The 71707-nt window shown below is 40.0% G+C and overlaps 3 protein-coding genes and 1 long non-coding RNA gene across 6 annotated transcripts; 1 reads left to right on the forward strand and 3 right to left on the reverse strand.

Annotated features, from left to right (window-relative positions):
- Window positions 1-9616: 9616 nt before the first annotated feature.
- Window positions 9617-10727, reverse strand: TACSTD2 (tumor associated calcium signal transducer 2). Its single transcript, XM_032803143.2, has one exon. It carries the CDS (start codon window positions 10644-10646, stop codon window positions 9717-9719), a length of 930 nt encoding a protein of 309 aa, XP_032659034.1. The 5' UTR covers window positions 10647-10727; the 3' UTR covers window positions 9617-9716.
- A 6727-nt stretch (window positions 10728-17454) lies between these two features.
- Window positions 17455-48860, reverse strand: MYSM1 (Myb like, SWIRM and MPN domains 1). 3 transcript variants are annotated; one of them, XM_032803139.2, is made up of 20 exons: window positions 48703-48860; window positions 45374-45449; window positions 45062-45132; window positions 43677-43754; window positions 43518-43544; window positions 42891-42969; window positions 39498-39596; window positions 37784-38562; window positions 36133-36263; window positions 31345-31448; window positions 29431-29508; window positions 27519-27607; window positions 27116-27170; window positions 26979-27029; window positions 26127-26201; window positions 25573-25761; window positions 25078-25210; window positions 22201-22306; window positions 21991-22048; window positions 17455-20942 (listed from the first exon to the last, which is right to left on the reverse strand). In XM_032803139.2, exons 1-20 carry the CDS (start codon window positions 48858-48860, stop codon window positions 20775-20777), a joined length of 2604 nt encoding a protein of 867 aa, XP_032659030.2. In that variant the 3' UTR covers window positions 17455-20774. The 3 variants fall into 3 exon arrangements, with proteins under 3 accessions (XP_032659030.2, XP_032659031.2, XP_032659032.1); XM_032803140.2 differs by having other exon boundaries at window positions 18570-20942; window positions 21991-22045; XM_032803141.2 differs by lacking the exon at window positions 43518-43544 and having other exon boundaries at window positions 18570-20942; window positions 48703-48812.
- Window positions 48861-49383: 523 nt separating this feature from the next.
- Window positions 49384-58088, forward strand: LOC116838127 (uncharacterized). The gene is made up of 2 exons (XR_004376864.2): window positions 49384-49546; window positions 57880-58088. It is a non-coding gene; the product is annotated as an uncharacterized LOC116838127 (long non-coding RNA).
- LOC116838125 (CARD- and ANK-domain containing inflammasome adapter protein-like) lies at window positions 49557-53098 on the reverse strand. Its single transcript, XM_032803142.1, has one exon. It carries the CDS (start codon window positions 52794-52796, stop codon window positions 50532-50534), a length of 2265 nt encoding a protein of 754 aa, XP_032659033.1. The 5' UTR covers window positions 52797-53098; the 3' UTR covers window positions 49557-50531.
- Window positions 58089-71707: the final 13619 nt, after the last annotated feature.

A 71707-nucleotide genomic window follows, 5' to 3' on the forward strand; every position in this document is an offset into this window, starting at 1 on the left:
TTCAGCCTGCAGTGGGCGGGAGCTGCCAGGGCCCCTGCACCACCGCGACTACCCTCCGCCGTCTCTGGTGGCCCCCGGAGCTCCAAACCGCCATGGGCGACAGGGTACCCCACAGCTCCCAGCTGCCATGGGTGGCGGGGGAACCCCTGAGCTGCTGATGGTGGGGTAACCCTACAGCTTCCAGCCACTGTGGGGGAACCCCTGAGCTCCCAGTGGCCACAGGCCCCCGGAGCTGTGGGTGGCAGGGGTACCCCACAGCTCATGCCCACCGGAGGTGGCAGGGGCACTCCCCGCCGCCATGGCAGAATCCCTGAGCTCCTGGGCCCCTGGAATTGAGCACTGGGTGTACCCCACAGTTCCTGGCTGACACGGGTACCCCATAGCTTCTGGCCCTCACGGGCAGTGGGAGACCCCTGAGCTGCAGGCGTGGGGACCTGCAGATCCTCATTTTGTCACAGATAGTTTTAGTAAAAGTCAGAGACAGGTGACGGCTTCCGTGATTTTTTCTTTTTTGCTCATGACCTGTCTGTGACTTTACTAAAACTATCTGTGACAAAATCTTAGCCTTCTAAGTGAGGTGAGGTAAAGTAAGTATGATGAAGTCCAGCATTGAATGTTGCTTACAGGCAACTTAGCACAAATCATCAGACAGCTGAATATCCTAAGAGCCAAATCCTCAGATGGTGTAAATCAGTGTCTCTCTAATGACATCAAAATGGTGTTATGCCAATTTATACCAGCTGAGGATCTGGCTCTAAATGCTTTTATTCTCCAGTTTCTGATTCTTGCTTGTAGTGTATAGATCATTTTCAAAATAACTGAGTTGGTTATTAAGAATTTCTCAGTGAAAGTAGTAACCATCTTAACATCCCTTGTACACTAGGGTCCATAAAATGCATAATATATTTGCAAGCATTGAAAGGAAGGAGAAATGGGTAATTTCAAATCCTGGGTGTACTGGAGTCTTCATTCAAATAAGTCTTCTATCAGAACTGATCCAATTACCTTCCAGTAGCTCTGCATCGCTCCTCTGGGGGCAACTAGATCAGCAAAAACGTGGAAATTTCTCATTTCAAGTCTTGTGGAGACAGACATTTATTTCAAATAAAATGTGTCTGAGAAATAATGGGTGCAAATGTCACCAGTTCTGTAGCGTCCCTATATAAAATGTCTGTGGGAGATTACAAATTCATTCTTGTTCAATCTTTCATTTAGATAATAGTGATACATCTCTCCACAATTGTTTCTGTGGTACTGAAGTGTGCTGGAGTAAGACTGCATGAGTGCTAGCCCCGCAGGGAGAGAGAGGACCTTCACGAAAATGAGATGTGGATCTTGTCAAGCTACTCAGCGTGTGCAAAATTTTTATCTAGACAAGCCATGGTATGAGGAGTTCTGCTTGGGCTGGCAAACAATAATTGTAAAAATTGGGGAAGTTGAGTTTTCCTGCTCTGAAAGGCATCTGTAATGACTCAAGATGAATTTTTGCATAAAAAAAGAGGTAACTGCAATAGTTAAACATTTATAAAAACCGTGAGGCAGATCAATGGGAATGCTCTGAAAAGGATAATTATACCTGCATGAGGAGGATTATCAGTTTAATAGCATTAACCATACCAATTAAAGAGAAAAGGAATAAGGACCAATTTTGTTAGTTTTTTACTTATCCTATGAAGAAGTGGTTTAAATAACAATGTGACATAAATTATTTTGTTTTTATCAGTATAAATTCCTGAGTACTAAATACTTTGTACCTCTTCATTTATTACTGTTATAAAATACATCTAGGCGTATTAGTGCTCTATCTCACATGTAATGAGATAAGGGGGAAGATTCTCCAAGGGGGTCCTGGCTGTATATTGCATCACATTGTAGGCTTAATGTGGCCATAAACCCAGTTTAAATAGCTCAGAGGAGACCACCTCAGGGCCAGTCTTCAGTGCCCCACTGTTTAGACTACAGAGGTGTGAATAGCCGCTCACACCAAAGTGCTGCGCTGTAACTCCCCCGTGTAGACCCTGTAAGCTCGAACGTAAAGGTTCCTAGTCAGCACTAATGAAGAAGACTACATTAGAACAAACTAGGAACCTTTACATTCATGCCCACTGTGACCACACAGGGGAATTACAGTGCAGCACTTTGGTGTGCTGGAGTCTGAAATGTGGGGCAGTGTAGACATGCCCTCAGTGCCAGGGAATATGGTGAGAGAAAAGGAGACCTGGTTAGGATTCTCCCCTGCCATCTGTTCCAGAGGATGGCAGCTTTTTGTGCCACTGCAGCCTGGTGTACGTTGGGGAAGCCTGCCTGAACACAATGTAGGCTCAAGGGCCGTGACAGAGCTTTCTCGGGGCCAATCCAAGACTGGGGAATGAAATCACAATAAAGACCATCACAAACCTCAGTGTCTTCTTCTCTAAGTGCAAGTTACCTTTCTTTCAGGAAGCAGGGGCTGCAGCAGAATAGGTCTCCAGGAAAACTAACAAGCACAGCTGGCCTGTAGTATGCTGTCCGATTGGCTACTCCACCTGCTTGGTTGGAAGAGTCAACAAACCAACTATTAAGCCTGATGGCTGCTCAGAGCAGTTGCTCATGGTGGTGATAGCTCTGCCTCACTCTAGCACCCAAGTGCGCACTACAGCTTACCTCCGTCTAAGTTATGTTGCTCAGGGGTGTGAATAAGCCACCCCTTGAGCGATGTAAATTACACCAACTTAAGCGCTAGTGTAGACAGTGCTATGTCAGCAGGAGAGCGTCTCCTGCTGACATAGCTACCACCACTCACGAGGGCTGGAGTAATTAAGTTAACGGTAGAGCTGTGTCCTATTGGCTTAGACCAGGAGTAGGCAATCTATGGCACACACGCCAAAGGTGGCACACGAGCTGATTTTCAGTGGCACTCACACTGCCTGGGTCCTGGCCACCGGTCCGGGTGGGGCTTTGCATTTTAATTTTAAATGAAGCTTCTTAAACATTTTAAAAACCTTATTTACTTTACCTAAACAATAGTTTAGTTATATATTATAGACTTATAGAAAGAGACCTTCTAAAAATGTTACACTGGCACGTGAAACATTAGAGTGAATAAATTAAGACTTGGCACACCACTTCTGAAAGGCTGCCAACCCCTGGCTTAGAGCATCTGCACTAACAGTGTTACAGCAGCCGCCATAGCCTAGGTAATCCAACTCGGACCCTTGGCTCCAATTCCCGACCTCTGACTCTGGGCTCCTTCCTGATTTCTAATCACTAGGCATGACTCTTGTTCCTACCACTAGGCACAACTGCCCACGTCCCAGGCTGTCAGGCTTTGCCTTCTCTGACCTAAACATATAACAACTTGTGTACATATACATTATAAAAAATAAATAAAAATCCAAGACAGCCCACTGCATGCACTTTTGCCCTTGGGGAGAGGATGAGAGAACAAACGGGCCAGATTTTACCCGCATTACTTAATGCACTACTGGAAAGCACTAAGATACTACAGTGAAGTCTAAGAGCCTGAATAGAATAGAGTGTACAGAGCATCACAAGGGTCAGGGCAGAGCTAAGGAGAAATTTAAGTTAGTGTTCTCAACCAGAAGTATGCTACCCATGGGAGTATGCAGAGGTCTTCCGGGGGTACATCAACTCATCTAGATATTTGCCTACTTTTACAACAGACTACATAAAAAGCACTAGCAAAGTCAGTAAAAACTAAAATTCCATACAGACAATGGCTTGCTTATACTGCTCTGTATACTATACAGTGAAATGTAAGTACAATATTTATATTCCAGTTGATTTATTTTATAATTATATGGCCAAAATTAGAAAGTCAGCAATTTTTCAGGAATAGTGTGCTGTGACATTTTGTATTTTGATGTCTGATTTTGTAACAAGTAGTTTTTAAGTGATGTGAAACTTGCGGGTATGCAAAACAAATCAGACCCCTGAAAGGGGTACACTAGTCTGGAAATGTTGAGAGCCCACTGCTTTAAGTCACCTTTGCAGTGACCCCGGTTTTGTCCTCTGTGCACTTTGGCTGCACCCAAGCGTCTGACCTGAGACCTCTCCCAGAAAAGCTTACAGCTTAACCAGGCAAGTACAATAAGGGAGAGCAGTTTAAAATCAAGAAGACATGGACACATAGTCAATGAGAAAGTGCTATAGCAAGGTAATGGAAAAGTGAGTTTGAAGGAAGACAGATAATGTGGCTGGTGCACAGGAAAAAAACAAAGACTACACCCAGTGTAGGAGGGATCCTAAAAGAAGGTGAAAAGCAAAGATGGATGGGTGCATTAAGAAGAAAAGGATACAAAGGTCTAGAAGGCTGTGCCAGCTGAAGTAAAAGCAGAGGTGTAAATAGTCATGTAGCTGGGCACAACCTTGAATTTGATGCAGAAGGAAAGCGGAAGCCAGTCTAATGAATTAGGGTTGGAGTGGCATTGTCAATTACTGAGAGGAAAAGAGAGGATAAATGTTGACCCAATTATATTTGGACCTTCCCTGCCACTGAAAATAATGCATATTCTTTTTGTTCACATAGGGTCTTTATTCTGCAAGATCTGAAACTTATCAAGAGTTTATCTTGAGGCATCTGAAGAAGTGGGTTTTTTACCCATGAAAGCTTATCCCCAAATAAATGTGTTAGTCTTTAAGGTGCCACCGGACTCCTTATTGATCAAGAGTTTATATTATTCTTAGAAAGAGTTTCAGGCAGAAACATCAGCAGTAGGCAGAAGGTCAAACAATTTGAACATCATGGACCATTACAGGGAAATATTCAATCTGCCATATGTGGAAAAGATAATATATACCCTGAGAGGCAATGTGACTGGAGTAGCAGGAGAGGAATGAGAACTTAGCAAAGGCATTTGGGAAGTACGGTATGTTGATTTTGTCCTCTTCCTCTGGTAGCTTTACATGGCTTTACTCCAATTAGAATGACATAATTCACAGAGGTGTTCTCTGTGCTCTGTACTACAATTAATCTCTCTGTTCTTTTGAATAATTGGTGACATATACTGCATCACCCTCACTTGACTACCTTAGGGATTTTCCTGTCATGGAGCACTACACAGAGACCACTGGTTCACAATGACGTACAAAGAAATAACTGACCACAACCCATCTGTTTTAGTCAGTGGTTCTTTGCTGATTTATGATAGCATGGATGATACTGTAAGACTGTCTTGTCTCTACCCTATCCCCTAAAAAAGATGAAAGCTCCCAAAATACCACTACAGCTGCTCAGAATATTTTGTTTATCCGCTAGGATCTTTTATATGATACAGCTTGATCAGCTGTATGCTTCTCCTACTCAGCCATTGGCATGGATAATTGTTGTTCATACTGTTTTTATTACTGATACTAACCATTCATCAGGGGAAACCAGATCACTAAGATAATATGAGTTAGTGTTATCACCCCCATGCTACATATGAGGACTCAGAACACAAAGGTTAAAAATCGAATCACCAAAAATTACTCTGCAAGCCAGTTACAGGGGTAGAAGGAGAATCTAAACCTCCTAATTCTCAGCCACAAACAATAGTGAAAACTACCTAGCTTTTTAGAAATTCTGTTCCCAATTACTCATGCAACCCTATGTGAAAAAACTGGGTTATAATTGCATGGATAGAATTGAGAGCAGAATTTGGCCCCTAATATTTAACTGATAATTGGTCTGATTTATTCCTCTCCCGTATTCTGAAAACTGCTCCCAATTCCTTTGTAATAAGCCAAACTCCAGTAATGCAAAATGTCTCTGCCATAACATGAAGTAGAGTCCAAAAACCCTTGGGACAGGTGCATTTCAGTATTTGATCCCTTTGAAGAAATGCAGTTCCTCTTATAGTAAGGGAGCACACATGTTCTGAGTGCTACAAAGCTTCAAGTAAGGCCCAGTCCTGAGAATTTTGATATTATTAGGAGCTGGGTGAAACCTTGTTGTGCATTGAGTTAAAATGTGTGTGAACACACCCAACACTTAAGATCGTTGTAAGAGACAGTTAAAGGGCCACACCTAAAACAAGATCTAATAGCATCTGCCCAGAAACTAGGACTAGCTAGTGGGTGGAGGGTTGCACTGGGTATTGGTATAAGCAGGTGTGTGAGAGAGAAGGCAGAATCGACAAAAATTGAGAGACTGAGGGACAGCCAAACAGCCAGAAGAAGCAGCTGAAAACACAGTGTCTGACCCAGGAAGGAACCTAAAGAGAGGTTTTTGGATCAGCGATGGTGCTGTGAGCAAAGGAATCCTCTTGAAGATACTTGATTCCTTCCGTGTTCAGAGACAAAGGACTTCGTACATTCTTTGTAAACAAACAAAACTGTATCAAAAGAAATACCTGACTGCCACCAATTTCTACTCCCAACTGGAACATCCCTAGGCCCCTAAGCATTGACTAGCCATTCAGGTAGAAAAAAAAAAAAAAGAGCAGGATCAAGCCCTAACAGTCTCAGATTTCCATTGGCTCACTTTGGTGAAATTCTGGTGGTTGACATAAATTGTTGGAATCCAGTGATAAAACTGTACCAAATTCCCACAGTAAGTTAAACAATTTGATATGAATCAAATCATTTCCCCACGTCTTTTAATAGTGTTGCATCTTCCTTTGTTATATTCTTGTGAAGAAATAATCCAAGGCCAGATTTTCAAGTGCTCAGCATTCACAATGGGGGCTAGATTTTTTTCATAAAAACTCAGCCCCGATGCCAATGGCCACATTTTAAAAATCATTCAACATTCAGCCCAGATCAGTGGGTTTCATAGACGCAAGAAAAATAAAAGCCAAACTCCAGTAACCTGGAGTTGTAATGTAAATAATGCCACTAAATTCACCCACCATGAAATTTACCCAGCTGCTTTGGGGCCACCAAAGGTCCCTAATGCAACAGAACCACTGTGGCTCCATTGCAGAGAACCTGCAAGGAGACTCTGAAACACTTGCATGTGACAGCGATGAAATCCACACAAACCAGTGTGGATGTGCCTATGGAGAGTTGGGGGTGTGGCCACTGGATCCACAATCACATGCAGTGGCCACAAATCCTCATACAAGGGATGCTTGGAGTTTGTAACCCCTGTTTTTCAGCTCAGGGGCTGAAGAAGTGGCTGTTATTGCACTCCCAATTCCTGCATTACTAAGGCTCTGTGTGCATAAGAGAGAGAGAGTTTAATTTGCATCATATGAACAGCCCAGATATAACGTTATATTAGTAACAGATGTGGTTCAGGCAACTAGTAATAGAATATAGGTCTTTTATCAGTTATTTTCTAAGTCAAATCCATTCTAGTAGTGATTGGTGGTGTTAGCATCTAGTGGCTATGCTTTGGTCTGTACTGGAAGTGGGTTTGGTGATTGCAATCCAGTTCCTAGGGAGCTGGTCTCTGTCATAATAAAATGAAACACTGCTACAACTGCCACTCTTGGGGAAAATGTCAAAAAAGAAGTCAAACATCAAACAGGCATGGAGACTGTACAACTCGTCATCCTAGAAGATGGTCCTCTTGGCTGTGACCCCTTAGTGAGGCAATGTCAGGACTGCTTTGCCACTGCCAGTGTTGCACCTTTTCTGTGGAAGAAAAGAGGCCTCCAAGAGATATCAGGTAGACACTTTTCATCAGGTCCACACACACACTATGAAAGAAACAAACTGTGTAGCAGTGAGCCTGCGCCACTTAGTTCGGGTTCAGATTTCTCCAAAGTTAAGGAATGCTCAGGTTCAGATTTTTAGTTCAGCTCATTATACAGAGCAAGGCCAATCACAACGTTTGGGTACGGAGCGAGGCCAGTCTCAGAACTTACCTGCAGCTTGGGGGAATTCTGATCTGGCGATTTGGTTCAGGCCCATCTCTCATTATTATTCAACATTTATACTGCAGTGGTACTTAAAGGCCGCAAGCAGGTTGGACTCTGCTGTGCGAAGCAGTGCATAAGCGTATTAATAAATGATAGTCCCAGTCCCAAAATTCTTAATATTTGAATTGTGCATTGATGTTTCTGGCAGGATGATGCAAAAATCTAATGTCATATTGGTGGGAAAATGTGAAATAAATAATATGCATCTGCTTTCAAGCTTTACTGTATTACAACAATTGCAGTCAGTTGGTCTTCCTGTAATAAAGCCCAATTGGTTCTTACAGGTAAGTGAATAACAACAACATTTAGCTCCTATATAGCAATTTTTATCCATATATCTCAAAGCAGTTTCAAAGTAGGGAAGGGTCAGTATCATCTCCACCACAGAGGAGGAAACTGAGGAACAGAAAGGTGTAGTAATTTGTCCTATGTCACACAGCAGGTCACTGACAACACTGGAAATAGAACCCAGTCCCTGATGCCCATTCGAGTATCCAATCCCATGGCCACACTAAATCCCATGATTTTTTCCTGGACAATGGAATTTTTCTTGTGTGTTTAGTAAACAATTATCCATAGGAGCCACACAACAATGGATTAGGTTTGCAAAACAGTGAAATTAAGGGCAGATTACGTGAATTAGATGGCTGATGCAGTTGGAATGCCTACTTGAAGTGATCATGTTTTGAAGGAAATCTAATTAGGCTGATAGAACTTTAGATCCCCATCAGCAGCCCAGGGAAGGCATCAATTCTGCCAGTATTCCAACATTTAACAACTACCATTATTCCCTCCCTGTCCCCACCCCCGCCCCTTTCCATTTGTCCTTTAAGGTGATGATGCTACATAGAAAAGGGTTTGTATAGTGGTAGGTGCCTAGTGTCTAATTCTGAGGTCTTGGCCAAATTCTGGGTTGGGTAATTACATTCTGTCTACCTCAATTTCCCCTTGCAGCTCTAATGAGGTAAAGGTCTCTTCACAACTTGTCCTAAAATATTGTGTGGTATTGCTGTGGGCTGTTAAACAGTGAATAACACTGTTGAAACTGCAAGGGACGTTTGGGTAGAGAGAAACCAATGACCAGAGCCGGAATTTGGCAAGGAAAGCAAGATTAGCTCTCCCACTCTTAGAAAAAGTGCCAATTAATCTGTAATGACTACAAGTGGTCAGACCCTCATTAGAAAGCATGTGCAGGATTAGAGCACAAGATTGTCTGACCAACTTTGAATTTCAGAATATTTGCACCTGGAAAGTTATGTTTTATATTCCTTCGACAAATGAGTCAGCACAGAAGGCTGTGATACTGCAAGTCTGGAAGAGATTATCACAATTTTTTGTTTGTTTTGTTTTTGGTGGAATTTATTAAATTTAAAGTTGATGAAAAAAAAAAAGTTCCAGCAACTTCATCAAAGATAGTATCTTTAAAAATATCATTGAAAACAGAAACCTAGTTATACAAGTGAGTCAGACAGTGCATATTCAAGCTTCAGCACCTGGTTGTGCAAAAAAAAAATCCTCATAAAATTTTTAAACAACTTTAACAGGCTGTTTAGTAATACAAATGTAGGTATTATAAATTATGCTAAATAGCTATGTTAGGAAGTACAAATAACTTTCTTGTCCCCTTAAAAATACAACTATACAATCGGAAAATTTTGGGCTAAGGTGATTTTGATACTCAACTCTCAAATTAATTTATACTAGTTAATACCACTTTACTCATCGAAGCTCATTTAGGATTTTAGAAAAACATTGTTTTAAAACTAGAAATAAAAAATACCCCAGTCTCCCCACACAAACATTGAATAATCTTCCCATTTCTGCTTCCTTCTTATCAAAGTCTTAATTTCTGTCTTCAGATTAAGGCAGCTATGAGTTCTGTCCTCGTCTCATTTCACCCATCTCCTTGATCTCGACCTTCTCATACTTCCCGGTCCTCCTTCTGGAAATAACCAGTACAGTAATCCCAGTAATAATAGTCAATATCACCACTGCCAACACAGCAATAACGCCAGCAGTCAGACGTTTCATAGAAAACTCTGGTGGCTTTTCATCCACATAGTAAATTAAAATTCCTTCCACATCCAGAGGGTCTCCGTTAATGGAGAGGTTGAATGCATTACTACGATGAAATATGGAGTCAAGTTTAACATCTTTTTCAAAGTAATAAGCCACATCAGCTATATCGACATCTTCTTTGGATTTCTGGGAAGCATTTTGTTTCAGGTCAATATGGATGAATGGGTATTCATACTCAATGGCAGTAATGTACTTTGGATGCAGCTTGTATCTGTTCTGAATGATCTGTTTCAGACCATCTGCCACTTCAGAAGCATGGAAGGCTTTAGACCTCTCCTTGTGTTTCAGTTCGATGAAGATCCAGTTAGTTCTGACTAGTTCATTGCATCTTAGGGTTGTGTCACCTTTATCAGTTCTTCTCACCCCAGCAGAGTTCACACACCAGCAGGTATTGGTCTGATTGCACTGCCTGGCTTTGAAGATACCACTATCCTCACAGTCTGGATTGTAAACTCCATCATTGTCTAAAAAGCCATGCTCAGGTTTGGAGATACGCCTGCCCTTTGGGGAGCTCATTTCTGCCTTCATCAGTAGGCATTTTGAAGTCAACACTGAACAATCTACTCTTTGATTTGAACCCACCAACGTGCAGAGGCAGTTCCCAAGTGTGTCTTCAGTGCATAGAGCCCGTCTGTTGGTCGCACAGGTACAGTTCTTCTGGGCAGATGATGATGCAGCTGCCAAGATCAAAACCAGCACAACTCCAAATCTAGATTCCATGTTCAAGGGAGAGAGAGAGGAAGAAGCTTGTGGGAAGAAATGGCAAGGGCTGTCTGAAAACTAAGCCCACTGACAGCTAGTTTCCTGGTTTTTGTGTATTGGTGAGCCACTCCCTATTACTCAACCCAAATCAGACCTGCCAGACAGGTTCTGCTCACAAACAGCTGGTCTCTGGCAACACAGAAAACCCACAGAGAAGTCAGTGAGCTGCACCTTCTTCAATTATACTTTCAGGGAGTGGCAATAACTCCCCACCAGCCCATCCTGTCTCCCTCCCTCCTGCTGAATGAGGAAATCCAACAGGCAAGCAGCACACACACCAATATAAAACGTGGCTCAACCAAACACAGAAGTGCCATTGGCCCTGCCTTGTGGATCAGAACACAAATGTAGTTTTCTAAGATAATGTCAGCCTGCTTGAGCCCCTTCCTTCTGCCTCTGTTTCCATCTCCTGCAGATATAATCACAGTGAGGGCCCTGTGCAGATAGGAACTGGAGCAAGGAAAAACACAAAAGGTAGGACAGCAGCCTACGCTGGTGTTTGTGGAAGCCTTGCTGCCCTGATATTATGGGGAAGAAGTACCATAATTAGAGGTGGGATGAGGGATGTCACAGTTCAGGGCAAGGGCTCATGTATTTCCCTTCTGTGGTCCAGCAAAGGCATCCACTCATAGGTTTGTGGATCCCAGCCGTTGCCTCTCTTGGGCTGAGACGTGCATCTCTCACACTCCTGACTGAGGTATTTTCAGGCTGTACAGTTCCCTGCCTATACTGTGGATTTCCCAGCGAAGTCAGACAGCCTAAGCAAGCCTGCTTTACTTTTCTCCTCAGAGACAGTAAACAGTGTAATTGCCACAGTTAAGTTACCAGACAGCTCTTCCTACGCAAGCATATTGACTCTAAGGAAAAAGCATTACAGAGAAAACATATTAAAAACAATAAAAAAAAACCTACATGCATGCTCAGCTTACCAGAGATCCCCCCTGACTCCAAGGACTCTGGCATGTGAACAGCCCTTCAACCCACACCAAGGGGTTTTCTTGTGATTACAGGTTCATAACCCCTCCTACTCAGAACAAGAACACAGAACAGGCAAGTCTTTCCAGCCCTTCTCAGGAAGGATTGGGGCCCCCGCTTAGCCCAAAGGTCTTGTCCATTTGCCGGATCAGAAAGAAGGCCCTGAGTCAGTCTTAACTACACAATTTACTCAAAGGTCCTTTCTTTGTTGGCTCCTGGAGAATCCAGTGTGAGTTAGTATATGCAAGCCTCCCTCCAGGTGGTGGTACCTCTCTGGAGGTGTTACAACCTGAATGAATTTGTCTACCCATCCTTACTCTTCTTAGTTTTTGAAGGGCTGTGATCTCCCTCCCCCATGGAATTACATACAATTCTTGGCCCACAACCATGCATAAACTTAATTCAATATGGTTTGTCCAGTATATTGCAAGAAATTGCCTTAGCTGTCACATGTCCCCCTAAAGAAGTGGGTATAATTAGGGTGCTGTCCAGCAGCCTAGAGGAGTGCACGGTCTTACTTCCTGGACAGGCTGATCTGTAAATGGCATTTTTGCTCTTAGCTTTTATAATTTCATATAGTAAATATTTTGCAAGCAAGCCAGTATTGATCCTTCAAAATCCCATAGTGTCACTTCTCCACCAGCCTGTATAATTTCTCTCTTTAGAGCCTCTGGGCTGAGCACTTGCATGGCCCTTCTTACCCCTCAGCCTGTAGGTGTTAGCTTGAGATGAGGTTCTCTCACTCCTATCTGATTTTTAGGGAGTATGTGTGGTGCCTTCTTGTCTCCCAAAGGATTTGCTGCCCCAACTATGAGGACAAACAAGGAAAAGCCTGATAGAGGCAGCACCACATTCCCTCTAGACTGAGTACACCACGGTAACAGGGGTTGTGGACAGCTCAACAGAAGCTGCAGCTGGAGAAGAAACACAGCAGCTAGAAGACTAGAATCAAGAAATAGCAGCCCAGGAGCACCAGTGCTGGTATAAGAGAGAAGAGAAAGAGCCATTTTGCACTAGTTTAAGATGAGGGAGACTGCTGCTGCAAGGTAAGCAAGGGGCCAGAGGATGCTGCCTGCCTGATGAAATACATCTGATCCCTCAAGAACACGCACAGGACAGGTGAGCTAGTGAGACACTGCATGTAGGATGTGTCATTGTTTCGTATGAGAGGTAACTCTTCTGTGCTTTATCTGTTAAGTAAAGAGCATAAAGTCGAGTAACTGAACAAAGTGTGTGCGCTGACCGTTTACAACTGCTGGGGGCCCCTGAGGGAGTTAAAGTGTAAACCAGATGCTGAAGGATTAGCGCTGCACCCAGAGGGGCTAGGCAGTTGGATGGTGGATTAAAACACTCAGTGTGATTAGGGACCATAAGATTGGGGCAGCGGCTGGACTCCATTGAGGTTCCAAGAGCTTAACACACCCCAGGGCATTCAGAGCACAGAGGCTTGGATTCCCCAGAGAGCAGTCCTAATCGGCAGCCAGGCAGGGGCAGTCATTAGGATCTAAGCCGGAGGAGGGGGAGGGGTGATACCGCAGGCAGAAGTGGATGGGTGAAACAGCCTTCAGTCTCCTTGGCAAATACCATTTGGTTAACACTGTTCCTAGGAACATTAGCTCCCATGTTTACACTGTCTTTGGTGAGAGGGTACTACCCCCAGGCATGGACAATGGAGTTAGGAGCAGTATGGCTCCAAAAGGAGCTGTGCTGCCAAGGACAGGGCTAGGCTGGCAGAACCACAAAGAGGTAGCTATGGCTAATGCTTCCTTTTCTCCTGGATCCCTGGACTCCATTGTCTCCTCCACGATCAAACAATCTGCTCCTCCTCTGAAGGGAGCACAAATCAGTAATGCGGCCACAGCTTCCCAATCCTCTGTCTTGCAGCTCCCATGCTGTTGTATTGTCTGGTTTCTTATTGCTTGGGATTTTAGTTTTGTTTTGTATATCAAAAGTTCCTTTTAATCTGCTCTAATAAAATCCCAGAGCAGCTGCAACGTCAAATCAATGATGGGTTGACAGTTTCTCCAGTTGCAGATTATACTTTCATTTACAAAATAGCTAGGGCATTCCTTCCTTCTAGTGAGGATGGTTTCTGCCTCTCCTACTTCCCTTTGATATACAATTTAGCCTAAGCCAATAAGACATACAAAAACTTTCACACTTGTTCTGTTACCTTATAGAGTGGTTGATATTGTCATGGTAGTTTCTGGAGATACTAAAATTTCTGATGGTGGGGTAATTGCTCTGTGGGCAACATTCCAAGTTTCTTAACAATCTACACTCCATGAGTCACTGTTTTCACATCTTCCCATTGCTGCCAGTAGGTGTCGGACATTCTACTTGCTCATTGCCTGTGGACTTGGGTAAGCACAAACTCCTGAAACTCAGATACACTGAGTACCTTGTGCAAGATGTTGAGTGCCCTCAGGCACTCTGTAACTCACAGGATAGGTCCTGGAAAAAAACCATATTCACTCTACTTCCACAGGGGTTTTCCCAGGGCCTGCCCTTTATTTAATTTAAGGCAGGTCTCAATGTAAATAGTGGACAAATTATTAGGAGGCTACAGTGGCTGCCAATTCATATTTACAACCAAATATGGGCCTAAATCAAACCAGCAGATCCAAATACCCTCAAACTTCAAGGAAGCTCAGACCTGGAGCTGAAATTGGTGGCTTAGCCCCCTCTCTATTTGGAACTGAATAAAAGAAATCGTTATAAAATACAGTGTAGGAAATAATCCTTCATTGCCAAGAAGAGGAAGTAGGTAAATTTCTATATTTACTCCTGGTTCTTGTACGGGCTCATTTTGTGACCTTGAGCAAGTCACTGCACTACTCTGTGTCTCTGTTTTTCCCTCTATAAAATGCAAATAGTAGCTACCGGCCTTTGGAAAGAACTTTGAGACCTACATGTGAAATTGCTAAGCAGTATTATTTGCAACTCTGATTTCTTATATTTTTTGTAATATATGGGGTGTGGTTTGTTTCAATTCTCCTCTCCTGGTATGAAGCCGCCATGTTGCTTCTTCCTCTTTAATATCACTAATATTTACCTTCTTTTCTCTCTCTCTCTAACACACACGCTGTTGCCCAGGGTTTGGTCATATGTTCCTGCTTATTGTAACCTCCTTCACAGCCTTCCATCTTCAATCCATTCAAAATACTGCCAATGAAGTCATCCTCTCCAGCCACTCCAAACTTATCACCCACCTCCTCAAATCCACCCCTTAGCTAGCTTCCTGTCTCTTACTACAGCACCTTCACCGTCCCTGCCTGTATCTCCGCTCTCATTTCCTCAAACTCCTCCACTTGCTCTCTACACTCCTCCCCAACCTCTCACCTTTGACGCTTTTACACTGTCACCATGGAAAAGTCTCCCAGTCAAGCCAGCCCACCACCTCCAAAACCAGTTGTTCTAGGTGCAGTTCCTTCCCCTTTAGCCTCACCGAGCCTCTCTCCTCATCCTTTCTTTCTTAGCCATGTCTCGTCTGCCATTTGTCTTGTCTCTTTTATGTTATAAACTCTGTGGGTTTTTTTTTCCATTCTGGAGCATTTTTTTTTTTTTTTTTTTTAACTCAGAGAGATCCTCAACTGGTATAAACTGCCATAGCCACTGACTTCAGTGGAGCTATAATGTACATGAGCTGAGAATGTGCCCACGAGTATAAGAATATAATTAGGAAGGCCAAAAAAGAATTTGAAGAACAGCTAGCCAAATACTCAAAAACTAATAGCAATTTTTTTTTAAGTACATCAGAAGCAGGAAGCCTGCTAAACAACCAGTGGAACTGCTGGACAATCGAGACATAGGCGCCAACTTTCCCAAGCACCAGTGGGTGCTTGCACTCTCTCCCACCCTGACTCTACCCTTTCCAAAGAAGACAGTCAAAAGAATGAAAAGACTAAATGAAAGAAGCAAATCTACCCCAATCTACAGCCAATAAAAACTAATAACCAGTTAATGATTTCTTACACACACTGGATACAATGATTTCTTGATGTCATCTCACCCTGCTCGAGACCACAGTCTTATTTCAGATCAGCTCAATTTCATTTAATGAATTACCACACAGGACTGGGAGTCTTGAGAACAGGGTTCAGTTCCTGCCTCTATTACAGGCTTAAGGAAGGATGGTCCAGTGGTTTGGGCATTAGCCTAGGACTTGGGAGATCGGAGTTCAATCACTTGCTTTACCACAGACTTCTTATGTGACCTTGAGCGAGCCACTTAGCCTCTCTGTTCCTCCGTTCCCATCTGTTAAATGAGGATAAGAGCACTTTCTTACCTCACAGGGGTGGTTAGGAGGATAAATCGATTAGAAAGATTGTGAGGTGCTCAGGTACTATGGTGATAGAGGTCATATGAGTGCCAAAGACCGACTTCTTAGACCTTAGGCAAGTCCCCAATATCTCTGTGCCATCTATAAAATGGGAACACTCCCATCATTACTGGAATTATTTACATTGCAGTAGCACTCATAATAAGCCCCGATCAGAATCAGGGTCCTACTGTGCCACGCACTAGACCAGGGGTAGGCAACCTATGGCACATGTGCTGAAGACGGCATGTGAGCTGATTTTCAGTGACACTCACACTACCCAGGTCCTGGCCACCAGTCTGGGGGACTCTGCATTTTAATTTAATTTTAAATGAAGCTTCTTAAACGTTTTTAAAACCTTATTGACTTTACATACAACAATAGTTTAGTTATATATTATAGACTTATAGAAAGGGATCTTCTAAAAAACGTTAAAATGTATTACTGGCACACGAAACCTTAAATTAAGGTGAATAAAAGAAGGCTCGGCACACCACTTCTCAAAGGTTGCCGACCCCTGCGCTATACAAAAGACAGCCCATGCACCAATTACACCTCTACCCTGCTATAATGCGAGCCAATATAACACGGGTTTACGTATAGCGCGGTAGAAGCAGGGTTCCGGCTGCTGCGGGGAGCCCCAGGCCCTTTAAATCACTGCTGGAGCCCTGCCACCGCTACCTCGGGGCTGTGGCAGCGGGGCTTGCTGGCGATTTAAAGGCCCTGGGGCTCCCCGCAGCGGCGGGAGCCCAGAGCTCTTTAAATCACCGCCAGAGCCCTGTCGCCCCTACCCCGATATAACGGGGTTTAGGCTATAATGCGGTAGGGAATTTTGGCTCCCCATGACCGCATCATAGCGGGGTAGAGATGTACCTTATATTCTAAAAAGACAAAAAGTAAACAGAAGGTGGGGAAAATTGATACACTATCAAAACAAAGCAATCAGGGTGATAGCATGTTAGAACCAACTGTGTTTCTGATTTCACCTCTCTCTCTCTCTCTCACTCTCACTCACACACACACACACACACAGTTTTTAATGTAATACAAAAACACTTTAAAGATTTTAGGGGAAGGGATTGGTGGAAAGAAGGAACAATCAGGCCTAACTAACACTCCAAAACACTAATATCTTCAGCTGGAAGATGCTATATTAAAGCATTATATTTTTAGTTAAATATATCATTGTAACAGAGCTCCATCTACTGGTGCTTATCACACTTATTTGAACCACATCATTTTTAGTGTTAATTTGTGCTTAATATCCAATTCTTAAGTTATTTCAAAAGACAGAGAACTATTACAAACACGTAATACAGCTGTAGGGTTACTTGATACACAATCTTTCAGTGAAAGAACATTCTAAAAATAGCTACTAGGAATACTGACCATGTCTGAGCAACATGTAAACGTGTATAACTTACCATGGGCAATGACAGTACTGTGTATGAATTCCTACAACTTAAACAATTTTCCTAGGAAATTAACTTCTTATTTATTTGGGGTTTTTTAAGATATTGATGTACAAGTCAAGCACATGGTATAAATCCCTGTGAATAAATACTGCAAACAATTGGGTCTTTAAAACTTAAAACAGTCAAAAAACACACATGTAAGTATATATGAACTCAGTGCACACACACAGCATTCATGGGAGTTACAACACATACAATGGATGAAGAGAACGTGTCGTTTTCATTTCCCAAAGGAGAGGTGTTTTGTAATATTGCATTGAGCTCAGTTGATCACAGCATCAGACAGATTCAATTTAAAGTACTTGGGTCAACTTGGTTTTAGGTCTTCTAAGATGCTGCTTACAATTTTCTTCTCTCTTCTGAGCAACTTATCTTGGCAAAATATACGTGTTATAAAAGATTAAATAGCACATTCTAGCACCGTCATACTAAAAACATGGTGCTCATCAGAAAAGCGTCTGGGTAAAAAATAGAGATTTCTTAGTAAAAAGAAATTGTTCCCTGTGTGTATTTAAAGTCATTTTTGCTACTACAGTGAGAAAGGTAAGTTTTTACTATTTTTTAAAGTCATATTAGCACTGTATAGCTGACACAACACTAAGGAAGAGTGAGCTGGGTTCTTTTTTGGCTCATATACTGTCAATAGAACTGTTAGCTATTATCACAAATGCTGCGTTTATTATTTGTTTGTAGTGTTGCTGTAGCCTTGCGGTCCCAGGATATGATAAGGAGAAGATAGGCAAAATACTATCTTTTACTGGACCAATTACTGCCGGCGAAACAAAACACATTTATTACTGGCTATGACGCATGAACCAGAAAGAACACAGCTTGGATTTTAGATCCACGATAAAGTTTGCAGCAATAGCAGTTACAACCATTTTTTCTACAAGTACATTGAGCAAATCTGGACCCTAACTCTACTTGTGAACTGAGTCAACAGGTCTCTGGGCAGGCACAAGAGTCCACTCATGAGAATGGGATTGCAGGATCAGAGTGCTGATGTGCAAGTCAGAGTGACTCGGATTCCACAATTTAAAACATCCTGTACCCAAAACATCTTAGCTGATACGGTATATATGACTCTTTAAAATTAATTGCACATCATTATTAATGTTTTCGCTCACTTTAATCAATAAAAAGGGGGCACAGCAGCCAGCAAATTTAGTTTCCATTATTTTAGCAACACTGCCTCACTGTATTTTTTTTTAAATGACTCAAAAAACAACACCCAGACCAAAGATACTACATCTACCACATACTGCAGTTATACTTGAGGTTCAAGTCTTTTGACAAATGATTTTGTTTCTACAAATAACTATTTACAACATATTTTAGTACAGATATATACAATGTGACTTTTTTTATAGCGTAACGTATAAAATCACTGAAAACTGAAACACAATACTTGATAAAGGAATACTCCAAAATTTAAACTGAGGGAGATGGGAAATCTGTTTTGTGAGCTAGTCTACAGCTAGAAATACTGAGAGCCATGCAATATTTTCATTTAGGAAAGAGGAGAGAGAGATGGCATTTCACATTACATGCAATCTAGGGGAAATAAAAGGTCCACAGATTGGATCAATGTGTGTGTGTGTATATATATAAGGATTGCACTTCTTTTAAATTGATGGACTATACACATCACACTAGAATCCAAAGCCTCTTATCTGCAGATTTACACAGTGCAGAAGGTTCTCTAACATTATTAAGACAATAGGTCTTGAATACAGCCTGGAAAAAGTCTTTAGTTATGTATGTCCACGTTTTTTCTAAAATTAGGTTCTGCATCATCCACTTTGAAATGAAAAGGGACTAAACTCCATTTTAAAAAGCTCAATAACAGCTGATTTTACCATCTTGGAAACAGTTTTCTACTTGGGATGTGATCCCACAATATTAAAGTTTTGCAATCCTCACTTTTAATTGTTAACATAGTGTTTTTTCCCCTAAGTGCACAGAGCAAGATGAAGTTAAGATGTAAATCTGAAATATTTTAAATTGCATTTTTGTTATACAGGGCCAGATATAAAATTAAAATGTACATTTTATAGTATGATTAGATCTCAAAAAGACAAGGATAATCTAAGTTCTTGGTTACTCTCTGTTTTCAAATACCTCAGACATTTTGGCCAAGATACTCTTCACATACAGTAGTAAATGTACACTCATCAACAGTTTGCCCATGATTCAGGAAGAAATCCACCGATATTCTTCCACAAAAATTTACACGCCGTGATACAGCTGATAAAATGTTTGGAAGTTATGATTTCTGATAACAGTATTTCTCTTGAGGTTCAATTACAAATCAATCTGCTTACCTGACACTAATTTATCTGAATATATAATTGTATCAGAAGCTGATATGAACAGTGTAGTTACTTGTTAAACTGCTATTGCAAAGAGAAGGGAAGTGAATATAACACATGTGCACTTCATTTTCTTTCTTGCTGTGCAGCTGAGACAAACATCTTTTTGGCTGCCACAATACAGTGCTAGATTTTGCCATATGGCATTAACCTGTGATAACCAGGAAATGACAAATAATGATGATCTGATAGAACAAGATAGCATTGTGTCTCTGTAATATGGAAGATTGGAAAGAGTACAACGTGTAACAACCAGAACTTATTGTTTCCATTGGAAACTGTGGCAACAAGAAGTGACAAATAATTATGTCCTGCTAGCCTTATTTCCATGTATTATGGAAGATGGAGAAGGGTATGCCTGAAAAAAATTGTTTGTGGTGGCTCAGAAAGGAATAACAGAGTGGATTAAATTAGGCAGAGCACAAGTTTAGAGTAGATACCAGGAAAATTAGTATCAGATATACTTTGCAGTGATAGAGTGGTATAAATCTCATCTGCAGATTTATGCAAATTTAGACAACACAATGCACTACGGGACAAATTCTTCCCTCTGATATACACATCTAACTCTCAATACAATGTGTATCTGAGGACAGAAAGAAGGCCAAAATTCTATATTCAAAGACTTAGAGGAGGGACCCTCTCCTTTAGGCACAGAAACAGTGTGCTATATTTCAGCTTGTCCTTTCCAATGGTAGTTTGCTGGCCAAATGATAACCCAAAGTTTGTTATACTATTCAATAATTTTTCAGCATGTAAAAAATACAAATTTCACATATAATCAGAAAACATTTGTTAGAGGTTTTCTAAATGTCTTTTAGAACCATTACACTATCTGAGATACAGGATTATGTCCCTATTACTGTCATCTGGGACAATAACTTTGAAAGAGGAACAATGGATAGTAGTCCATACAACTGAAATTTCATCACTGAAAAAGCCATCACATTGGCAATTCATTTGCACAAGCATTCTTATTTTCTTCAGTTGTATTATTCTGCTTCTCACTTTTGTAGCTAGAAAGGAATAAGTTTTCTATCTGAGTCAAGAATTCTTCAGCTATGAAGCAGTTCGTTACCTTGCCCAGAGTTTTCCTCATACACGCCAAAAGCTGTTTAAAAGAAAATTATTATTAAGTTCAGAAACACATAACTGCTCAAATTAGACATTTCAGTAGAAAAAATGAACGAAACTGTTTTGTTTTTCTAGCTGATGAATGTTGTAAGAGTAAACCTTGATTTATTTGGCAGGTTTGCAGAAACCTTTCAATATAAAAAGTGTATACAGGGATTACCATAAAGAAACAGATCAGTGATCCCTTTTAGGGATCCTGACTCTGGGGTCCTGACTCTGATAGTTCCCTACACCAACTGCTTTAGAGGAAAGCCAAGCACAAGTGGATCAATTGTGCTTAAGGAAAAAATTATTTTTCACTTTAGCTGGTGATCAGTTTGTGTTCAATAATTGGCTATGAAATATAGGATTGAAATAATCATCTTTGCATCACAGGACTTACATTATTCTACAGACAATTATGCATGGGATTCTTTACCATAAATCATACAATAGTTAAATTCAAAAGATCTTTCTGCCAGTTCAATTTTAGATTTAAGTTGTTTATAGTCATGTTGAAAGAAAAAAAAAATAAATGAGAGTAATTACTGCATGTCTTCTGTTTATATGACTTTTGCTTTGAGCAAATTTTCTGTCTTGTTTATGTAATTAATGTTACAGATTCAATTATTCAGAACTTCATAAAATTCTCACTTATGCGTGACAAATATGGAACAACACCATTTTAAGAATAGGATAAAGGACATAGGAGACTAATTCTCTCAATGTGCAACAACTCTTGTTGATGTTAATAGCAGTCAAACATGCAGAGAACAGACTATAATTTGCTTTTTTTCCTTTTTAACTAAGGTTAAAACTTCAAATATTGCTTTTATCATTGGCCTCAACTCCAAAAATGAAGTCAACAGCAAGTATGGAAACATAACCCAACCTTATTTTCATAGTTATGGTAAATAAAATTATGAGCCGCAATATAAAAGATATGTATAGCAACTGGCCTAAAATTGTGATTTTCATGGCTGAGATTATAGATGTTTCAGATTACTCCAAAAAAAAAGTGACATTTAAAAAATTTAAATGCTTACTTTTTGCAAACAGGTCAGGTCAGAATCCCTGTGAAAGATTTTATCCATGGGGACACTGCTATTGGAAGAAATATAAAAAGTCTTAATTGGATGAAATGGTGGATGAAATGGACAAATCTGTTTTCTATTGAAATACTAATAATAAATACACAAAAACTGTCAAGTGGCTTATCTTAAAAACAAGTATATTGCAAGCAAACGTACACACACCTATGAGAGAGCCTGTATTTTTCGATTATCCATCTTGTTTTTTCAAACACTAATTCCCACTGAGGTTCTTCCAACATCTGATGTACTTCAAACTTGTAAGGCAGGCCTGTAAGTCATTAAAACATGATTACTCCCTGGTTCCCTTACACCTGCCACTCCTCTTCAAATCTGGAAGCAATCTCCCTCCTTCCTTGCAGCTGTTCATACTTTACTTATGCCTGTTGCAGCAACAATAACTTGCAAACCTATTACTTACCAAAACTAAGCAGGTTGAAGTGACATTAATTATTATTGTCAGTTATTTTAAGGGTCCAAATTTAAGTTTGGTAGAAAAACAAAGTTTTTTTCATTAAATTATACCACATTTTTGTTTGGGGTTAAACTTTCAAAACAAAATAGCTCTGCAAAAGAATAGTAAAACAGCAAAACTAAACACTTTATAATTTATCACCACTTTTTTATTTTTAAAGTCACATTTCTCATCTCCTGGCTGGTGTCCCAGTGTTCCCTGTGGATAAAACCATATGGATAAAATGTATTCTTTTTTATTCACAAGTGAGGTTTGCTGGCTGATACTGTGGTGACTGATTGTTACCGTAAGTTTGGGGGGAGGGTAAGAGAGAGCAAGGAAAGTTAAGTTTCTAAGCAAGAACTTCCATCTTAAAACTTCTAGTTACATTACTGAGAATGGGCATAGATGAACAAACCTAAAAAGTGATATACATAGAATGCAAGAAAATGACTACTAGCCCACAAATCAGTTACCAGATTACTAGAATTTACTGTCTTCACCCAGGTTAACACTAAAAATAAATCTTTTCAGGACCACAAGAATATAATGAACTGATTCACATACTTTCATTCAAAACCTCAAAGGAAAGGAAAAAAAGGCAATAGCTACAATTTACTATGTGAAAACATCTCAGATTTGAAAAAATGTTCAGTCAGTGCAAAATGGACTTTCAAGAGCAAGAATGTTCATCCACTCAAATAATTATCACTAATGTGAAACTCCAATTTCTGTCCATTTCCCTTAAACTCACATATTTTCGCCACAATAGAACATAGCTGCCCCAGAGTTAAATATGAAAAATACAACAATGAATAATGAAATTGTTAGAGTGCTTCGCAAACCTTTAAGGAATCACTGAAGCACCATGAAAGACACTGAAAAATATACCATGTATCTAATATTGTAATTTATTTAATTAACAGGAACAATTGTATAGAAAGAAACAGATTTGTTTTTTAAGACCTGTGCATGAATTATGTTTCTATCTGCACTGACTGGGAAGGTGGCCACATAAGATACCAGAGTTTGATTTCCAGAAGTCTAGGTTATATTTAAGCAAAATGTATTTACTCCCTATACTGTATCTATTTGCCACCTGAAAACAAGTCGTTTCCACAAGCTACGTAACAAAAAGATGACGACTAAGGCCAGGTATCATTCACAGGCACTTAAGCTCTGAGTCATAGGAAAGTCAAGATGGCAGGACCAGGGTTACTCTATGTGACGCTGTCAGTATGGTAATCAAGGAGTATCACAAAAAGGTCATCTACACTCTGCCCACAGCACTGGGAAGCACATTTCCAGGTGGTTGATCTCTCCTCAGTACAGGCCATTATAAAACATAATGAGGGAAGTGTCAGATCTATCTACTTTCCCCAACACCGCAAGATTCAAGTCTCTGATGTTTGGAGGCAAAGGCTGAATTAGGGGGCAGCATTTATGAACAGTGGAACAAGAAAAATTAATTCTACTAATGGACTATTATCCTGTGACTTTGCCTCAGATCAGCAAGAGAGTAAACATAGGAAACAGATCAATTCTTATGGTCCTTGTAATTTTTATACAAAGTGTCTCTAGGAATTTTTTTTAAAAGGGGAAGGGGGAAATACATCATATAACACATGAGATGAGAATAAATGAAAGGTGTCTACATGGAATGGGATTCAGATTCTTCTGTGAGGTGTCAGGGTTTTTTTTCCATCAACATTTTGCTCCCTACATGCTATTTATTAGTTATCAAAATATCCAAGTCAAAAATTGATAAATTTAAGAGATACTTACTAGCCAAAAGAATAAACCTACCAGCCAGAGTTGATACGTGAAACTGGGTGAAATGGAGCAAACCTGGAAGGCCTATGGGCAACATCCTTATAAGTAGCCTATTTTGTACTGCTGGAAAGGGGAAGAGAGCTGGAATTCCTGCCAAGTTATTAATCTGGGAATCTGTTTGGGACTACATCTTTTCATATTAGCCTCTGGCTGATAGGTACGATTAGTGTGAACCCCCTGTGCACACCAAATTCCCAACTACTGAAAAGTAGCCTCCAGTTGTTCTACCCCTTCATCAATCTCTCTTATTTGCTTCTCCACCCCTCTTTCTAGGTCTCTGCGATATCTTGGTCCTCCTCTCCTCCATGCCTGTGTCTGCTCATAGTTTTCTGAAGTAGCAGAATGAAAGTGACATAATTCTTAAGGGTTTCACTGGTGTCCACAGAGTTCTGAATATCAACAGTAAAACTGACCAGTCTTGATAACTTCACTTGGCTGTGATTTGGGAAAGCCATGAGCAGCAACAGAGACAATCATGTCTGTATGCAGCCATGAAGACAATACTAGATCTCTGTATAGTTGGAAGCATTTCTTTGCACTCATGAGGTTACAAAATACTAATGGTTTTTTAAAGTAAAAGTTAGATTATGCAGGAACTGATGGTTTAAGCCCCTCTATTTCAGGGAAAGCTGCCCAGCTTCAGAGATGAGAGAATACTTCAAGCCCTTGTTCAAGTGTTAAGAATCTAAATTTTCCATCTAAAATCCTGAAGGATCAAGAGGAGTGAGGTAAAAGTAATTAGTTCAGATACTTACGGTATGAGCCATCAGAACTGATCTCATCACTAATAACCAGACAAGTAATCTGGGAATATGGAAGAGGATTATTTCGGTTATAAGGACTTATGATCATTCCAATGAACATTGCACCGCCTCTGGAGAAATAACTCTAAATGAAGGAAAAAATAAAATTAGTACTATATTTTCTAAGTGCAATACAAACTCCTCTTCCAACTATCTTTTATGTTAAAAAATCAGAAGGTAGAGAGAGACATTAGTAAATCTTTATGAATCTGAAAAACAGGTTACCCCACTAATGTAAATATAGAATATTATATTTATTATCCTTTCTTCCCTCAATTTCAATTAAACAATATCTAAATTAATCATTGTAAGACTTGTAAAGCTAAAAATCAATTTACAACAAAAATGATTTTCAGTTGTGCAAACCAGAACCATTATTGCATTAGGCATATTAAATTATAAATACCAGAAATGAAAGGTTTTTTTTAACATACACACAAAGAGTACCTGGTATTTAGCCTGAGTGTCAATATCTCGTATCGAAGGGTTGGGGTCAAATGCAGGATGAGAGTGGTACCACCCAATAACACTGTACCCTCTAACAGCCAAGGTTTCTGAGGCCTGAGTTTGAGACACTGGATCCATCTCACACTGTAGCCCTGTACTGAGACTATTACATGGCTCTGCTGCACAAATCTGTAAATAACATCCACATAAGGATAAATGGAAACATTGAGTGAACACATTTAAACCAATCATAAATCAATGTTAAATATTAGATTCTCTTATGCAAGTATAGAAGAGATATGACAGCCAGTTACTTTTATGAGATCTTAAATTTTGTAACGTCAAGATTACAATAATTAACTTTTCAAATTTCAACTTTTTAAGACTAAAGAACAACTAATTCAATAATCTGTAGGACACTAACTCTTGCATCGATTTTTTTCAATATAAGGCATTTAACCAATACTTTTAGAGAAATGCAGAATGAACAATGAAACCCTACCCCCCCGCCCCCAAGAACAAAAACCAAAAACAAACCAAAATCAAAAACTTACTTCAACAATTCTATCAGCTTCAGAGTATCTTCCGCCTAACAGGCCTATTACTTCTGCCATGGAAACATGAGCATGCTAAAGATATATAATATATACACATTACTTAAAATATTTGTTAAAAATACTGATTTTCGTAACAACTGCTAATCTTGGATTTACATTATAAAACACCGTCTTCACAGGTTCTTTCACAGTAAGGTTTAGAAGGAAAACTGAGAATAATAAAGACTCTGAAATACTGTGTGTTTCAATTTAAAGTAACTGAATAAAGATGATCTTTGCCACCCATCTAAGTATTAAGTATGTATGAGGTGCTGATAGTTGGAGAATCTGTCACCATTTAACACCAGGAACCCAGTGTCACAACTGAGAAGACTTTGGCCTGGCATGGCATATTTTGTTTTTACAAAAATATGCAAATACTGAATCATCTTCTGGATTGCTGGGCAAATAGAGTAATGGTCCCAATGGATTCCTAAGTGGTAACATGCACAATGAAGAGATGTATCTTTTGGAGCAACTCCTATCACAAAAGATGGATATCCTAGGAGAAATGGAACTGAGTACAGATCTGTTACTGCTCTTATCTAAGTCAGTGACAACTCTTTAGTAACTTCATCTGGAAGAAGAATAGGCATTAACAACCATTCATGTTGGTAGATAGCTTGCATAAACTGGTTATTATTACAGTAAAATATATATACACAACCCTAAGAACATGCAGCAGTTTGGGATTTCTCCTGTAGTAAACTTTTACTTTTAGCTCTAAATGGGAAGGAAACTAATTGAGGAAAATGGGGATATACCAAAATATATACTTCAGTCCATTATAAAACAATGCTTAATCCTTACCAAGTCCATTATTAAAAGTGCTTCTGAAGCCACTTTCACCTGAAATGGTTCCTGAAATGACAAGCAATAATGAGTACAAGAGACATCCTGTAAGTATATAAATGAATGTTCTTGATTATTCATGAATATGTACCTACTCGTTTTTCTTCAGTGAAGAAACAGCAAGGTATCAGCTGAAAGGGATCAAAGGAACTACAAAATGAAAGAAATTTTCTCTAAAGATAAGGACAATCAATGAAAAAAAAGTCTTTAAATAAATCACATTTTCTCCCAACAGCTCCTTCTTTGTTGTAGTTGCTCATCCCGCCACTCCAGTGACTGGTCCCCAATTACTGGAATTTTGCAATTTACACCCATGAATTTAAACGGTAAAGTTTTGTAATTTACAATTGTGATGTCAGACTTTTTAAAAATCTAGATTGCAAGGCACATGTGTCTACATAGCAACGATTCATAACATTAAGGTTTGAATCTATGCAAGCCAATTATCTCTATTTCCAAAAGAGATATTGCAGAGCAAACAGCACACAAGAAGAAAACCTTTTTATTTGTCTTGATCCTTTAGAAGGTTTTGCAGGTTTAAGTTTCTCCTCCTCTCTCCTTCTTGCTAGTTCCTCAGCAGAGAGATGCTAAAAAACAAATTTTATCAGTAATGATTTCCAGGCTCCTTCAAAATACTTAGATTCTGGACACTAATATGCACTCTGCCATGCTAGCAGCTTTTGTCACTGAATCACTCATTATGCACTGAAACAGCCAGAATACACCATGCAGTGTGAAAATAGTGACAGAGTCATTAGCACATAGATCTGTTTTTGCAGGAAGATGGAAGAGACTCTTCCTATCTTCCCCTAGGCTTGATCTAATCAGAGTTCAAGTAATGGCATCCACATCTCACATAAGCCTTCACTGTCAAATGTATGCATAAGTACAACTTCTATTATAATCTGCTGGTCAAAACTTTCTCAAAGCACTTCCCCTTGGTGCTGAAATTTTCCACGCTGTCTCAACCTAAAGATCACTCTTTGCAGGAAATGGTAGATTCAGCAGCCAAAGCCATTCAAACATTTTAGTTATTAGCTCCCATGCTTGCCTCAATCATGAAGTCTGACTGTCTTGTGAATGACATTTTGTACATACATAACTTAATGGCAGAAAAATGGATTTTGTTTAAACTGCACGTGTTCTCTAGATTTCAGTGAGATCTAATAAACAAATTGAGTGTGAAAGAAAGTGCAGTAGTTCATTAATTTTGATGTCATTAAGTCACACATTTTTCCCCCACACAGGAAGAGTAGGATTATCTGTTAAGTTTCTCTGCTCATTCTAAGGTTTAGAACACTAGGAGTGTGGACGCACAGTACCCAACTGTCTGTTTAGTCTATATTGACTTTGAATGTTGATGGCACTGAGAAATACTTCAGTGTCATCTAAACTTGCAAACACTTCAAAACTCTGGAAAATATTACAGTGTTGGATATCAGATAATTTTGGGGAGGGAGATGGCACTGTTCATATTTCCTAAATTCTATCCCTAGAGGAATAAGTACAGGGCTGGAAACCTAAAAGGACTACGTTTTCTTTCCACCTCAGCTAGCCTTAATAAGGCCACAGTAAAGAGTGCAAGAATCAGGACTGAAACCCAGGTCTCCTGACAGTGCTTCCTAGGTATATCACAAATGCTCTATTTTTTCCCCATGATAACCACTCACTGAACCTGCTATAAGGTCCTCACTGTCTTACAGCTAAAAGCCCAAGGTAAAGGTGAGAACTGGTCAGTCACACATCTATCACCGCTGTCTTTCTTATGCAACATGTAAAACTCAATATGTGACGCAAAGAAACTGCCTAACGTAGTACATAGTCTTCAGGAAGGTTTTTTGTTTTTGTTTTTTTTAAGTCACTATAAAAGATCTACAAAGCAATGCAAGCATTAAATCAGTTTTATTGGTTATGAAGAAGGTTTAAAATAAGCAAGCTGAAACTTTTTTTTTTTTAAATATAAACTCATACTCTTATTGCTGACAATTTGGAATAAAGCCAACCAAATTCCAGATTTATGAATGCTTGATATTTCAACCGTAATGTTGAATTAGAGCTACATTTTTTATACACAAAAGATTTATATGATGTGAAATGAAGAGTAACTTTTCACTGAATGAGAATAAGACTAACGAAATCTACAAATTAAAATAATAAACATTATGGCCACGCCATGACATAGTGTATGCTTTATAGTATGACTGGACATGTTTGGGACATGCATACTCAATGTACATTCACCATATTAGCACAATTGCCTAACAGTTGCTCCAATATTATTTTCAAATCATCGTTTCAAAAAGAACAAATGTAATTTTAATGCTTATTGTGCAATCATTTTTTCTAATGCCTTTGATGAGATATCATGTGATAAATGGTTAGCAAGAATCATATCTACCAGAACAGTTACCTCAAATGTCTGTCCTTCCAAATCCTTGGCATCACACCAGTTTCCCCAGGGGTCTCGCACACGCCGTCTTCTTGTACGCTGTAAGAAGCAGATAAAATACTAGTCAAACATCATCAATCCATGCACATCAAAGCACTGACATTTGCTGAATTTAATCAGCCATAAAATGACATCCAAATGGTCAGTGGCTCATAAGCATTAAGACTCCCAGAATAGTCCAACTGAATAACAGAGAACTCTTTACTTTTGTTTATATTCAATAGTTGGCAACCTTTCTAGAAATAAATCAGGAAAGGGTTTCCTTAAGCGGTACAGTAAATACCTGAGTAAAAATCCATGGATCCATCCATCTAGTACAGACAGCATGGTTTAGTACATGTGGGCTTGGCAGATTTTTTTCTTTCTTGTTTTTCTTCTTTTTTCTTCAATTTCAACAATTAATATTTATTTTTATTTTTAATTTTTAACAGTTTTATTTTTACAGTTGTGGGAAATTGGACGGTGGGAGGTTAGAGTTGGAGTTAGGCTAGCACTGACACTATGGCTACATGGGGCACCCTGTGTGGCTGAGGGGCTCAAGACACTGAGGGGCTAGGTGCCAGGGAGACCTGGCAAAACGAAGATGTTTAGCCAAGGTGCCAAGGACAATGACGAGCCCCTGGCTGCAAGGAAGGCCATCCCGCTGCCGCACAATTCCTGCCAGGACAGCCCCTACACTCCTGATTGGTGAGTGAATGAGTGAGCAGGGCTGTGACAACAGAGCTGCAGAGGGCTCCGTATGCTGCTGCAGTATGGGTAACACCTGTTCCCTGGAGGTGCATGGTGTGGGGAAGGCTGCGATCATGGCAGGGCAGAGCACAGACACCCAGCCAGGACTGCAAGGGGAGGTGGAAGATGAGCTGCTAGCTACCGGGCAATTATCCTGTTGCCAAATGGCTTTGTCCTCAAGCAGGACTTCAGCTTTCCCTGCACCTGCAGTGATCCAACATTATCCATCCACCTGCAGCCTTCCCTGCACCTGCAGCGATCCAACATGCAAGAAGCTCTCTGCAACTTCGTTGTCAAGACCCACTCACTCATTCCCATAATAGCATGGCTGCAGAAGGCTCAATCTGTGTTGCCACAGAACCAATACCACCCAATCCCTGCAGGCACAAGGTGCAGGAGGGGGAGGCTGCACTTGCATCAACTGTTACTAATGGATTTTTTTCCCATCAATTTCAGTGTGTCAGCTGAAATCAAAATTTACAGACATCGATTTAAATCGAATACTGCCAAGACTAAATATACTGGTAAAGAATTGCAAATTGTGATGCAAACAGTATTGAGAATGGCTCATGCTTTCTGCATAATATTTTTATTTCATATATGGATTTTCTTTTCTGCCACTTCCTTGCACCAATATATTTAAATACATAAGATATCTTTACAGCAAAATAAAAATTGGATATGACATACACTTGTTACATAATTATCCGGCAAATCTTATTCTTTTAATGAAACAATAAATTATTTATAATGTCCCATATATGGTTGGTTATAAATGCTGAGCTCTAAATAAGTCACTCCAAAAACTTGGTAAATTTACACATTAAGATGTAGGAAGCCTCGCTACATGCTGCCAGAATGCTCCAATGCTTTCTCACAGACGCAAATTATGCTGGGTTTTCTAGCTCCAGACAGATAAGACTGACCAAGTTGGAGTGGAAACCAACTGTGCAATAGAATACTAATTAGGACAGGTATGACAAAGAGTAACACTAGTGCTAAAGCAGACACTTGAATCAAAGAACACACAGGAAAGTGATCAAAGCTGAATAGGTTGAGAAGAAATTCAGAGAGATGCCCTGTATCGAAAGCGAAAGTTGAACAGGCCCTATTACTGACACATATAACTTTTTATTTTCATCTTACCATAGACTGCAAACGCTGAGCAAGCTGATATGCTTCTATGGTGTCTTTGCCTTCTTTGGATCGTGTTTTATCAGCCGGTTGTGGTCTGTTATACACAGCCTGTTCTACAGGAATGCAGAGAGCACACATTATTCTTCACTAATCCTGGTAAATAAAAATTCCATATTTAATACAAATCTCAACTAGGAGGTATTACACTATGATCAGGCAATAGTATAGTCATCCGCTCCTCACTCAGTAGCATGCCAACTTGAGGAAAGGAAAACTTCGTTATCTGGGAATTTTCTTTCTAAGACCCTCTATGTCCAGCAGTCTGTACGGTGGGCCATTCTTCCTCCCCGAAGGTTAGAGGCAGAACAAAGTTTCACACACAGCTATGGGCCAAGATCATCACCTGTGAAGAATCCCAGAATGGTGGCTGCCAAAGCTGAAAATTACTAACTGTGGGGCCAATATGAGTCAATCAAGAGGATGGTGGCCGGTTCCTTTAAGATCTTTTTTCTCAACCTCGCCAGTAGAAGTACATGGAGAAAGCCACAAAGTAAGCATTATGGCCACCTTTGAGACAGAACATTGATTCCTTTCCTTGAGGCAAAGAGATCTGTGATTGGAACTCTGAACTTTTTCTACACCTCCTGAAACAGAGAAGGATTCAAGCTCCAGGTCCTTCCTGCTGAGCCGTTATGTGGATAGCTTAGGGGGAGAGATGATGCTCTAACAAAGTCAACAGATGTATCACTTCCTTGTGGATGGAGGAAGATTTCATTCCCCCTTATTGGCTGATGTATGCAACTGTAGTGGTGTCATCAGCTGTGAGATACATGATGCTGGTGGACTAGCTTTTGAAAGCAGAGGAGGGGTAGTCTGATCATCCTGAGCTCTAGCTCGTTTATATGCCTCTTCCTCAAACTGGACAAAGTCCCATTAGCCACTGTCCTGTTGAGGAGTGCTCCCCATGCATGAAAGTTTACAGTGATGGTGATCGTGAATTTCACCAGTTTTGATACAGGAAATGCTGTTGGAATCTTAAAGGTGATTCAGTCCACCACTTGAGGTAGGAAGTGATTCACTTTGGAACAGTGATTCTCTGTTCCTGATTGGGTGCAATTTCTTCCTATGATAAGAAAAATATATCTAAGCATCCTTAGATGAAATCTGGTCTGTTGTAGAGTATTTACATATGAAACTAGCATACTGAGGAGTTGTATCAAGGACTTCTAGGGATGTATGATGACCAGATGACATTTAGTGAATTAAAGAGAGGGTCTTCTGTTGTCTCTCCTCTGAAATGGTGTCTCTGATCACTCCTAAAAGCAAAACTCACTGAGATGGCTAGAGAAGACTCTTCTGCATGTTCACCAGAAACCCATTATCCCAGATGCAGGTTACAATCTCCTTTGGATGCTGAAGGGTGATCTGATAGTCTCCTTTCCAAGTACTTATCCTAAGTAGGGATAAACATGTACCCCCTTCCTCTGAGAATGCAAGGCCACCAGGATCTTTGTGAAGACCCGTGGGGCAGACACTAGTACAAATAGGGGAGCCCTGTAGTGAAAAATTCTTCCCATTATAACAGAAGGGCAGATATTTCCAGCAACTCTCCTTGACTATCACATGAAGGTAAGCTTCCTTGAGATTTACAGAAGTCATTAAGTACTGGAATGATAAAGAGTCGTAATGATAGACTTTACAGTTTTCAATCAGAACTTCAGAGACCTGGTGGATTTGCTGAAGGATTTGAGATCTAAGATGGCTCGTGTCCCCGTTCTTCTTTAGGATCACTAAAAATACCAAAAAACCAGGAGTACTTGTGGCACCTTAGAGACTAACAAATGTATTTCAGCATGAGCTTTCGTGAGCTACAGCTCACTTCTTTGGATGCATAGAATGGAACACACAGACGGGAGATATTTATACATACAGAGAACATGAAAGGTGGAAAGTAAGCATACACAGGAAGAGTACTAAGTCATTGAGAATGAGCTATCAACATAGTCAGGAGAAAAAAAACCGGCAAAAAACCACCATTTTGACAGATAATTAAGATGACGCCATAAGAAGGTGTGAGAAACTGAACATAGGGAATAGATTGAATAGTGAATGCCGAACCATCCCGTTCTGTTAAGCCTGACGTAAATTGTTCGTAATGCATATTAATTCAATTCAGCAGTCTTTTTATGGAGTCTGTTTTGAAAGTTTTTTTTGAATTCCACGTGATTTTAAAACTTCCATCCCAGCCATCAACAAAGCACTAGAACCAACATCAGAAATGGTTACCATTTCCTAGACACTACTTGCTAATAAGCGATGGTCCATAACACCCACCCTATAAATCCAAAACCAGTAGCTAGAGATATCATTAACCAACAACTGCACTCCAGCCTTCCATCCAGGACACGCACCACCGATCCATTGTCTACAGCCAGCTCTAAGATACAACCAGTATTGCCAATCCTCAGACACGAGATGAACACTACAAGATCTCTATCAAGCTTCTCTACACACCAATACCACACACCTGCTGAAGTGAAAAACGATTGACAGAGCCAGAAGAGTACAGAGCCACTACTACAGGACAGGCCCAAAGAAATAACAGAACGCACATTAGCCACACACCTGAAGCCGCAAGTAATAAACTTCCAGTGATCACATCAAGATCTACAAACTATCCTTAAAGATGATCCTCATGCTCACAGGTTTGGGAGGCGCAGGCAGTCCTCCTTATAGACAGCCTCCCAACCTGAAGCAAAGTTCACCCAGCACGCCACACCATTACAATAATCTAACCAGCAACTTATCTTGCAACAAAGCCCGATGCCAACATCTGTCAACATATCTATTCAATTGACACCATCATAGGAACTAATTACATCAGCTACGCCATCTCACGGGCTCATCACCTGCACATCTACCTAACAGTGATAAACATATGCCATCAGTGCCAGCAATGCTCTAACCTGACCAAGTAATAACATTGGGCAAATCGGAACAGTCATAACTACGCAAAAGAACAATGGACACAAATCTGAACCACATCAAGAGAATCATAAATATTCAAAAAAACACACAAGTGGGAGACCACTTCAACCACTCTAACCTACTCAGTGTATGGACTTGAAAGGTGGCAATTATTGCAACAAAAAACTTTCAAAAACAGACTATCAAAGAGAGACTGCTGAAAATTGAAATTTAAATAGCAAACTTAATACAATAAATCAGGCTAAACACGAGATTGGGAAATGGCGTGGGTCCAATACACTAGATGAATCCATTTCCTATGTTCAGTCCTACACTACCTTCATATGGGTTGTCTCTTATTATCATGAACATCAGTTTGTTTTTTGTTTTGTTGGTTTTATTCAATCTGCTGAGGTAAACCTCATGCTGCAATTGATTAGACTTTTTTGACGAGTTGTAATCCATCCTTCCTACCTTATCATGTTCTCTGTATGTATAAATATCTCCCGTCTGTGTATTCCATTCTATGCATCCGAAGAAGTGAGCTGTAGCTCACGAAAGCTCATGCTGAAATAAATGTGTTAGTCTCTAAGGTGCCACAAGTACTCCTGTTCTTTCTGCAGATACAGACTAACATGGCTGCTATTCTGAAACCTAAAAATACCAAGTATACCCCACAAAATCTGTCTTGTTGATACCAGCTATACCGCCCTAATGCCAAGATGGCTTTTAGTTTTTGGTGTTTGGTTGTTTGATCTGGGAAATACTATGAACTTATCTCTGGGGAACTGCTAAATTTGATGGCATAACCCTGTAGAACTGCCCATAGCATCCATTTGTCCAAAGTACACGTCACCCATATTTGGGTAAATTTCTGAAGCCTCTTGCCAAGTTAAGAGGTCTTCTTGGAAGTGGACCCCAGACACGGTCTGAGGCAAACCTTGCTTAGAAACCCACAGTTCTAGGAGTCTCCAATTAGTCAAATTCAAGACGTTTTTACTAGTCCAATCCTGAAGGCTTTGCTAAAACAAGGAGATCCCATGTTTGCCCAGGAGTGGAGGCAGAGAACTCAAGTTATCCATAAAGAGGCTGTCCTGGCCCCAGGCTGACTGTCAGTCTTTGCTCTGCCATCAACCAACAGAGTGAGAGGGAACACTGCATAGTACAGACTGTAGGATAAGAGGAGGGGCTGTAAGAATTATGTATGTTCACTCACAAGATAGCTGTGGTTCCATCAAACTATATACCAGGTTAGCTAAAGAAACAGGTTAAATTGCTAATTTTCAATACGTTATGCTTCTCCCATCTTATGAGAAAGTGCAGTCAATAATCAGAAAACTTACTTGAAGACACCAAGTATTTTGAAAATTTAAAAGCAAAACAAAAGCACAACTTATTTTCTTTCAGAAGGTTTATAATCTTAGAGCCATATTCTGCAACCTTGATACCTACTAATACTTATTCATACAAGTAGTCCATTAGGATTTACATGATGACAAGGGTGGGAGGTCAAACAAGTCAGGACGTCATTAGATGAGGTACCTGCCCCAAAGAGCTTACATGAAATAAGGGTGACTGGAGACCTCAGAGAAAAAGGGAGATGGGATGAAGATTACCCACACGGATAGTTCTGATTGGACTGAATGCAGAAGGTACTCAGGAATTAATTGAACTCAAAAAAATCTTTTGAAAATACAGATTTCTCTCTATCTTGATTTTTATACCTCATATAATATACACAACTTATCAAAATGGTTTCTGACCAATAACAGATACTATTAACATTGTGGTTATAATTTGAATGGATGCAGATTAAAATGTTCTTTTTACCACAGCCAAAGTTAATTGCTCCTATTAACTCCAGGTACGTGTGTATCCGTCCAATACAGTTAACATCACCACAGTTCTTAAGTCCTGGCCGTACTGAAGTTTTATTCAGGTATTTAGGTTTACATCGCTCCCTAAAATAAATCATAGGACATTTTCAAAGAAAAATAAAATAGATCAGTAAAAATTAAAAAAAAGAATAGTTTAACTGTTCTGTGAAGCCATTTGGATTTCCTTGTATTTTTTCTACAGGAATTAATGGGAGATTCCATTTAACATGTGTAACATTCAGACCTATAATGCTAGTGGTAAGCAAGCTTATATTCATCCCCAAAAAGCTACTCATGAAGTAGGATTGTACTGTTTGAGTGGCTGTTTTCTAAAGTATACTTTATGCAAAAGAACATAAGGAATAGTCAGAGTATCCATACAGAGATCTAAGCTTTTCAGAAAAGTGCTAATTCATGATGGCGTTTGAGGCTATGCAGATTTATTCAAATACATGCATAGAGAAAAAGATATCCACACAGCATAAAATATAGGCCCTGGAAATGAATGGTGCCAGGGAACAAGAAGTTACTGAAATTAAATGATCTTGTTAAAATAAAATACTTGTTCCCATTTTGTATCACATGTTCTACTGTACTAAACAATTATTTTAAGTAATTGCATAAACAACTTATAGCTTCCTGTGTGATAATCCTGTTTTTTATCTTTCATGCACATTTACTGCTTTGAAGTCTGTCAAAATTTCCCTAGAAATATGGGCTCTTACAACTAGTCCAGAACTAGTGAATAGTTTATCAATTTATAAGGCAATTAACCTAGAGCTGAGAGAATACTGTAACATTTTTAAAGTGAGTTCAGTTAAACTCAGAAAACAAAGCTACAGGAGAACAAATTGCACGGCGAATTAGCCTGTCACAGTTCCTTAAAATGGCTCCATGGAGACGAACTGTACAATATTCAAGTCTCTTGAATACTGCTCCCTGTTGAGAAGGACCCATTTTAAAAATGGTTTTATCACTTTTTGCTCTAACATAGCCATTCTTAATAGCTGACTTTCTATAAATTCAGTCTTTTAGTCTCCTACCTGTCCCAGACTGAAGAATGGACACATATTAGACATCACTAGAGAACAGCTTGAGTGGGAATTTTATGTAAAGTCTGAAGGACAGGACCCAGAATACAGAAGACATATACCAGATCCATGAATATATTATAATATGCATCCCATCGACATACTATTACTATGTGATAATAATTAAAAGTATTGCACTAACCAGTATTACTTTATCTTCTTTTCCCTGTTTGGTGTAATACACCAAATTAACAAAACTCAAGAAAGCATTCTAGAATAAATTGTAGCCATGTGTTCTGAAGATGGACACCCATTTTCATAATGCTCCAACACTTTTTAACTATTGAAATGTACACTGTTACTTTATATTTAAGAAAAAAGGTGAAGAGGGGAGGGATATCCCACCCACAGCCAATGCTGTTACTTTTCAATCTTGTGAAAACAGCTCAAATATCAGAATTTTGGCAGCATTCTGAGCTAGGCCATTAATTCCATGGCTGTTTTAACTACATCAAAACAGCACATCAGCTGTTGAAATGAATGAAATCACAAAATGAAATCAAGTTATCTTACCACTGATCCAAAATGTAATTTCTAATTTTCAGATAGCGCTCTGGTGTTTTGGCCTGACGTCCCTCAAAAAATTCTGGAATAGCTTGCTTTTCTTCTCCCAGAATGATATTTCTATCAATTTCCACTTCTTGATCAGGTGGCTTAAGCTCCTCTGCTTCTTCTTGATTTTCTTCATCCAATTGGCAAGAAGGATGGAAAAGCATTTCATTATTAACTAAGTCTTTGTGTTCTTCATTAAGTTCTTGATCAACTAATTGCTTGGTGTCATCAAAAGTCCCTTTTTTGTCTTGCTCACTTTTCTCTGTAAATTCATTAAATTGCAGATAAACTGATTTCACAGATTCATCACCATTCACGCTCTGTTTCTCAGAGCGTGTGGCTGCAATGTCTGGAAACTCCAGTGCTTCTACCTTGCCTTGCTCGGCCTTTTGAAAGTTGTCTTCTGCAAACTGGGGAATTGCAGAATTGTATTCAGCAGACCAAAAAGTAAGTTCTCTTTCTCTGGTTTCTTGAATTGGACACTTTGGAATATCAGTGAATTTAGATTTGCCGGGTTCCGGTGGGGGTGCATGAGAAAGCAACTCATCCATTTCATCCGTGATGTCTACTTCTTCATCATCAGATAACTTTTCAATTTTCACTGCGTTCAGGTTGGGGTCTGCACGGCCCCTCAGGTTTGCAGGTGCCCATGCCACCATCTTCTCTCCTTCATCCTCAACAGGAAGACTACTGCTGCTGTACTGACTTTGTTCCTCTTTTTCAGAGTCATCAGTTTTTGCCTTAAGAAAGTATAAATGGATTATAAGAAAAATTAAGCATTCCCCAGTAATGAAGTTTAAATGAAAAATAACACTATTAAAATCAATCACAATCAATTTGGTTCAGTCTAGAGGGATCATTAAGTTTTATGTATTAATTTACAAAGCTTGCCTTTTTAAAATTGGATCCAATGTTCAGCTTTCATTATGTTCTCTTTCAAAGGGCAGTCCTATATTTAATTATTTTATACTATATACATACATACATATATACACACACACACACACGGGATTAAGAAAGGACTCGCTGGAAAAGCTTTCACAACTGTGGATATCTAGCATTAGAGTTAACATTCATCAGCTAATTTATATTCTCTCAGCTCATTTTACTTATAAGAAGAAACTATACATTAAGGAAATCATCTTCAGGTTTTTCTTACTGATTTTTGTTTTAAAAAGTAAACCATTGAAAAAATGCAGACTTTAAGCAACTTATGCAGCATTATGGATGTGCGTGACACTTGATATTCAAAATAAGCCCAGTCTAGAGGATATTATAACGCATGTATTTATTAGTAGCTAAAGTACACACAATTGTCTTTTAAAAAAAGGTCCCAGAAGAGTTCAGCTGGCAGTCGGAAATGACATTACACTGGACAGTGGCAACTTCTGAGCAGTCAGAGGCCAATCTGTTTTCAATCTAGTAACGTATCCCAAGTATGTGGGTGTCCTATAAAACACACCATATTGTTTATTGCTTGTTAGTGGATTTAAAATACCCAACATGATTAGAACAATTCCAAACGAGCTCAAATTTCAGATTTAAAAATCAGCAGATAAGCAATATTTCAACAATAATGTCCCATAAATGCATGTTTGCATTCAAAATATATGAGAGGAGCATACTTGCACCCTACTGCCTTTTTTACTAACAGAAAATGGCATTTCATATTTACCTTGTTCTTAAAGTACTGCCTGGCATAACTCTTTACTTGTAAAACAGTGCGACTTCCAACCAACTTGGCAATTTTTGTCCATCTTCGGCCAAATTTAGCCTAGTGTGACAAAATAAATTAAAGTCAACCAATGTTTTCTACGTCTAAGCATCATTCTTTATGCAAGGAGAAAAAGTTTTACAGAAACAATTTTTTATTAGAAATAAAAAATACTACTCAATCATTCCAAAAACTGCTATTACCTAGATACTGGACAGCCAGAAATTAAGTTTAAGCAATAAGTATTATGAATTCACTGCCCTTTATGTTGAGACTCATCAATGGCCTGATCCTGAAAGCACTGAAAACCATACTGGTTATTACCTTGAGGAGTCCCACTGAAGGTAATTATAGAAGTTTCATTAAATTAAAGCACTACGAAATTTAAATAAGTCTCTTGGAACTCTGGTCCTGCTCTTTCCAAACAGGTCCATAGCTGTATATACCCACTTTATGCCATTTCTTAACTACACTGTATATAAAAAGTAAAAACCCAGCAGTTCATATATGTGCACTTCCACTCCAAGTACTCTGAATGAATAGAAGACCAGATTCAGACCCTGATCTCGCAAAGATTTATAAACATGTTTAATTTTAGGCACTGAGAGTCTCACCAAAGTAAATGGAACTACTCACAGTATTAAGAATATACATTGAGTTTCTACAGGATTGAGGTCTTTAATTATGCACAAAAGGCAATGTTAAAGCAACCTCAAGATTAAGATTTTTTTTTTTAACTTTAAAATATGGTTCTAATTGAAAGCAATTAAAAGTTGCATTGGGGGAAATCAAAATTTATTGTGGTCCCATATCACATGTGCTCATTTTAAAGTGAAAAGATTATTTTTCCTAACTGCCAGTCCTACATGCTTACCCTAGGTTCTAAAAGTCAAACTCGGTTCTTTTCTTTACACACATTACCACCTGTAATAGATAGATACGTTGTAGGTCAAATTCCACTCAGGCCAAATTCGTCCATAGTGTCTAAATGCAAATTGACACATGTGTATCTGTGCTAGACTGAGGGTGTTATATCATCAGATGAGTGAATCTAGTCAGGAAGGCTGCATTGGTTCACCTTAAATGTGAATGCTTACTATGAAGTTACGTCCCTAATAATATTCCCTCTAATTTTTTCCACCCATGTGCAGAATAAATTTTGTCATTTGCACCAAAGTAATGTGTGGATGTGTGCCACCAGTAGAAACAAAATACCTAGATATAATATATTTTTATATATGTATTTTTAAAAGTTACTGATAGAGATAAATACTCCAGCCAGAACAAGACAGGCATTTTAGAACTCACTACTCAAAGAATTAAATTTAAGTGTAAGAGAGAAATAAAAATTATGAAATGCACAGACCAGTCAAAAAACTAAAACAACACTTTGAAAGAATATAATTACAGAGAATATATGTGCATTGCAGGAAGTACCAAGAAGTAACAACAACAAGAGTGTTGGGAGGTGTGTGACAACTGCTCAAGAAATTTCTGAGAGATGCCCATCTGCTGTCTCTTTAAGGCACTCACTGAAAGCTCTCTGCCTCCTGAACCATGTTCCCCTCTCCTCCACTCTGCAGAGATAGGGTACATGGGCCGGGGAGGGGAGGGGGAAGAGGAGGAGGAGAGACAGTGTGAATGAGTTGGCTGCTAGGGAAGTCTCTGAGAAACTGAGCGCTGTCTCTTTAAGGCACTCACTCACCCAAAGACTCACTCAGACTTCAGAGCTGCTGAGAGTCCTGAGCCCTGTCCCCTCTACCCTGCTCTGTGGAGATGTGGTACACGGGCTGGGGGAGGGGGATACCCTGACATCAGCACTCTCCTTCCCACTGCTGCGCAGCCAGCAGGAGGGTCCCGGCAGCAGCTGCAGGAGTAAAGGGGCTGCAAAGCACTGGGGGGTGGGAGGGGCACTTGAAAACATGCTGCCGGCTGGATCTGCCTGGCTGTGCTAATCAACTGTGCAGCACCTAAATCTCTCCTGGGCAGCTGCCCAACCGCACAGCTTACAGGGAACACAGGCCCCCAGTCATTCAAGAAGCTCCCCGCCAGAGGACTGATGTACCTTTGCAGGTCTGGGGTCTAAAGTTACCATGTAGGGAAGCACAATACCTTGCATCCTTCTAAATACTGTTTAAGCAGTATTACTTTCAATATTCTATAGCAATATGATTTTCAAAGTCAAAGTGGGCCCATTAAAAAGCAATATCCACTGCAACGTTCAAAGGCACTACTTGCAAAGGGCTATCTGCTTGACAAAATACCACTTTCTGTACCCGGCTATTTCAGTTGAAGAGATGTCGAAAATAAAATTACAAGAGTTAGAATTTTTTTAATGGCAACAATGTATTTTTTCATTGTCTTCATAATAAAAAAAATATTAAATATTTTTGCTCAAACTTTCAAGACAATATTAATCTTTTGAAGAAACCAGAGCTGAAAAACTTTCACCTGCCAGGTTGACATTTGCTAAAGTTATGACAACTCAAACATGGGATTAGAATAGAAATGCTACAGCAGCCTTTATTTTAGCTGCTGTTAGTGCACCTTCTATAATATTACAGATATACAAGCTTTCAAAAGAAAAGCATGCTTACAAAAATCATTAGACATAATCATTGCAATGATACTACGAGAACACAACTTGCAATTATCCATCAAAGTAGTAATTTAAGACTAATTCTGCTGTGTTTTACAGGTCAGATTAGATATATCATCCAAAGAATAGCAAAGCCTTCTGTTTTCAAGCAAAGAACTAGCAAAGCCTTGCTAAAATAAATGAGTCTGGGAAGGTCCAGGGATTCACCCGCCTGGATCTCCTTGCATTGTCAGGGGCCTGTGTCTGTTTATTGTCGTTTTTTTGCAGAGTAATAGTTAAGAGAAAAATATTTTTAGAAAATCTGACTGGAAGTCACAAAAGTTAGCAGGATGATTCAGGGATTGGTGTATTTATTACATACGTTGCAGTAATGTCTAGAGGCAACAGCCAGGCTGGGGTCCCACTGTGCTGTGCTCTTCACCAACATATAAAAAAAGCTCCAAAGTGCATACATTAGTGTCTGGGGAAAAATGTTTTTTCAGTGTACTAGATTTCAAGGCACCCCTTCATATTTGACACTTCTTTTGTAAACTACAGCACTGCTATTGTAACACTGCAAAAGACAATTCAATAGACCGTGGGACAGTCTAAGGCCCAAATCCTGCAACAGGATCTTATTTTGCAATGAGCACTCCATTTACTTATTTATTTATTTTTTTAATGAAAAAGGGTTAATATTGCTTTTTAAAATGAGTTAGTTTATTTTGTTTTGTTTTTTTTACAGAAAATTGAATACTGAAAAATACAATATTTACCAGTCCTTGTTCAAATAGCTCTTTTTCTTCTATTGTCCACTTTACTGAGCAGCTTGCTGATTTTGTAGGTGAGCGAACCCTAAAATAATAAGAAAATGCAAGTTACTTTTAAATGAATGCACATCTCCAAAAGATTACAACAATTTCTGAAATGTAGATTATTATACTTCTTTAACGGAAACGTAGAGGATTTGTTTTAAACTTTTATACTTTTGATGAGAGAACTAGTTCTGGAAGATTTTTGTATTACAGAAGTTAATTCAAGGCAACACAACACCCATCCACAACTTATTTTGCAGAGAGCTGTGTTTCGGGGGAAGGAGAGGGAGGACGGGGGACAGGCAACAAGGAAACTGCAAGCAGTAAGAAGCCAATTGTAATTGCTCTTTTTTGTGATGTGGATATGTTCTTCAGAAATCAAGTTAATTTAATACAGGCCATTCAACAGTCAAAAAGCAACTGTCTGTCAAGTTGACAATGTCCCTTTAACAATCTTACACAACCAAAGAAACAAGACTAAAGGTTAAAGGGAAGGTACAACTAATGTTTTATGCTAGTGTTCTGTAACTTAACATAAATGAAAAAAGGCACTTAAAAATACAATTCAATTATTCAAAAAGTACATACATGACTTTTCCTGTTCTCTTATGTGGACTGTAAAAACAAAACAAAAAAAATGGTGACTGCTGATCATCTTAGCAAATATATACATTTTAAAGAAAGTCTCATTCCTGACCCAAATTTCTACTGTTCCGTCATTTCTTTCCCCCTCAACAGCAATTTTACCTTTTCACAGATTTTTTGTCACCTTCCTTTTGATCAAGCCATATTTTTTCTGGAAGCGATTTATTAGATAAATAATACCTGCAATCTTTACTAAGGAATTTTTGGATACACAGAACAGAACGATATACATGCAAAAATTCTAATAAAATTGCCACTGGTTTAAAATACTATTGAGTTAAACAAAGGAGGACGTGACTGTTTGACTTTGTAAACCACATAGTCACATTATTTCTAATAAACCAGCCATTCTGCTTCCTCCACAGCCTGTTTTCCCTTATGACTTCAGCACAGTAGTAGGACATTTTCTTCTCATCAATATCAAACACCCACAGCCTTTTTGCAATTCAAGACTGAATAACTTATTCCCTTGGTAAAAACATTCTGTACTGAAACTTTGTTGTTCCTCTGTAAAGTACTTTATTTCAAAGGAAAAAGTACAGGAAAACAGGTAATTCACATTTGTTAATATGGTCACCTAACCTGCTAATGGGGATTAAGTATTTCAGCGACATTAGGAGCTCTCACATTGTCAAGAAGCATGAAGTGTTTCTCAGAAGTGGCATTAAAAGAGCTCTTGCAATGAATGGATATTTTTTTACCACCAAAGATATGAGTGAATGTTAAGTGAAAAAAATCAGGAGAATCATCAAGTTTGGAGCACCTGAACTTTATGGATGTGTATATGAAAATTCCCTTGAAATAAAATACTTTACAGTTATATAAATTCTGTCATCTGAGAAATGAAATGTGCTTTATATGCATTAATAATCCTCACAACACCCATATGTGGTATTACTACTAAACCCATTTTAAAGATGGGAAAAAGGCACAAAAAGGTTAAGGATACATCTATGCTGCAAAGAAAAACCTATGGCATGAACTGTCAGAACCCATATCAATTGACTCCGGCTTGCGGAGCTAGGGCTGAGGGGCTAAAAATAGCAATGTAGAAGGTTCCCACCTGGGCTAGAGCCCAGGTTCTGAAACCCATAAGGAGAGAGGGTCTCAGAGCCTGGGCTCCAGCCCAAGTAGGCCCATCTACACTGCTATTTTTATCTCTGCAATCTGAGTTCCATGAGCTCGAGTCAATTGACCCAGGCTCTGAAACTCAGTGTTGCTGGTGTTTTATTGCAGGGTAGACATACCCTATGAGACTTGCAAAGCCTGAAGAAGCTGATGGTTGCAGAGTGGCTGAGCAGGGTACTGAATTCAGGCATATTATCTCATACTTCCATGCTCTAACTACTGGAGCACAGTGCTTCAAGTTCAGTAAACACTAATCTCTGTAAAAAGAATCCACTATATATCTGCTTCCTACTAGAACAGAGAATTTTATATTGCTCTAGGAAAGGAACAGACATATAAGCAATTTGATAAAAGGATACTCTTCTTCCAACAACATTTTCTCAATGACAGCTCTGTTCTCTTCACTAATGGTGCTATCCAGTGTCCATGGCTGGAAATGACAGATACGTTTTTCAATTATTTTATTTGACACACAAATATCTAATACTTCCTCTAAAGCAAAACCAATCACAGGTTGATTTTATTTTTTAAGAAAAGATAAAAACATTAATTTATGTTCTCAAATGGCTGGGGAAGAAATACAACATTTTGAAAATCTCTGTGAAAGATGTACCATTCATTTAAAACAGATGAACAAACCAAAAAGTCTTTATTGCCTATAAATTACTTACAAGGCCGTTATCTGTTCTCCAAGACGAATCAAGGTAGTGATCTTGCAATAAGCCAGAAGCTATATTTTCATAGTCTCTGTAATAAAATTTTCAATCATTTTAAAGAAGGAAAAAAAAGATCTGAAAGTTCACATCATCAATAATGCAAACACTTTAAAAGAAAACAGTTAACCGTGTCAGAATTGACATAAAAATTTGGACTTTTATAGTGTTACTTGTATTCATTAACATAAGAATGATACAGAGATTCTAAAATTTAAAAAGGTCACATATTTTGTAGAAATATTATGGAGGGCTAGCTTTTCATAGATTTCCATTGAGCAAAGTGTAAATGACCCCCGTACAGAAAGGGACCTAACCTTTTCTTTAATATTTTTCAGACTGTTAGGGCTCTTACTAACAGTAGTATCTCTCCCTTCATGCTATAGAATCATGCCTAAAGTATCAGCAAAATCAATTTCTGTTTTACTGAAAAGTTAAAAATTTTCTTCCAAAAAAAACTGAAAAGAAAGTGGGAGCATAGCTGTGAAGTATAAATACATAACACAGGCACCAGAGGCTCGTAGTTGTTAGAAGACAGAAGTTTTATTTTCAGCTGTCACTGCCTTCTTGCTTGATCCTCATTTAACCTCTGTCCCTCAATTTCCCCAGGTGTAAAATAGAAACAACCACCCCCTTGGTACAGGTCCAAGATCCCTGGAGGAAAGGTGCTATTTTAGAAAAATGTAATTCTTACGGATAATCAAGTATCAGTCTTTAATAAAACTGCTAACCTTCACTTGTACTAGTATTTAGGGCACAGCTGTACAATGTGATACCTCATGGCATTAATACTTTAAGAAATCCAGAAAGAAGTCCTATGGTTATAGAAGCTCTCATTTTAGTATACTGCATATACTGTATATGCTAAGTAAGTTAGTGGGAGCTGAAGGAACACTTTGGACTACTAAGTTTTTTTGTTTGTTTAGCTGCATTAAGTAAGAAATATTACTGTAACAGAGGAAAATGGACATTTCCTACTTTTGGAAAATATTATGTATTCTTAAAATCTTTTATATTTCTCTTCAGAAAGGGACAAGTATTCTGAAAGTATTCTGAGTTTAAGATGCTGCTGCTGTATGAAGAATAAACACATCAACATTGTATCCACTTAGAAGCCATCACTTGAGGTTGATGATGAGGGTAAAGTATTGTTACCTTCCGCTAAGCATAAAAAATTGCACTGAGATTACAAAAGGGGAAAGGGACTGAAGACTGTGGGGTCCAAATGCACATGCAAATCCTTGCAATAAAGGGAAAGCAAAATGCTAAAGTGCCTTGACTTCCTTTGTGATCATAAAAAGTAACAACGAGTAAAGAGTTTTTTAAACTTCACAGAATCATTGAAAGAGATGGAGAAAAACTATTAGCTCATTTACCCCACCATCCTGTCACTGCAGGATTGTTATATCGGTCATTGCTTTGTCCATTCTAATCTGGTCATTCTCAGAACAGGTCTACATATAAAAAGCAACAGCAATGTAGCTGCATGGATGTAGCATATTTTTGAGAATGCTTCTCCTGTCGGTGTAATCCACCTCCTCTATGTTGACGTGAGAAGTTCTCCTGTCAGCATAGTGCTGTCTACACTAAAGGTTAGGTCAGTACAACTGCGTCACTCAGAGAGAGGTGTGGATTTTTCACACCCTAAGCGACGTAGTTATACCGATATAAGTTTGCCATCTAGACGCGGCCTAAGTGAGAGAATTACTATCGCCCTGGGGAAATTACCATACAAACTGATATTTTACTGTTGGAAAACATTCCCTGATAATCAACATAAGATTTCCTTAGTTCAACTTCATCCAATTACTAGGAAACTCACCCTTCCCTGAAAACGGTTATTAGCTATGTGCCCCCCTGAGGTGGTGCTGAAAACAGTTTAACTGATAAACAAGACTAAACTCTTTTCTCCCACCAGTTCCAGGTACCCCACTGCAGACAATACATCAGTTTCTTAGAGCAGAGAAAGCTCTAATTATAGGCCCCCTTGGTACATACTAAAAAAAAAAGAGTAATCTTCCTACATAAAATACATTTGACCCAGAACACCCTTTTCAGACATATACAAAAAATGTGATTTTAGGCATCAGAAAATTTGAGAATCATGAAGATGGGCAATGCATGCAATAAACACCCCAGGTTACACGCATCCTTCTGCAAAACAGTTTTATTTTATAAAGCACCTGTCACACACACTATGGCTTGGTCTACACTGAAAAGTTACATTAGCATACATATGTCAGTCAGAGGTGTGAAAAAACACACCCCTGACTGAGGTATTTATGCCAACAAAACCCCAGTGGAGATGCAGCCATGTTGACCGAGGAGGGCTTCTATTGACATAGCTAACTTTGGTCAGGGAGGTGGTGTTCTATGCAGACAGAAAAACTTGTGATGGCAGAGGTTGTCTTTATACTACAGGACTATGCCTCAATAGCTATACAGGTGTAGTCTCCTTAGTGTAGACATATTTTTCATCCCAAAGTTGCTCTGGAGAGTTCAGTATAGATGCAGAAGCAGATTATTAATATGAGCAAGAGAAAAATTAAGAAGTCTCAAACAGGAAAGGTGAGACAAGTGAAGCAGAGCTACAAATGGGCAGGTCATATTCAGTTTTGCCAACTCTCACGTCTTGCTGTATTTTTCCTAAAGCTCCAGCTTCTTGATTCAAGTCCTTATTTCAGAATCTGTTTCCATCTGAAACCAGAAGGGAAGTTTCTAACACTTTTGGTTGCACCCAAAGCTTAAAAACATGACCTGAGTGGCCCCAGGAAGACTCAGAAACCAGACGTTAAACAAAACTGGCCCAGAATTTATTGCTCTTTTTTCAAAATCGTGACTTTCACACCAATCTCGTGGTGTTTGAGGCCAGACTCTGGCCTTTCACACGCCTGGGGCAGGCAGTGGCATTTCTTCTGCCCCAAAGCGCTCTCCAGCGGGGTCACTAACACGCCGAAGAGCAGGGCCGGTGGGGGGGGGGAGACGCTCTGGCCCCTCCCGCGCCCCCCGTCCCACGGGCTGTGTCATGGAAGATGCCCTGGCCCTGCGGTCCCGAGGGAAAGGCCGGTTCCCACTCCGACATCCCTCCAGCCAGGCCACCTCCGAGCGAAGGGCGCCCGGGGCCTGCAGCCGGCCAGGCTCCCCGCTGCGAGGGGGCTGAAGAGGAGCGAGCCCAGAGCTTCCCACAGGCCCAGGGTGCGGGGGGAGTCTCCCCGCGCGGGTGAGCGGCGCCTCAGGGGGAGGAGAGCTGAGCTCTCCCGGGGGCGGAGTCTCCCCCGCTCGCTCACCCCCGCAGCGCCCCGCCGGCCGCGGCTGCTGCCGCATCCCCTTCGACGTCCACATCCGCCTCCTCCGCAGCCGCCATGATTCCGCTGCGGCCGCCGTCCGATCGCGCGAGAAAGGCAGGGCCGCAGGACCTCATCCCCTCCCGCAGATCGGCCCCCATGCAACTGAGCAGGCGCACAACTGTGAGCATGCGCAGGACAACGTTTGAAGCCGTTCACGCTGCCCTTTCATGATTCTCGTTCTACCCTTTTCGCAGCGTCAGGTTGTATCTGCCTCTGTTGCCTGACGGAGCAGCGGGCCGGGGGTGGAGGGGCAAACACGGGGACAAAGAGGAGCGATTCCCTAAGGGTAGGGGAAGAGAGGCGCAAATACCCAGACGAAGGGGGAAGAGAGGGGCAAATACCCAAGGGAAGCGGGGAAAGAGGAGCTTGGCTAGAGTGAATTACTACATCCCAAGAAGAGTGATATCTAAAAAGTCTTATGCTCTAGGATGATCAAAGAGAGTCCACTCATCCTGGGCTGAGACTATGGACCTTGGCTATGAAATGCTCCTGTTGTCTTGGAGTAAAACTCTGGCACAAGGAGCCCTTTCACTTTTATTGGAAGTGAGGCTGTGAGAAGCTTTTTGTTTTAATTTAGGGAACTCTGGCTGCATGAAGCCTCTTCCCTCTGGTTATTTGAGTTTCAAACCCTGGATGAATTGTTTGGGTTTTTTTCGGATGGCCTTGGCTTTCCAGATCTGTTTTTCAGTTCCATAAGGGAACTTTTTACCCTTTGCGCTAAATAGATCAACAGTGATAATGATGGGGATGGCAAAATAGTGCAAGGGTTAAGGATCATTGTCAGGTAAAACATGACTTCGGATTTGGTTCTATTAGAAAGCTTTTACACAATTACGAACCAATAAAAATATATTCAATTTAAAGAAAAATCTACCGGAAATATTAAAATTAATGAACACTTCACTGCAGTGTATGCAGTCTAAACATTGCAGCTTTGTGCTAGAACCTGTGAGCTTGAAAGAAACTCATTACAAACAACTGTGAAACTGACTAGTGTGTTTTCATTGTCCATGCTGAGAAAAGCAAAAAGTAAACAAACAGCATAGATCAAGTGACATGTAAAATGAAAATGTATTTTTATAATCTTAGTTGCTGTTTGTAACATAGGAAAGGAAATTTGTGTAACAAACATGATTTTAACCAAACAGTAATACTTTAATTAAACTTAAATATACTGGTTAATATTGTATTTGAATATCTAGCACTTTTTTACTCATCTCAACCATTACTGGCCAACCGCAACCATTCACAAATCTTGAGTCAGGCCCCAGAAAATCTTGATAAATCATCTTAAAAGTCTTGATTTTAAAAAAATAATAAATCTAGTATTCTTATTTTCATTCTGATTTTTGATCCTGCAATATTCACATTTTCAAGCTTTAATTTTCAACAGCAAAGGCTAGAAACGTACTTATTTTTTTAGCATAAAAGATGAGATTTGTTCATGCTCATTTGACTCTCAAGGTTGGGTCTCTAAGAAAGACACCAAATATCGTGAGATTCATAATAAAATCAAGAGAGTTGGCAACACATAGTAGATCAACAATGGGTTTTATATCTTTATGTGTATATCTATATTTACCACCTCTGAAAATTAGCTTATTTTTATTAGCCCCAGCTGCATTCTTCGTTATCCTTATATCGATCAACCGTGCCCAGGTATATATGATTTTAACATCTGAACTAAAGATGTAGTATCCTATATATCCAGATTGCAAGATTATAATTTCACACACTTAAACATTTTTAATGTATTCCTCATCACAAATTCATCTTACTAACATTTTCTTTTTCAGAAGTGTTACAATCTGAGCTTGGTTGTCACTTGCGCTAAGTTCTGCTACTTGCAGTGGAGTCTTTTTGAGGCCATTAGTGGCTTGTAAGTTTGCTTTCTCTCCCTGAGACCAGCTGACAAGTGAGTTTACCGAGTTAAAATGACCAGCCCTGCAAGCACAATGCAATGGGGTATCCTTGTTGTTGTCTAAAGCATTAATGGCTGACCCATTACTCAACAACAAATTTATCAAGTCACCATGTCCATGTTCTGCTGCAAGATGCAGTGGAGTCTTTCTCCAGATATTTTTATCATCAATATTTTTATTCTTCCCTGCTGTCAAAAGGATCTGTACTATCTCTGCATTGCCTTTGATGGTTGCATAGTGCATTGGTGTGCAGCCATTCATGTCCTTAATTCCAAATCTGGCCTTCTGTGCTAACAGAACTTTAACTGTATTGAGATGGCCTCCCATAACTGCAGTGTGAAGTGGGGTCTTTTTCTCCTTGTCCATTGCATTGGGATCAGCATTAAAACTAAGAAGCAGCTCCACCATTGCATGATCTCCCTTTTCAGCAGCAAGATGTAAGGGTGTCTTTGGCTGCTTATCCTTTGCATTAACGTTGGCTTTGTAATTCAGCAGCTGTTGAGCAACATCAACATTACCTCTTTGGCTTGCGACGTGCAAGGGAGTGACTAATTCCTTAGTGACAGCATTAATTTTGGCCCCAGCATTGATTAAAATGTCAACTATTGATCCCTTATTATGAAATGCAGCAACATGGAGCGGTGTTTGCTCTCCCTGGCTTGTGATGTTAGCATTCATCCCTTTGCAGAGAAGCAGATTTGTGATGGAGACTGCCCCGGCTTGAACTGCCAAGTGTAAAACCGTGTTTGAGTTGGGCATCCTCGCCTCCAAACTAGCCCCCTTTGCAATGAGAACTTCTGCAGTCTCTGTTCTACCCATTTCACATGCCATGAGTAAAGGTGTGTACTGCATTTCATTGCGGACGTTGATATCTATGCCTCTGTCAACTAAAGCTGCTACAGTGCCATGCAGGTTCTTCTGGACAGCTTTAAAAAGAGCTGACACCATGATGTCAGGGGACAATCCTTTCGCATATTCCAGCAGTATTCTGAATATGGATTGTTTGTTATTATTGAAGGCTACATCAGTGATGTTAGAGTCAATGTTGGCTCCAGCTTCTAGCAACACCTTTACAGTTTTCTCAAATCCGTGGGAAATGGCATAACCCAAAGCAGTCTGTCCCTTCTCATCCTTTGCATCAACTGGGGCACCATTCTTTAAAAGCATTTGTGCAAAGTTGCTCTCATCTTTGAGAGCTGCCATGTGTAAGAAGTTTTGCTGGTTCTTGTAGCATCTTGCTTTTTTCAGGATCCTCTTTAGTATGTGAGTGTGGTGGTTCTGAGCAGCCAAATGAAGTGGAGTCTTGGCTTCTTTATCCAAGCTGTATATGTAGGCACCAGCTTGGAGAAGCACTTTCACTGCATCATCCCGTCCTTTTTCAGCGGCCCTGTGCATTGGTGTTCTTCCCTTTTTATCCTTTACATCTAGTTTAGCACCTTTGTTAATTAAATATTCAATTATTGCAACACGTCCATTAGCAGCTGCAATATGCAGAAGTGTTTCATTTGAGGCATTTACTGCATTAATATTATTCTCCTTCAATACTTCCGCTAGATCAGAAAGATCACCTTTAGCAGCTGCATCAAAGATACTAACAGCATTAGAATCATCTTTCTTAGGTTTTGCTGCAGGTAAATTTTGCGTTTGTTTAACTTTCTCTTTAGTTGCTCTTTCTTGCTTTGATAAAATATGTCTAGGAATATCTTTCTTCTCTTGGTTTTGTTCACTGGTCGTTTCAGTCCATTCCTTGTCCTTTTCAAGTAGATACCCTACCAGTTGTCTCCTAGCATCTCCAATACTTTCATTCACATCACTGACATATTTTTTAACTCTATTATATAGATTTGGCTCCACTTGTTTTAGACATGGATAAAAAAACAGCCTGCAAGCTCGCTCACCTTGAGAGACCAGGATATCCAAAACCCGGGAGTTCTTTGCTATTCGTGTTCTGTAGTAGGACATAACCATTTTTTTCTCTGGTGTAAAAATACCATTGTCTATCAGCCAGTCAAGAAGATGGTCTGAGTTGTTTATGCCTTCTACCAGTTCTTCCTTTTTTGTCTTTAGGACTTCTATGGCATATGGATTTGTAAACAAGCTGTTTAAATACATGGTGATATGAGTAACTTCTAAAAAATGGATTAAATTATCATTTGAAATTGAGCTTGATAGTGGAACAGCAGAGCAGGATCACATAATTCCACAAATTCTTTCATAAAGAACTGCTGTACCAACAACTGTAGTTCAATTAGAAATCATTGAAGAATACGGGGAAAGAAATCCAAAACTCCTCACCTTTAGTTTTCCATCTTTGTTAGAAGTTCTCTGATCCTCTTTGCTATTCCTTAGCAACAAGTAGAGTTGAGTAACATAACAAAACAAAACACAAATCAAAATAATAAACATATTCTGTCCAATATAGAATCCTGTGGCACCTTATAGACTAACAGACGTTTTGGAGCGTGAGCTTTCGTGGGTGAATACCCACTTCGTCAGACGCAGGTAGTGGAAATTTCCAGGGGCAGGTATATATATGCTAGCAAGCAAGCTAGAGATAACGAGGTTAGTTCAATCAGGGAGGATAAGGCCCTCTATAAGGTGCCCCAGGACTCTTTGTTGCCTTTTACAGATCCAGACTAACACGGCTACCCCTCTGATACTCTGTCCAATATGGCTATTTTACAAAAGATGGCTAATAAAATTAAAGAGGAAAAACTGCTTTTCTGAAGTTGGTAGTTAGGCTGCAGATCTTTGTTTACCAGGTTCCTCTTGAGGTATACACTTTTTTGTTTGGTTCTTGTAGGCGGCAATGTGACCAATTTGTCAAATGTGACCAAACAAAATCAACAACGTAGTTACTGTTGCTATAATTACATTAGCCTTTGTGTAACGTTAGATAAAATTGTACACACTGATAGCTATCTAGGGGAAAACCCCAGAACATACAAGAATTCAAATAATAACAAAATACTAAACAAAAAAGTGACTGATTAAAAGAAGAGCCATTCCAAATTTGTTTAATAATTTCAAGATCATAAAACATTTGACATATTTTAAATTTATCATATAATGATACACATTTAATATAACCTAATGTTTAACTGATGACTAAACTTCAAGTCTTCCCAAATTATTTCTTAGAACTTTATCCTTCAGTAAATTTGGTAGTGCTGACTTCATCAGTTCCTTAGACTTCTGCACCTTGGCATCCTGAAAGGACACTAAATTCGTGTGTCAGATTTTTCAGGGAGGAATATTACTTTCTGCCTCCCATCCTGATATAGACCTTTTAGCTCTACCTTCTTTGAAGCCTAAATTTATGACCCTGCAGTACTCAGATAATTTTCTAGCAATGCGTTTGACAAACAGTGGTGGATCAAGGTGTGATTCATTGTGTTATGTCTAGAATAAAAGTAAATAAGGCCCCAAACCTGAAAAGAGTAAGGTGCTTAATTTAAGGAGTAGTCTCATTGATTTTAGCTTTTATTTAATACTTTTTATTCATAGATTTCAAAGTACTTTACAGAGGAAAGTGAGTATCATGATACCAATTTTAAAGATTGGGAAACAGGCTGAGATATGACATGCCCAAAGTCACACACCATGTCAAAAGCAGAGTTGGAAACAGAATCTGAGAATGAAATCCTGACTCTGTTAAAGCCAATGGGAGTTTTGTTACTGACTTCAGTGACAGCACGATTTCACTCCATGTCTCTTGTCTTTCAGTTCAGTGTCCTATCCACTGGATTATGCTGCTTGTAAAAGAAATGTTTTCTGAATATGTATTCAGAAAGTGACCACGACCTGTTACTAATTTTTAACTCTGACTTTTAATTTTCATAATTAAGTTTGTAAAGGTTATTTTAGTAGGAAAATGGTTTATGGAAGAAATATTCATTAAAAGGTAAAAGATTCAGCAGGTATAGCAGCCAGTTTCAGAACTCAATAATTCCCCTGAATTACAAAAAATGCAGATACATCACAGATAGTAAAACCTGTACCATTTACAGTATTTAAGCATTGTATTATCACATAATAGGAATAGCTATTGTTTAGTGAATTAATCACAGGCCTAGGATTCCAGCGACCTGAATTCTGTTCCTAAATCAACCAATGACTCCCTTTGTAATCTGCAAATAACTGAACCTCTGGCCCCAATTTAGCAAGGTGCCACTTTTTAAGCATGTGAATAGTCCCACTGATTTCCACCTTGTTGAACTGGGACCTCTGTGCCTTAGTTATCCCATCTGTAAAATAGGGTAATAATACTTACACACATTTGTAAAGCTCTGTGAGAGTCAGAGATGGGGAAAATGTGGTGCAAATGCCAAGTATTATCATTATAAAATACTCTACAAAATTACTTGGAAGGAACTCATGAAAAAAATCCAAAGAGAGAAATTACAAAAATCCTTAGTAGTTTGATCAGTGTCATGATACTCTTCAAATCTGCTATAAGCACAGTAATTAAACCTCCAACTGTTAATATTAAGTTAATCTATAGTGAAATACACCTAGCTGGCCTCTGGGTGGAACATTTGAACAATTTATGCCATGCTTCCATTGGGAGAAAGGCTATAAAATGTAATTTGGAAAAAAATAATATGCAACAATTTACTGGATGCAAATCATAATCTGTTACATATTACCAAATACCTTTCAATTACTTCTGTATCATGCATGTGAATCTGTGGCCATACTAGCTACCATCATATTAGCATTCACCATCAGGACAAGAACCACAGGTTTGCTAAGAAAATAACTGGAAATGTCCATGTTATTTTATGGATTACATTTTAGGGTTGCATTTTTTAAAAAAGTAATCCTGTACTATAATCAGTTGTCTTCACAGTTGTCTCTGGCTGGGACTGGATATATTATTTTCTACTTATCAGATATCAGAAAGGTTAATCCCTTTAAAAGTTCACTTGTACCCTTTTTTGTTGTTGTTTTTTTAGTGATGTCTGAAAAGGACTTGAAATATTTCCCCTCGTTATTTTTTCCTGCTTGCTTTTTCTACTGGAAATTAAGTCTTTGTTTGTCCTGAAAGCCTCAGTGAAATGACGACATCACAAAAGATAATAAAAACAGATACTGAGAAACTGAGAGGGACAGAGATTCCTAGACTATTTAAATGGATATTAATAAAAAATAATTTTAACTTATATAGCTATATCTATTTAACTTATTGATATTTGGAGAATGGAGATCTGTGTTAAAAATTCAGTATCTTTGTTCTTTCAATTAAACATGAGATCACGTGCTTAAAGACATCCGCGAGGCTCTTCAGGAAAACCAGGCTTGATATTCCTGATATAGCTAAGAAAGAAGCTGGTAGAAGAGGGAGAGAACTTTTCTGACCTTCCTTATATAACAAATAAATATAAAATAAAAGACAAACCCAATTTTTTAAAAAGTCCGTTCAAGGTAAGCTTTAACTATACAGGCTTCTGTAGTTCCATGCCTGTGAGGATAATTCCTCATTCACATAACTTTTCTTTTTTAAAGTAAATGACTGACTTTGTCCCTTACCATTTCTCATTGCTATATATCATGTCAGGACCTTTGTGCGTGGCATCATGGGACTTTAACAGCATAGCTTATTTACATTAGGAAAATGTAGCGGACATTTCCTACGGTTGCTAATACCAATTCATTTTCATTAGCGATAGGAGTCCTATGGGCCCTAGTGAAGATGGGCTGCTGGCAGTATGTTAAGCAACATTTCAATTAAATATAGGCTGAGAGTTAGATAATATAATGCTTAATGTCTGTTTAACCAACTATAGCTGGTCCTAGAGCAAGTAACTTCTGAATCTTAATCTCAGCTCTGCTATTAAATTGTAACAATTTGGGTAAATTACTTAATCTCTGTGCCTTATTTACCTCTTCTGTTATAAGAGAAAAATATTTATCTACCTTACAAGCATGGTTATAAGTAATTATTTAATATTTATACAGTGCTTACAAGTTGTGCTTTGAAGTATTACGGTTTTCTGACTTTTCACAGATGATGTTTTATTTCTACAGAGAACACTACGGCCCATGGTCTAGGCAGAATATACCATGTCATCATAAAACATTTAATGTTATTCTTAATGTTTTTAATGAAAGCAAATAAATCTACACCTTTCAATGTGTTAAATCAACATTGTGGCAAATGCTGTTTCACTTGGAAGTGACCAGCAGAGGACACTGTGTCTCTACTGATCATGTTTAATGGGCAGAACCTGGCAGGGTGCTCTACAATTAATCATCCAAGGCCCAGAACCTCCAGCTGTGGTTTCTGTCTTCTGTTAAAACCAAATGTAATGTAACCAAATAACTTCCAAAAACGTCTTACATTCTCTAGGGCATTTTCCTGATAAAACTCATGGAAACACCAAACATAAAAATATCAACAGTGAGTGAAATTGTATTATTAATGTTTCCCAATGTGCGTTTTAATTTCAGTTAAGCAAAACAAATGCCAACTGTTTATTAAAAACATATCTTTTGCAGAATAACCAGTGTATAATAGATACAGCACCTACACCATTATCTCAACATCACAAGGGACATGGAATACAGTTAGATAATCAAGAGGATTAATTCATAGACATGAATCGGGGATATAACATTGTTTTGAATAACTAGGGGTTTAAGCAAGGCTTGGCTAGTTGAGGTTGGTGTAAGTCTACATATAGACAATGCACGGCCTCAGTGTTAGAAGTGTTAATTAGGATTAAAATTTATTTGGCTCTATCACTGTAGTATCTGAAGAGGACTTATTCACTACTCACTAAGAGAGACCATGCTCCCCTTTTGCATACTGATTTATGACTCAGATAGGAAATCAGAATTTAATCAGTTGGAAAAGTCAGGGCATAGAGGGATGTTTTCCAGTGTCCGGTGTTGTGCTTAGTCATATCTCCACAAAGAAAGAATTCCAGAGGTGGGGGCCTATTACTGAGAAAGCTGCACCACCAGCTGGTATTTGAATAAGCAGTGTCCATTACTACAGTGCCACATCAGCTGGCACTCTAAGTGCTGTAGTGGCATCACAAACATACACAGTACCAGGGGTCACACCCAAATCCCACTGAAGTCACTGGAAGGTTTGTACTGGCATGGTTATTGCTGTAATTCTTTTCTTTCTTCACCCAATCCCATTTTCTACTATTGATCACCCTTTCCGTGTCATGTCTTAATTTAGGTCCTGATCCTGCAATGGAATTCAATATCCCAGACCTGCAATGTAGATTGCTATGTTGCAGGGGTATGGACTAGCAAATCCTGGCACAGGAGTGGGGCTGTATATTGCAAGCTCATTGCAGCAGGGACAGTTTGTGTTTATTCTATAAAATGCATACACACTCTTGAGTATTAATGATAAAAAATAATATTAAAACCGGTATACTTTTATTGTATCTGTTCTTATTTAAATAACTAATGATAATGTCCAAATACAGTAAAAGCTGTGTTATCCAGCCCTTTACCACCTGGAAAGCACTAGAAACTAGCATTTCTGATATCTCCCAATGCAAATCTTCAATCTAGTAACTGGGACCAATGCCGAAGCTATTTGGGACCCAAGTACTTCCAAAAGCAGTCGGACTATGCATCAGTTAGCTGAGAAGAGCTGAACACTGTTCTTACTGTTTGTATCCGCCATTGTGATTGGTTGGTTTATTACTTGGGGTATTGTCCTGTGTTTATCGTAAAATATCAACGCCACCCTACCACTATGGCATCCAAAATACCAGCGAAAAGCAAAGGAGACAGTAACATAGCTGGGTGGGGAGCGGCTGCTCCCCACTGAGCACATTCCCCAAAAGTGGCCCCTTTTTAATTTTTACACTCACCCCAGCAGTCTGGGTCTTCGGCAGCAATTCGGCGGCAGGTCCTTCAGCCACTCCAGGTCTTTGGTGGCAAGTCTTTCAGTCTTCAGCGGTTTTTCTTTCTTTTTTTTTTTTTTGCTTCGCGGCGTTTTTTGTGTGTTCACTCTCCCTGCTGGTAGAAGTTGGCTACACCACTGAAAGGAGAGAAGCATAAGAGAGTTGTGTTGACATTAAAACAGAAAATAGATAGTCAGAATTGGAATGTTTATTCATTTTATTGTATTCTAATTCTTTGAAAATTGGTAATCCATTGGTAAGTATAACTCTTAGTTTACTGGAATTTTTGACTAACCGGCACCCCCCATTCTGCCAACATGCTGGATAACAAAGCTTTTACTTTACTATACAATTTATTTTATTATAAATAAATGGGGATCAGGGCCCCATTGTATGAGGCACTGCACATACGTATAGTGGAAAAAATGGTTCCCATCCCAAATTAACTCTTTAAGGTTCTGGTCCTGCACAGTGTTCCTCACAGACAGCCTGCAGTTTCCATGCAGAGTCCCACTGAAGATTGTTATGAGGATCTGTGCAGATACAACGGTCTGTCTGCACAGACAATAATGCAGGACCAAGGTTAAATATCAATAGAATACTAAATAAATGTGTATTTGAAAAATAATATATCATCATTTGAATTTCCAGTTGAACTGATTAAAATCTTGAACTAAGTAAAATCTTTTATGCATGGTCCTCACTTTTTAAGAAACTGTTTCTTAAAAAGTGAAGACTATGCATAAAAGATTTTACTATTTTTGAAATTCTCTTTTCAAGTTTTCTGTGAGATTGTGTCACCAAATGTTTTGCTGAGAAGCTAAATAATAAATGTGTTTAAAAAAAAAAAAAGGTATCTAGTTGATTTTTGCAGCCCTGAGTTAAGAAGGCAGCATTCTTTATACTGGAAAATTTTTAATTGGAATGGAAATTTGTACAAAAATGCTTTAAAAAAGCATTATTCATAACTGTTAAAAATGAAATTGATTAATAATGTGCATAATACAAAAAATTCAGAAAAAATAATCACCAATTACTTTATGCATATATGTTGCTTAAAATTTGTTTTCATATTTATTTACTAGCTAGGGACTTGTATACACCCAGAAGCTGCACTGGTTTAACTTAAATTGGTTTTAAAATGATCTAGTTTAACTAGTACAAACCTATATGTGGACACTAATATTGATTTAAAACTGGTTCAGTTGGTTCAGCTTGCACTTGTAAATTTATGAATAAAAGCTAAACAGATACTCATCAATTTAATCTTGATTTGTATCTACTCATAGAGTTTAAGCTTGTTGTAAAATCACAACTTTAATTAAACCAATGGAACTTTGTGATTAGATCAGGCTTAAGCTTGTAAATCACAATTGCCTTCTTCAGTTTAAATGTGTCCTTTTAGGCAAATCTTAATATAAAAGCAGTTAGAGCAAAATGTTTTCACTGAGCTATTAACATAAAATTAAAATGATGCAAAAGTATTAGTTTACTAAATGCCAAGGCAGTTTCAAGGATCAGCAGAGCAAATGGAGAAAGCACCAATTTTTTCAAAGGGGAGGGATTTTTTTTTCCTCTTTAAAACCAAATATACTCTTGTGATTTTGTGTAAGGAATATACACTTTGTTAGTGAAATTTTACAGAAGGAAATATTTTATAAGAGTTCCCTGTTTTAATCCTATAAACAGGGCCGGCTCCAGGGTTTTTCCTTCCCCAAGCAGCCCCCCCACCCCATCCCCCTAAAAAGCCGCAATCGTGATCTGCAGCAATTCAGCAGGAGGTCCTTCGCTCCAAGCAGAAGCGAGGAACCCTCCGCCGAATAGCTGGACATGCCACCCCTCTCTGGAGTGGCCGCCCCAACCACCTGCTTGCTAAGCTGGTGCCTGGAGCCAGCCCTGCCTGTAAGACGAGGTTCCTTCTGCGATTTCTTGAGTTCTTAAGGCTGACTTTTCTATAAATATTCATTCCCAGAAGAGGAGCAAAATGAAGCAAGACAACTTGCATAAAAGGTTTTTGGTCCGATTTTGCTCTGTAAACCAGAGCAATTTCATCAAAACGAATGGAGTTGTTCTGGATTTACCCCAGTATGCAAGCAGAATCAAATCCTTTGTTCTTATAAAATGCCCACAGCTATTTTACAAACCTAAGCCACTCTAATGTAACTTTAAAAGGAAATGTTTTGTCACACTGTAAACCAGTTTTCATTAATATTATTTATTAAATTATTACAGTTAGATGTCAAGCACTGGACACAGTGCAGGCATTCACCTAAACAAAGCTCTGACAATACAGTAGAACTACCTCAAGTTCCCCTGCGCCCCCCTTGCTGATTTTGCCTCTCTCTGGAGGAAATCCATTTACAGTAAATTGTATGAGAGTTTTATTTATTCTGTCAGAAGAATTTGAAAGCATTTTTATAGCTCCACAGCTGGGTTTTCTTTTCAGAAGCTGAAGAAATACAGTTGCAAGACTTGCTGAACTAAATGTAGACAACCACAACATCATTATTCATTCTGGTAAGAAATATGGTTTCATAATTAGTCTAAAAAAAAAGTCACTGACTCTTCAATTATAATGGTAGCATTAGGTTCCAGTAACACCACCAAAGCAAAAAGATGCTTCAGTTACATAACTGAGTGAATAGACATTAAAGACAGAATCAACTGTTTCTTATTAGCTAACAGCCTATTAGTGGGGTGGAAGGAGCAACTGGAACTGACTTCTGTAATTGTTTTCCTCTAGCTTTCAAAATGGTGACTATATGCCCTTAGGCCTTGTAAAAAAACAATTTTTTCTTGCCATTTCTGTTAATCCCTCCCCTGTTCAGGCCCTTACAAGTTTTATGAATAGTTTCTAATATTCCAGCTTCATGTCATGCCTCTATTTGTTGACCTTTATAAAGTCCAAAGTTCTTTGCCTCCCTCTGAGCCCTGACTGATTGCTAATACATATTGTAGATTCTTAATTTGTTACTCATTGCCTTAATTTGACAGGTGCTTTTCGGAGAATAGTTATTATAAAAAAAGAACTCTGCAAGAATATTTGTAGTCCTCTGATCAGGATAATTCAGGCATTAGATTTTTAACCCAACTTATAAATATCATTGGGTAATATATCATCATTGGGTACTCAGTTTTACTCCAATATGGAGAAACAAGGAAATTCAGTAATGAGAGACTGCTCAGCAGTGGCAACTGTAGTTGTAACTTGACTTAGATTTTTGTCTAGACTCCCATTCTTAGAGAAGTCTGTATATTTGCACCATCCTTTCAAGTTAAATGGATATAATAATATTTAAATGTGTCCCACTTATCTTCAATTAGTAGTTTCTTTATATTCAAATATCCATCAACATAAAATCTCTAAAACCATTCTATGTAAGTCTCCTTATCTGTAACACATTCTGGTTGCATACATAATTAAGATTCCCCTGGGAGCTAGTTTAATAATTTTTCTATAATGCTGGGTCATTTAAAATCATAATATTTTCCCTTCCTTTTTCTGGAGAAAAACAATTGTAAAATGTTTCATTTCCCTGTTCTCTCACCCATTTAGGCTAGTTTTCTCCCCACCCCGGCCTATGTCCATTTTTGGTGTCATGGTTATCACTTTTTACTTTTAAATTGCATTCAGCTTATGATTGCTATACAACAAAATTGAATACGTTTCTACTGTAGCAATGTTGGAAAACTCAGCTCTGCAAAATAGTTTGTCTGATTTTTATTTAGTCCATTAACACTGTGTATAACCTGAATATACAGTGAATAGATTTCATTCCATTTCAAAAAATTGTTTCAACATGAGAGCACTTGCCCATGCCACAGAGAATTGGTTCTTTCACACGTTGGTCCCTCTCTCTTATCCAGGCTCTCTTTAGGTTGCTTCCTCTGTCTTTCTGGTAAAATCCTCTGACTTTGACTAACTTTATTATTTCTATGTTGGTCCCCCCGGATGTGCATGCATTTCCCCTGATGAGACTGTCTGACTCCTTGAACCACAGAAAGGCACTAATTCAGCAAAGCACCTAAGTATATGCTTAACTTTAAGAAGATCCTTTAATTCCATGGAAGTCAGTACACATTTTATTCCCACTGACTTCTGTGGGGCTTCAGCACATGCTTAACTTTAAGCACATGCTTACACTTTTTTGCTGATGGACTTAAACGTGCTTAAAGTTAATCATGTGCTTGAGAACTTACTGAATCATGGCTTCAGCCATTCCCCTAGCTATCAGTTTGACTCAGTGAAAAATACTTTGGTGGATTGGATGACCTCCCTGAAGCACTAAATCCTGACAGCTCTTCCAAAATCATGGTGTTTACTCTCATTGGTACTTCCCAAAACATTCTTCTCTGTTCATCTGCACCTGTGACACTGCAGCAGCTCTGTGTGTTCCCAAGCCACTCTGGCTTCCTATTCCAATTTCCATTCAAACTGTGATTCACACAGCAAGGGAAAGGCAAGACCCAGCTGCCCGCTCTGTTTCCGTCTCTTTGTAAGCCACGTGCGCACTCATCTAACAATATAACTTTCATTTCAGACTCCTCTATTCCACCCCCACCCTTCTCAGAGCCCACTCTTACAGGCATTTAACTAATTTTTCAGTGGAGTTGATTGAGGCTCAAAGGCCTGTGAGAGAATGCACTTGCACTATTGTAGAAAAGACAGTTTTCGGGAATGGGTGGGACTGACGAGAAGTGGTAGTAATCTGATTGGGGAGAAATGTGTCTGTAATTAAGGAGGGAGGGGCACATTGCATAGCTGGGAACATAAAAATGTTTGAAAACCCTTTGGCCATTATCTGTGGTTGCTATCATCTTGAATGCTCTCACTTCTGGAAGCATCAGCCATGACAGTGATATTTGTGGGAACTAAATCACCATGTGGGATGATACTATGATATATATTGCACAAAGTACTGGCTGTCAGCAGTGGTACTCCTGGGAATGATGTCATAAAAAGTACACAGTTGCTGTTGTTTCAGAACACGTTTGAGGAGTTGGATATTTGCAGGACTCCCCCTGTGCCCATGTAGATTGAGAATTCCCATTTCATCTAGCTATATGTTAGTATGTGGTGCAGATCATTGTTCTGAAAACCAGACTTATGTAAAAATAGAGATTAAAATCCCTCACTAGTTACACTACACATTTGAGATGCAGTGTACTTTATACTGACAAACCTTCAGCTATTTGTATATATTATGCCACGCTTTAAATCTTATGAGCATCATATTTCAAAACAAAAGATCTCTTATGAGCAAAACTGTGGGTGACCATTTTAGTCATAAGTGAAACTTAGACATTTTTCCTTTCAAGTTATCTACTTCTGTGGTTTTCATAAATTCATTTCCCTACCAATAAATAATTATGTGAAATAAGTTGGAGGGCCACATCATAAATCATACCATCACAGCTGTCCTCTTTGTTGTCAGTCTCATCTGAGGACTATGGCTCTGATTCTGCAAAGTACTTAAGCACGTGTATAACTCAGCATGCAAGTAGTCCTGTGGAAGTCAGTGGGACTGAGACTACATGTATGATAACAGTTACATATGTGCTTAAATGCTTTGTTGGATTTGGAACCTAAATGGGCATGAAGTCTGAACTAATTTCCTACCCTGTAGAAGTGGCTGTTCCCAGAGCAAACCTCTGCGCTACTGCTGCCTGTGCTTTACCTGCTCTGTGGACAAAGGAGGGACTTCAGTTTCCAGGCTGTTAATCTGGCACATTTCAATAGCAATAAATTCTCTTTACATTTAAGAGTTTTCTTGCTCTGAATCCTTTGGCCCTGATCCCCAGCTGTCCTAAATTGGCATTTGTCCATGAACTTCCACAGGGCTTTGCTCATCTACCCCAGCTGAGGATTCAGCCTGTTTGTCAGTGTACCCATGAACTTTTCACTCTGTCAGTGGATTCTGAAGACGCCTGCCATTCCTGAGGGTCCTGTAGCCATAAGTAACCATTCTGGCAGTCACAGGCTTTGCAAGGGCTTCATAGTCTCCCCAGCACTCTTCAGTCTTCCTTTTATAATGCTTCCAATATCCTCAATCCTCTTTTGTACCAGTTCCCTCTGTTCCCCTTGAACATTACAGTCTCACATCCTTTTGAGCAGGGCCACCTCTACCATTTTTGCTGCCCCAAGCAAAAAAAAGCTACTCAGACTGCCGAAGCGCAAAAAAAAAAAAATGCTGCCTGGACTCTGCTACCCCAAGAATGGAAGGAATACCGCCCCTGGCACGTGCTTCCTCCACTGGTGCCTGGAGCCGGCCCTGCTTTTGAATCTTCTCTTCAACCTTTCCACGGTTTTCTGACTTTTCCTCCCAAAACCCAGCTGCTCCCAACCCAGGTCTTCTTAACAGTTCTGATATCCCATTGTCCTATTCAGGCAGTTTTGTTTCTCATCCTCATGCAGTCATTCCAGTCTTCTATATAAACACATACAGGACACACACAGGTTCAAATTCTGTTCGTTGTTATATTTGGGGCTTGGTAGCCTCCATCTAGGTGGATTTCTTGCTCCTGGGGTCCCTGTGCCCCTGGATGAATAATGCGCTTTGTCTCCAAGTCTATAGCATATCAGTATACCCTATGCTAATATCTCCATCAGGGACTTTTAGGCGTTCCAAATTAAGTAAAAAGGAGTTAAATTGTAATATGCTTTTCTTATAGCGGGCAGGGCTGTCCTTAGGAATTATGGGACCCTATGCATTATTATTAAACTGGTGCCCTTATGCTCCACTGAAGGTAGTCCCCAACAGGTGCCACTGACCCCAGTGTGTTGAGGGGGCACAGCCACCACCCCCGCCTGCAGAGTCCCAGACACACACACCCACCATTTCTGACACACACCGTGTTTCGTACACAGCAGATGCTGTGGCAGTGGCTCAAAGCAGGCTTTGCGCTGTCACATGGGGGCTGCATCTTGCCAGAGCCCACAGCCCTCCTGCAGCCCCTTGCTACTCCTGGTACTTCCTGTCAAGCATGTTGACAGGAAGTACCAAGCAGTAATAACAACAACAATAATACAAGTGTGTGTGTGTGAGAGAGAGAGAGAGCCAGTGTGTGTGAAAGAGCCAGTGTGTGTTGGGGAGTGTGACTGTGACACAATCTGTATTGGGGGCTGTGACTCATGAGAGGCAGAGTGTATGTGGGTGAGAGCCAGTCTGTGGGTGAGAGAGACCGTGTGTGTGTGTGTGTGTGTGTGTGTTAGGGAAGTGTGAGAGTCACTGAGTGCACTGTCACTTTATTCCCCCCCCCCCCCCCATTCAGCTGGCTCCCCCTCGCTGACTCACATGGAAGTTTTACTCATCCTGTCCTGGCCCCGGCCCAGCCCCCACCAGAGACTGAGCGGCACAGGCAGGCAAGGTCCAGGGAGGGACTCCACTCCGGGCGGCGGTGATCCAGGTTGCCACGCTGCCACTGGCTGGCCACGCCGCTCTGGGCTCCCCAGGGCTGGGGCGGCAGAGCCGGACGTTGGAGCCGGCTGAGGAGTGAGTGAGGGGGCGGGGTTGGGGGCAGGGAGAAGCTGCCCCCCCCAGCACAGGGAAGGGGCTGGAGAAGAGAGGATTCCAGCCATGGCCAGTGAGGGGAATGGTGCCCCAAATTTCTGGGTGCCCTATGCAGCCACTTATGCCTCAGGACAGTCCTGATAGTGGGATTCAGCTGCCAAAACTAAACGGATTAGGGGTTCAAGAAAGCGAGTTCCTTCTTGAACTACAAGGGCTCCAACCTTCATAGGCCCCCATCTCTATGTTTCTTCAGTTAAACATTAGTATTACTTTCACCCTCCTAGGTTTAATATAACATTAAATAATGAGAGGTGATATCAGTGACTGTATTATTCACTTTCATGATTAACTCAATAAAACCTCAGTATTTTAATTTGAAGCTGCCAAAGAATGCACAGATCTTGTAGTAGAAGTTAGATTAAACTCACTACTGGGTATATATAGCTTTAGCAGTGTCAGAGATGGGCAACAGAAATATTATCTGAATCTTAGCAGATTAGATCTTAGAGACTTGCACTTATCAGACCTACTGCTTTATCAGTGAGCTTTTACCTGTTTTGTGTTTTAAATCTTTCTAATCCTAAACTATAAAGTGTTCTTTATCACATGCATCATCTTAGATTTGCATCCTGTTTTGCTAACTACTAAATTGGAGTTTACTATTTGAATACAGAAGTCCAGGTATATTTTTTCACAACAGACTCAGTCAACATTATATGCATCTGACTCTAAATTCTGCACATATTTCTAGTGCCAGTAGTAGAGTGTTGTCCCTTCCTCTTCTCCTCCCCCGCCCCATACTGGCATAATTTCCATCCAACAAAACCTTCATAATTAAGAAAGGAAAAGGCTTTCCTGCACAAGCTTCCTGTGAATCCCATCCAAATATGGAAGAGTTGTGTAAAGAATCTGGCAGGTATTACCAACATACGCCACTTAGACAGTTAATCTATTACTTGTTTTAAGATGTCATACCATGGATAGCAAATGAATTTGTAAATCAGAATGGTTTGTACTCATTTTCAAATAAGACATCTTAAATGGTAAAGTTCCTATCTATCAATAACACCCACAGTTTAAATTAAAAGTTTTGAATATTACTTCCATTAGTCATAGGAAATCCAGCATGAATGGCCAGTGCTTAAGTTTAGACCTCCCCCATGATCATGCCAGGCCATACAAGGCATTTTCAGGAAAATGTTTAATCACAATTAAATACTCTACTTGTTAACCCCTCAGATGCATTTGTATGCAAGTATAATTTTTTTTTCTGCACAGTACTCCCCATTTTCTTGTGGTCAAAATTAAATGAAAAATTTATGTACACTGATTTTTAAGGCTCTCTGTATTTATATGACATAAGAATGCACATAGATGCCGCATACTATTAACTCTACCATAGCTAGAAGAAAATCAAATTCAATGAGGAAGTGCTCCCTGCTGAAGGCCCTCTGGTCCTACCACACCCCACCCTCAGGAAAAGGAGCAGGGAAGGCCTACCTAGAAAGTCTCTAGGGAAGCAGCCAATCAGAGCTGAGCAGGCTCAGTTAAAAGCTGTGGCAGGGCCTGATTAGGGTGATTATTGGGTTGGACTAGGAGAGTGAAGGAGATGTGGAAGGCTGTGAGAGGCCATAGGTAATAAGATTGGGAGAGAGACCCTTCTCAAGCAAGGATGGAACTGTGAAGCTTTCCAGATGCAGAGGCCTAGGAGAGATAACCCCGACTAAGAAGGGGCAGAGATGGTGTCAGGTCTCTGCCTGGAGAGCTTGTGAGAAGACCCTGAGAAATCAGGCTACAGACTGGGAAACTCTCCAGGTAAGGAGGTCTGAGAGAGACCCTGCTTAAAGAGAAACAGATAGAGAACCCAAGAAGGTGGTGGGACAGAGCGGGAAGCAGCCCAGGAAATGCAGCAATAGCAACTAGTGAAGAAAATGGTATGTGGCTGCTATTTCTAGGCTCCCTGGGTTGGGACCCAGAATAGCGGGTTGGCCTGAGTGAAGGGGCCAAAGCCTTGAGAAGGTGACAAGCTTTGTTTTGGAGCGTGAGAAAGGGACTAGAGGTTAAACAGGCTTGGAGGTGGGGCTGAAGTTTGCTAGAAAGGTCTAAACGTTTGTTGGACTGTGTTACCCTAGAAGGGGTTCCTTCACGTGTCTTTAGACTATGTGACTTAGCTGTAGGGCTGAGCCGCTGAAGAAACACTTGATGCCAAAAAGGGGGTGCTAGGAACAGAAAAAGGGGAGAGTGCAGGATTGCACCCAGCTGACAGGAGGTGCTCACAAGAAGTGAGTGATCCTCATCACAAAGATTATCTTAACAGGTTCTAGTGTAAAACAAAGTCAGCTAACTCTCACTAGTCTAGGGACGTTTTAAACTCATGCATCTAACGAAGTGGGTATTCACCTACAAAAGCATATGCTCCAATACATCTGTGCCACAGGACTCTGTTGCTTCTTAAATACTAGGACATTCACAGAATCTCCATTATAAACAAGTTTTTCACATCTTAATTTATTTTCTAATACTGCTCAGCACAAAATGGCTTACTGTTTGCTGTAAAAAGAGCTGTCTCTATCACTACTAATATCACATTCCCACTTGTGATGACATCCCCAGGGTGCAGATTGGGACTGTGGGAACACTGTGCCCTCTTAACTGTCCAGTCTGGGCTCTCTCACAATGCTTTGCGAGTGACAAGCAGCAAACCCCTCCACTCAGTACAACCACATGTGGAGCCCCACACCCAGTTAGATTGCTTGAATGCTCCCAGAGCCACTCGTGAATCTCAGAGAAAGGCACCAGACAAATCTCTCAGCCTTGTACCCTAGGAATATACCATCTTGCACTGCTCAAGACCCTTTCTTGAGTAATGCAAGTTTATGAATTGGCTCATCACTCCATCAATGGAAAATGGATGTACACCAGCCTTTATAAACCTGAGCAGATTTACCAAGCGCTTCAGGCAAACTCACTGGTAAAGATAAAGAGTAAAACAAGTTTGATTACACAAGGTAGTTACTAATCACTTAACGTAAAAACCATCTGACTTTTTTTGCCCAAGGAAAAAAAATATAAGCACACAGTCTAAAGTCTCAACCCTATTAGGCTGGGCACCATCTAAATCAGGGGTCGTCAACCTATGGCATGTGTGCCAAACACGTCACGTAAGCCGTTTTTGAGTGGCACACAGGGGCAGGAGGCAGAAGCTTGGTCCTGCGGCAGCCAAGCTTCACCCTCCCCCGCTTCTTCCCCCAGTGTGGTGCTTTCCTGCCCCTCCCCCTCTCCCCTGTGCCAATCAGCTGATGGCCCTAGTGAGGGGGAGGGGGAAGAGCGGCAGCGTGCATGCAGCTCCATAGAGAAGGCAGAGAGAAGTAGGGATGGGGCCTTGGGGAAGGGGATGAAACAGAGCATATCCCTTCCAGCCCCCTGCCATGAGCCACTCAGGGCAGGGGGCTGAGAGCACCTCAGCCTTCTGCCCTGCACTCCTCCACACACTCAGCCTTCTGCCCTGCACCCCCCCACAAGCCCGCTTTGCCCTGACCCTTGACCTCCCCACACCCCCAGCCCTCTTCCCTGACCTTTGAACCCCCCTACACACTCAGCCTTCTGCCCTGCACCCCCAAATCCCTGACCCCTGAACCCCCCACAGTTCCCATCCCTCTGTCCTAACCCCTGAACCCCCACACACCCAGCCTTCTGCCCTACACCCCCCATACCCTCAGCCCTGACCCCTGAACCCCCACAGACAGCCAACCTTCTGCCCTAAACCCTCCCCCACACACACACCCAGCCCCTTGCCCTGACCCCTGAACCACCCCCCCATCTCAGGTCTGGGGTCCCAGCCGCAGGCCCCACTGCTGACCTAGGTGAACAGAACCCCAGGCTGGCAGTGAGCTGAGCAGGCTGGTGGTATAAGATCAGCATTTTAATTTAATTTTAAATGAAGCTTCTTAAACATTTTGAAAACCTTGTTTACTTTACGTACAACAATAGTTATATAATATAGACTTATAGAAAGAGACCTTCTAAAAACGTTAAAATGTATTACCAGGATGTGAAACCTTAAGTTAGAGTGAATAAATGAAGACTTGGCACACCACTTCTGAAAGGTTGCCGACCCCTGATGTAGATTAAGCATTTTTTTCCTCACCCCACTGGATATTGCAGTTCATAGTATGCAGGTTTCACCCTTGAAACCTGTGCCAGTCTCCTCTGTTGGAATCTTCAGTCTTCTGAGTGTCCTTGTTGCTTGCAGCATAGGTGGCAGGGGAGGGGGAGGAGAAGAAAAGGCCAAGCAGTGCGCCCTTGTGTTCTGTCTTATACCTTTAGTTCATGTGCTTGGAGCACATAAGTCCAGGCATATCTAGCAGGCATTGCCAAGTCCACAGGCAAGGTTGAGCAATTCCCCTGCTGTGGCCTTGTGCAAGTGAGTCATTGCATTGTAGCTCCCTTGCTGGACAATGTATTGTTGATGAGTTTGACACCGGCCTGGATGTTGGTTACTTTCCTTGCTGTTGTCTCCAGGGAAGCTAATTTCTGGCCAATTCCCCAACTTACAGCATGTTTTAGTGACAACCATACAACACAGTTTCATAACTTCATATGCACTAATGATATACCTATTTAGCTAGAACAATGACTTTCAGCTGGTTATAGCCTTCTCCTGATACCTCACATGGTAGTTGTATATAAATGAGGAATAATGGGGATTTCAGGGAGCTCCCCCAAGGTATAGAATGTCACAGCACCCCTGTGGACAGTCTCAGCAGAGAGCCCAAAAGAAAGAATGGCCCATGGACAAGGACCTGCTCTCTCACTCCTAGAGATGGTCCTTTCAAGCAAGAGGTAAGGCACAACAGCTTGGGGCAGAGAGGAGCTAGCTAGCACTAACACTTCTGTACTTATTTATAGTAGTATCTGTTTTCAGGGCTACTCACTTGACACCTCCCATGAGCACCAAATACACATGGGAAAAAATAATGCCACTCTGAAACCAGGATAAAAAGACTTATTCTATGATCCCAACATCAAGATAGCTCAGGGATCAGATGAGACTGGTAAAGGAGCAAGCACTGGCTCGAGTAGACTTCAGAACTACCAGGTAGCTGGGAATTCTCCCAACAAGCTAATATCAATGAGCAGCTTGGAGTAGCTTCTCCCATGAGGAGCCTATATATCTGCCTTAGCATCACCTGGTTAGGTCCTTGCTTGTTGATTGGTTGGGCTCTGTTTGATTGGCATGGACCTAACATGTGACTTTCAGGTAATTATCTTTGATGGCTCACCAGCTCAGGTAGGACTCATCAAAGCAATTAAGCTCATTGTGACAAAGTTCCTCCTCTACCTTGATGGGTCCTGTGCTTATTTGGCAGATTTGCTCACCTCAGTGATCTTCCTCACAGTCTGGGTCAGCTTCTCCTGTGTTGGATCAGGAGTTGGGAGGTTTGGGGGGAATCCAGGCCTACCCTCTACTCCAGGTTCCAGCCCAGGGCCCTGTGGATTGCAACTGTCTATAGTGCCTCTTGTAACAGCTGCATGACAGCTACAGCTCCCTGGGCTACTTCTCCATGGCCTCCTCCAAACACCTTCTTTATCCTCACCACAGGATCTTCCTCCTGGTGTCTGATAACGCTTGGAC

Source organism: Chelonoidis abingdonii, chromosome 7, assembly GCF_003597395.2.
Source record: "Chelonoidis abingdonii isolate Lonesome George chromosome 7, CheloAbing_2.0, whole genome shotgun sequence".
Classification (NCBI taxonomy): Eukaryota; Metazoa; Chordata; order Testudines; family Testudinidae; genus Chelonoidis; species Chelonoidis abingdonii.

Coding starts and splice junctions, on each gene's coding strand:
- TACSTD2 (XM_032803143.2), bottom strand. CDS start 10,646: ATGGAATCTAGATTTGGAGTTGTGCTGGTTTTGATCTTGGCAGCTGCA.
- MYSM1 (XM_032803139.2), bottom strand. CDS start 48,860: ATGGGGGCCGATCTGCGGGAGGGGATGAGGTCCTGCGGCCCTGCCTTT. Junction 43,545..43,676: donor GACAAAAAATCTGTGAAAAG/GTAAAATTGCTG, acceptor TTGTTTTTACAG/TCCACATAAGAGAACAGGAA. Junction 25,211..25,572: donor ACACTCAGGCTAAATACCAG/GTACTCTTTGTG, acceptor TCCTTCATTTAG/AGTTATTTCTCCAGAGGCGG.
- LOC116838125 (XM_032803142.1), bottom strand. CDS start 52,796: ATGTATTTAAACAGCTTGTTTACAAATCCATATGCCATAGAAGTCCTA.